At 36.1% G+C, this 72,089-nt stretch overlaps 1 protein-coding gene and 1 non-coding gene across 2 annotated transcripts; both read right to left on the reverse strand.

Moving 5' to 3' along the window:
- Window positions 1-16,267: 16,267 nt before the first annotated feature.
- Window positions 16,268-39,748, reverse strand: LOC110008506 (uncharacterized). The gene is made up of 5 exons (XM_088857079.1): window positions 39,596-39,748; window positions 31,514-31,683; window positions 17,083-17,160; window positions 16,622-16,766; window positions 16,268-16,341 (listed from the first exon to the last, which is right to left on the reverse strand). Exons 2-5 carry the CDS (start codon window positions 31,681-31,683, stop codon window positions 16,318-16,320), a joined length of 417 nt encoding a protein of 138 aa, XP_088713205.1. The 5' UTR covers window positions 39,596-39,748; the 3' UTR covers window positions 16,268-16,317.
- LOC148779127 (U11 spliceosomal RNA) lies at window positions 28,367-28,494 on the reverse strand. Its single transcript, XR_016048723.1, has one exon. It is a non-coding gene; the product is annotated as a U11 spliceosomal RNA (small nuclear RNA).
- Window positions 39,749-72,089: the final 32,341 nt, after the last annotated feature.

Here is a 72,089-nt window from a genome sequence, read left to right on the forward strand (position 1 = left end):
TTGTTATTGCTCAATGGAATGAAAATAGTATGTATTTAAACTTTGGGATCAAACAAATGGAACTAGCATTGTTTTTGAAGCCTGTTGCATTATAATGCTATACAAACGTTGCATGATATCAATGAAAGTTGGACTATGTGATCAAGCACGGTATATATAAATTGAAATTTTTCTTTTTTTTTATTCTTACACCAATAAAACCCCTCACAATGTCCAATTACAAATAAATAACTCTTCAAACAAAATAAACAAAAGAAGAGAAATACGATTTTCACTTACTATATCTATTGAATACAATTTTCTTGAGTCAAAACCTTGACTCATTACTTTAAGGGAATAAAAGAGCCCAACACAAAATTGGGAATAAAAGAGCCTAATACAAAATAAAATTTAAAGAAGTAAAATTGCTAGAGATAACTTCAACCGGACCCCACACATATTCTCCTCTTTCCAATGGTGCTCGGGATCAATGATCGGTCTCTTGATTCTCTTACTTGTAGTAAAATTCTCTCAATGACATATGGATCTTGATTTTAGTCTTGCTCAAGCCCCTTTGGCTTAACCTTTAGAGAGATGAGATATAGAAATCAAAGAGAGAGGGAGATATCTACTAACTAGAGGATCCTCCCCTTTGCTACTCACAAACAATAGATTCAAGAAGTTAGGGCTACGCCCCTTTTCAAACCCAAGAGAGATCAACTATGTTGAGGTGCACCCCTTAAAAGACTTAGAGAGAGCGAGATGATGCTCTAAGTTGAGGCGTGCCTCCTTTAGAAAAATCTTGGAGAGAGACAATTCTTAGATAAAGATGTGTAGAGATTTATGAGGTGGGAGAACCTCTATTTATAGATTTTATATGCCTTAGGATTTGCCATAATTAGCATGATCAAATCTTGATTGTCGATCTCATGAGACTTGTAGGATGAGAGATGTGAGACATCCATTCCTTTGATCCACCATCAAAATTCAAATGAAAGTTACCATCAAGATTCAAAAAAAGGTGCTAGAACCTTATCTTCCCTTTCTTAAACCTATTCCCGTCAAATCTTTAAATAATGAAAATATATTTCTTACTTTCTATTTTAGTATATCCATTTCTTATTTCTTGAATCAAACAATCTTGATTCATGAGACTTACTAAATATTTCAAATATTTCAAATATTTCAAATATTTCATTTTATTAGGCTAACGTCACCCAAAATTAGAAAGTCAACTTGCATGAGATAATTATCACCTTATTTGGTGATCAAGTAATCCTTACTTGTGGGGTGTGCCACCCCTTGGTGGCCTCTCATGGGCCCCACTCAATTACCACATGTGTAAAATGGGATCCCATATTTTATAGAGGGTCCCACATAATTATAGAAAATACAAAATTTGAATTTTACAATTTTAAATCTCATAAGTATATTTAAAACATTGGAAAATTACTGTCTTAATTCATAAATTCAGATGAAAAAAAATGAAATATCAAGAGATTCACAAAAATTTAAATAAACATTATAGAAATCATATAACCTAAATTAATTAAAATTAATTAATTTTGATGGAAATCGGATCTGTCTAGGCCTAAGAATTTATCAATGCAAAAAAGCACTCTACCTTCAACTGCGTATCACGATCAACCTAGATTTCTTAAATTGACCCAGCAGTTCCCATAATCCACAGTCCATTGCAGAAGCTTATGATTGGACCATCAAAGTCAGCCAATAGACTAAAGGATGCAATCTCAGCCTATGGATTTTAGTTTCTCCCCTAAAGACAAAATCATGGTCCATTAGACCATGATGCAACCACGACTCAATTGTGCATAGGGGTCATCTCTCGCACATGTACACGCTTCACTCTCAATGGTGAATCTCAATACAACTATCTATGTATATATCATGTGAGGATATAACGATAAGGTTTTAGCCCTATCTCTAGAGGTTATTCATCACATACAAGGTTCATACTATCCCTTAGCTCTCATCCATACATATTCCGACATTACCAAGGGCTAACTCACTAAACTCTTTTCAATTACATCCCTATGCCTAGGTACCTTGGGTTTTTCAAACTCGCCTGGCCTAGTACGTCGAGCCTAGTTTGAGTATCAGCAAATAGCATTTGCCTATTATGGTTCACACAAGACCATACTCCCACTGAGTTTACGTTCCACTATATAAAATGCTTTTACAAACTCTCGTAAGGCCTTTAATGACCACATAAACCCAACATCTCCCGCTTGGCCTTTGAAGACCTTAGAATCTCTTTCTCACTTTCTCATCCTCTTAATTACAATCTATCTCTCAAGCATGTTTCACTTATTCTCTCTTATTATATTAATCATGATTTTTTCCATCAATTCTTTCACAAAGCATTTATGGAAGCAACGCCCATATCTCTTTGCTGCTAGAATCTCATCTCAAACGTGGTCATAGTCCATCTTTCATGTCTCATTGCGAATCACAGACTTGTTGTCGCAGAAGATCATTACATACCCTCATCGCATGGGGTCGTATCTTCAGGAGCTTAAAGCAATTCTTCAATCAAGCTGCTCTCTTCTGCAGCTATACAACTAGCGTCATGCATCCTGGTTCCATAGGTGAACAATAATATATTGTTCCAGCTAAACCATCAAACACAAGCAGGATCTCTCATTGGAATATTGAGTTCATCTGGATCTTTCATAATAGGATACTTGTATATTTGAATATCCAAGTAGCTAAAGATAATCATAAGATTGTTAACATCTCCCACTTCAAACATAACACATAAGAATGTTATCTCAACATTCTCATGCTTATGTCATGAGTTAGTATCGCAAGTCTCATACCAAATAGTAACTCAATGCTCGTTTGGTTTCACAGTATGAAAAACCTTCTTGAATAACAAACTAGTCTTCTTGGTAGTATACCCATACAAACCAAGTTATCTAATCCACACAGCACATATCAAGGAGACCTAGCAAGATGGCCATCCTATGATATACCCTACGGTTCATAATCTTAGGTAATCGAGAATTCTAAAAAACTCAAAACCAGGTCACATAATCGGTACTATAAAAACATGAGTTAAGACATGCAGGTATTTCAAAATAGTGCATAGATCAATGATACCTTTTCATATGTACATAAAATACTTTCAAGGCCCAATGTTTTTTTTTATATATATATTAAAACTCTTGACATGGTATATTTTCACAATAAAACTTAGGTTTTTCACAAATGATCCAATTTAATTTTAAATATATGCTTAGTCTTCATAAATCATTTTGACAGCATTCACCTTCAATTACTTACTAAGTCATGTTTATAGCCGTAAAACAAATCATAAAGTCCATCTTATAATTTTATCCAAAATAAAGCATGACTAAAGAATGATTATCAAAACCTGACAAAACACTTCTTATTGGCAAATATGAAGATTTTATCATGAGATCATCATCACATGCAACACATCATATTATTAGACATTATTGGGGGGATGGTCATTAAGACCGGATTCCATCGGAACACTCTCTTTGTGCTTACATATTTGAATGAGTCGCACTCATCTCTCGTCTTTCATACTTAAGCTTATAGTCCTTGATCAAACCACATCTCCATGTGTATCACTACCTTATGTAGTTCTTAAAAGCACAAGTAGGTACTGAAATACAAGGTATTAAAAAAAACTGGCTCTTTCAAACTTCTTAGTTATTTCCTAATGTCATACACTTCATACATATTCATAAAAAAATAGCCAAAATATAATAAAAAAAGTATATAAAGCAAAAAATAAAATGTTATTTAATCATCTTTCCCCATATGACCTTACCATGTAATGTGAAATAGATTTCATACCTCAAAACCATGTAGTGTGATACTTAGACTTTCTTGATTCTTTGCTTTTACGTGCTGACGAACTTTTATGAACTTGAAAGAGCACACAATTGATGAAAAAACACTTGGTCATCATCTTTTACACGTTGATGAAGCATCCACCTCTTCGGCTTTTGGATTCTCCTATACATATATAAAGAAATACTCTTCTTCATCATATCTCACAAATTTAATTCTCCCACTGAGTTTTAAAGTTTCTGTGCTGTCACCTAGTCTCTCTACATATCCCTTCATTGTGAAGAAACCAAGATGTTTTTACATGCATTACAAAATAGTGCTCTGCTCCATCCCTAAATCACACCATTTAGTGGGTCTTCGATTTAATGACATTCACATCACAATACAATTTTCATAGTAGAAAATCAAGTTGTGCACCTCTCAATAAAATAATTGTTTATCTTGATACATAAATGATTTCTTCCTGAAATGTTTTGCTGTTGAAAACTAGACTCAAACCAAAGCATAACATCATGGTGTAAATCCCAAGTAATATTTTCTTCAAATAAATAAATAAATGACATTCACATCATAAAATATATCATACTGCAGAATTCCAGAATGAACACTATTTAGTAAAATTGCCTTTCCTCTTCACCTTCATGGAGTTTCCCTTTCAAACCTATTTTGTTTAAAAGTAGACACAGAATAACAACAAATATATCTTTACAGGCCTCATATCACTATGTTAAGTAGGCTTAATAAATATAAATATTTACATCTCAATGAAAATACACCAAACTATAAAAAATTCAAGATGACCTCTCTCCAATCCAAAATTTCTATTTTTTATTTCCCATGGATATGTCTCTCTCAAATAATTTATATTAGAAATTAGACTCAAAATGACAGTTTAAAAACTTGGTGTGAGCCTTAAAATATTCTGTTAATAATAGAAATAAAATCTTGACTTCTAAATCATTAAAACGATTTTCATTACAGAAAATAACACTTGCACACATTTGAATAAAATTACTATATCTTTCAAACCACAAGGAGCTTCATGAAACTATTTTTGTTTGAAAGTAGACTCAATTTGATGAGTGACAATCGAATTTTAACTAAAAGTAAAGTCATATGGTTGGTATTTCACGGAACTCAATGGACAGTTCTTGAATTTTATATGGTCAGAACTAACACCATTAATTGATGAGTCCATAACTCTCAATTCCCCCAGGATCTCCCATTGAAATTGGAGGTCCTCCTCTCAAAAATACATAATATCATTGAAGTATGTATCAAATAAATACCTTATTATCTTCTTCATATCATTGCTTCAAAACAACACAAAGTACCTCATTCTGCAGACTGTCTTTTCGATGATTGAACATGCCAATAATTGAAAGTTGGACTATGTAATCAAGCACGGTGTATAGAAAATAAAATTTTTCTTATTCTTACATCAGCAAGACCACTCACAATGTCCATTTACAAACAAATAACTCTTGAAATCAATGAATAAATAAAAAAAGAAAGATACAGTTCTCACTTGCTACCACTATTGAATACAATTTCTTAAATCAAAACATTGACTCATTGCTTTATGGGAATAAAAGAGCCCAACAAAAAATAAAATTTGAAGAAGTAAAATTGTCGACGATTACCTCAATTGGGCTTAGTACACTCCATGCTGAGTTACCTCCTTCTAATGGTGCTCGAGATCAATGATCAGTCTCTTGCTTCTCTTACTTGTGGCAACACCTTCTTAATAGCATATGGATCTCGATCTAGAATTAACTACCGAAGGCCTCAATGTCTTAGCGTTGCTCAAGCCCCTTGGATTGATCTTTAGAGAAATAAAAGATAAAAATCAAAGAGAGAGAGAGAGAGAGGGAGATCTACTAGCTAGGGGATTCTCCCCTTTGCTACCTGCAAACAATCGATCCAAGAAAGAGGGTCATGCTCCTTTTCAAACCCAAGAGAGATCAGCTATGTTGGGGCATGCCCCTTAAAAAACTTAGAGAGAGAGATGATGCTCTAGGTTGGGGTGTACCCCTTTTAGATAGATCTTGGACAGATTGATAATTCTTAGAGAGAGGATAAAAGAAGTGTAGAGATTTATGCAGTGAGAGAACCTCTATTTATATATTTTATATGCTTTTGAGTTTGTCATAATTAGTAGGATTAAATCTTGACCGTCGATCTAAGGAGACTTGTAGGGTGAGAGATGTAAGTCATCCATACTTTTGATCCACTATCAAGATTCAAATGAAGGTGTTAAAATATTATCTTTTCTTTTCTAAACATATTCCCGTGAAATCTTTAAATAAGGAAAATATGTCTCTTACTTTCTATTTTAGTATATATCAATTTCTTATTTATTGAATCAAGCAATCTTCATAAACAAAACTTACTAAATATTTCAAATATTTGATTTAATTATGTTGACTTCATCTAAAATTAGAAAGCCAACTTACATGAGACAACTATCACCTTATTTGGTGATCAAGTAATCCCTATGTGTGGGGTGTGCCATCGCGTGGTGGCCTCTCATGTACCCAACCCAATTAGCACATATGTAAATGGGTCCCCATATTTTATGGAGGGTCCCACATAAATTTAGAAAATATAAAATTTGTATTTTAAAATTTTAAATCTCATAGTTTATTTAAAGGGATTATATACAATGAGACCATTTACCTTTGGAATAAAGAGACCACAATTACCTACAGACAACTGATGTGAAATCTGATAGCTTGGATGTCACAAAGTTCAAGAAAAACTCTTTTGAACTTTGAGTTGGTCAATGAAATAATGCAGCCACCCAAATTCACATCCAGTGGTCAGATTTATTGTGCCCATCTTGTACCAAAGGTAAATGGTCTCATTATATACTTTCCCTTATTAAAAACATTGGAAAATGATTTTTTTTAATTAATAAATTCAAATGACAAAAATAAAATATCAAAAAATTCACAAAAATTCAAATAAACATTTCAAAAATTCTATAATATAAAATTAATTAATTTTAATGGGAATCAGATCCGATTTAAGAATTTATCAATACACATGAGCACTCCACTCTCAACTACAGACCACGATTAACCTACTTTTCTCAATCTGATCCAGCAGTTTTCATGATCCACAGTCCACTGCAAGGGCTCATGATTGGACCACCAAAGTTAGCCAATAGATTAGGGGACGCAATCCCAGTCTATGGATTTCAAGTTCTTCCCTAGAGATAAAACCATGGTTCTTCAGACCATGATGCAATTACGACTCAATGGTGCATAAGGGTAATCTCTCGTACTTGTACATGCTTCACCCTCAATGATAAATCTCAATACGTCTATCTATGTACATGTCGTATGATAATATAATGATAAGGTTTTAGCCTTATCTCTAAAGCTATTCATCATACAAAGGTCACACAGTCTCTCGGCTCTCATCTAGGCAGACTCCAACCTCATCAAGGGCTAACCAAGCAAACCTTTCTCAGTGATATCTCTATACCCAGATACTTTGGTTTGTCCAAACTCAGCTGGTCTAAAACATCGAGCCTAGTCTGAGTATCGACAAATAGCATTTACATAGTATGGTCTACATGAAGACCACACTCCCACTAAGTTTATGTTTCACTATATAAAATACTTTTACAAGCTCTCATAAAGTCTTTAATGACCACATAAACCCAACAATCATTCCCCTAGAATGTATATTATTTTGAAATACTACACGGTATTTTTCAAAACTAAAAATGTTAATATCTTATATGAGTTTGAGATGGTCGTTGGAGGTTTGTAATCTTTTGAACTTGATTGTTTCTTTTGTAATTGAGATTTGTTGACTAGTATATTTCTTCCCGATATTGTTGGTTAGCACGATGAAAAAGTTTTATCTAAAGCTGTAACTCCAAACTTTGCCAAAAAAATGTTGTTTCTGCGTTGGATTGGAACTAAAATTTATTTTTGCCCCTGATTTTTCAAACTCTTGAAGTTCCAAAAAGGTATAGATTTGAACATGTGAAAAAGGATTGACCCAAATAGTATGTTAAAATACATAATTTTAAGGCTTAATTTTTTTTTCCAGATCTATAATTGCCGAGGTCTAAATGTTTGATTAGACGATTTTTCTTTGTACCAAAATTTTTCTTTTTAATATGGTTTTGCGATGATCCTTTACTTTACCAGTGTGAATGCTTGGCCATTAATTACTTTTTAACCACAGTGAATCCGCTTGACATGGAAACGAGGTAAAAACAAGAAAGGGAATTTTACAAATAAATTCCCTTGTAAGATGCATATTTTTTTTTGAGAAAATATTTTTGTAGACTATTTTTAATTTTCATTTATCTAATAAAGATTTCAAAATGTATTTCGAAACGTAGAGATCCGATCTTTTAGGAAAAAGTTTATATAAGGATGCAACTTTATAATGTAGAGCTTCGGATGCACTTCAAAAATCCATCGGAAAATATAGTTTTAATGTTGAAAAATTGTTTGATTGATCATCTCGACATCGAGATGTATGACTATGAAAAATAAAAAGATTTTCAATCTAAAAAATAGTGCATTTTATATCATATTATCTACACCGTCCACTTTTAAGATTTTCATTTGTTTATAGATCTACTTGATTTTAACTATTTTTAAAATTTAAAATTTTATAATTAAATATAAAAATAAATTTTGAGATAATCCTAAAAATATTTTACATCAAAATTATATACCATGATAAAATTAGAAAGCGCACCTTACCTCTACAAATACGGATGGATCCGTATGCCACCTGCACCCTATCTTTTAACCACTTAGATACGGATGGATCCGTATGCCACCTGCACCCTATCTTTTAACCACTTAGATGAACTTTACCCACTTTCCTCCTATCTTTCATAGCTCAAATTTTATTTAAAAAAAAAAAAAATTTTTTTTTTTTTTTTCCTCTTAATCCCTTCTCTCTCTTCACTTCGCGTGTTTCTCCCAACCCCGAGAATCTCCCCAACTGCTCCTTGTAAGTCCACTTCGCGTGTTTCTCTCTACCCTGTGAATCTCCCCAACTCTTCCTTTTAAGTCTTAATGCCCTTCCCTACACTATCAACCTCATCAAGAAGCTCTTGAGTCGCTTTTAAATATTTTTAACCCATCGGAACCCCCTGTAAATTTGATGAAACAGAGTCCACAGTCCCCTGTTTCATTCTATGACATAATCCACGGCCATTCGAATGCCATTCGATGGTTGTTGGGAAAAAAGACTCAAAGAGTGAACCCCTTGTTATGTTTGATCAGACGCCATGGGTGCTATTCAAATACCCATATGAGAAATCGTGATTTCCTGATCAGGTTGGAAATGAGAGATTGAGGCTGAACTGTTCATATTTACTATTTGGGGAGGATTAATATAGGCCTTAGATTGATCAGTTGCTTGGAGAAGGGTGGGTTCATTGCCCTATTTCCTCCATTGATTGTCTTGGTGATGGCCCGAAATTCGATAGGCAAGCAAATTCGGGTTTATGACGGGCGGGTTTACAATGAGTACCTGGCGTTGTGCGCCTGAGGTTGTTGGTTTGAGTTTTAAGAGAGATTGGTACCAGTTGTTAAGGGATTTCTATTAACATGATTAATAGCACCATGTTTCCTGGATTTGCAGAGGGCGTCGCCTCTGTATAACCCACATATCCAGGGTTCATGCTATAGAAGGTTTAGGGATTATACTATAATGGGCTTTGACTTTGTCTCAATTTGTAACATCCGGGCATTGGAGTGATTAACTTTTTTTACAATGGCTAACTGTAAATACGTTCCAATAATTATGAAGGATACTTATATTATTGCTGTAGAAGATAATGGACGTACAATTGTTACGCAGGTTTTCAACTGGTTGTCTCTTCTCCTTCTTCTCTTTCTGATTCTCTCTATAGCCTCTACTTCTCCCATGACACTCTCTCTCTCTTCTTTAAATAGAGGGTGATGTAGGAAAAAAAAAATAAAAATAAAAATAAAAAGAATGGTTGAGATAATATACCCTATCTTAAAGTCTATAAGAGAATGTACACGATATCAAAATTTATTAACTCATTAACTTTTTTACAATGAACTTTTTTTATCTCCCTCCAAATATACTAAAAAAAATTAAGAAAAAAGATAAACAACGGACTTTCCTATTTTATCTCTCCCCTATTTTCTCTTTTTTAACCTAGCTACCTTTTATCCAAACCTTCTCCTTCAATAGATAGCCAGGTTTTACCCATAATCTACCGTCTTCAATAGATAGCCACGTTTTACCCATAATCTACCATCTTCAATAGATAGCCACGTTTTACCCATAATCTACCGTCTTCAATAGATAGCCACGTTTTACCCATAATCTACCGTCTTCAATAGATAGCCACATTGTCAAAAATAAACCCTCTAAATTTAACATTATTCTATTTATGCTCTTAAACTAACCCGATTTAACCTTATTCTAATTACATTTTTAAACTACCGGGGGAAAGTTTTCTATGTTTCCCCTACAACATAAAGTTCTACCTTTCCCTTACCATCCAACAATCTATTTTTTATCAAGACAGCCACTTACCATTTGATTTTAGATCCAACGTCTCAAAGTATTTTATTTTTAATTTTTTTAATGCAATTTTCTTGAATATGAAATTTGGTATATATTATCTTCTCTTTGGGACGCACCTATAAAAAATAGTAACAATAATTTTTCGATAAAAACTAATGACTAAAACACCTCTTGAATCTTTTAGGGGTATTTTAGTTAGTTTATTTATTAAAAATATTTTTTTATATTTTTTTATTAGTGTTAGTTTAAGAGAGGAATGGACATCTAAAATTTGGTGTCAAAGAAGTTTATAGAAAAAAATTAAAAATAAAATAGTGTAGAGACATGATATTGTGATTGGGACAATCTTAGCCGTCCATTAAAAAATGAACGGTTGGATAAAGGAGAAGATAGAACTTCTATGTTGTAGGGGAACGTATAAAGCTTTCCCAACTAACTGATCAACATCAATTCACTCACAACTCATGCCCACCTATCCCTGCACAACTCTTGCCCACCTATCCCTGTGCACCTCATGTTCTTGAGTTAAAAAATAAACACAAAAATCTTAATAATAATATATATATATATATACTTTCTCTACAGGGTGCCATAATGCTTTTACGAATACTAAAACTTAGGTTTATTGATGATTAGGTCATGCTAGCAGCTTTTTTTTTTTTTTTCTTTGGCTAACCGTGATACAACTTCATTGCTTGAATAAACCCTCTCGTCCCAATCGTCTGCTTCATCAGAGACTGCAATCATAGAGGAGAACTCATAAAAAGGCAACCCCAACTTTTAACGTTGCCAACTATATGAAATAGCGAGACAGCTGTGCAAAACCTAATGCAAGAGAGAGGGATTTTCGTTCGAACTGCCGGTCGGAACAAGTTGAACCACACTAGCCTCTACGCTGGTTTGATAACCAATCTAGTTTTAACAACACTATAGCCGTTATTCAAGGGATCTCCAGTAAAGTGGATGCTCACTCTAGAAAGTAACTAGTCTTAGTGACGAGATTAAGATGTTCTTCTCTATTATAGCCATTCAAGGCTCCGTGAAATATATTATTGATATAATACATTACTGTATAATGCATTATTTGTAAATGGATTATTACTGTTTAGGTAATATTTAGATGCAACTTAGGAAATATATTGCTACTGTTTCGTTATGTTTGGAATAAATATGGGAAATGCATTACCAACATTTTACCAGCACTCCCTATAAATTATCATTTCTTTTTTTTTTGGTCATAAAATTCCATTCAAATACAGAATTAAAATCATTATCACATCATTCCAAAAAGATTTTCTAATAATAACATCATCACCATTCCAAAAAGATTTTCTAATAATAACTTGTACCATTCTAAAATTATAATATCATTTCCTACCTATTTTGTATGCTTTTGCTTGACTGTGGTTTCAATATGATAAGTCATTGGAATAATACGATTGGAATAATATGATTTTATTGTGAAAAACTTTATTTTTATTTATTTTTTATAAAATTCTTTCAAATGTCCCTCCATATAATTTTAAGTAAACAATAAATTTATGACATTAAATTCAAAATCTTTATGGTACAAGTTAAAAATGAGAAAAAATTTCATTAGGAAACTAGAAGGTTGGGTAATTGTAAAAAATTTTAAAATATCAGAGGAGACTCGAGAGGTATCTTATTTCAATTGAGCTTTTACTAATTTCTTATGAAAATTATGTTGTGTAATTTCTCATTGATTACCAATTATTATTTTTATTATTCTTGTTTTTATTACATAGGTGGCCAAAAAATACACATGAAATGATAGACTATTTACTATTAATTTTTGAAATTATGGTGTAAATACAACTCACACCTCCTAAGTTTGGCCATAAGTCATCATCTTTTTTCTTATTACCTCTAACTATGTTCTTTTGGGCCTACACTTTGCCTCTTTTGAGCCTTCCACTTGAACTAACTCGCACTTCCTAATGGGTGTTGTACTGGGTTTGCGCTACACAAGGCCAGTCTGCTTAAGTCTACTATTTCTCTCATCTTATCGCCTATTGGTACCACACCTAAAGTTTTTTTTGATGTATCCATTACGAATTACCTGGCTGTTTGCTCAAAATATGCATCAACTTTTGCAATGATACAAACACATATGACCAAAACAGATTTTTTATTATTATTATTATGTTTGTTATTTGGATTCTTGGGATTAGAGTGCTTGGGCACCAGTAGACACCCTGTTTATTTTAAATCCAAAACAACATTCTATCAAAGAACCTCTGTTTAATTGACTTCATTGTTAGAATGGAGAGAGAGAGAGTAATTAAAAGAAAAGACGAATGGAATTGTGGTAGATAATACATTATATATATTATCCTTATACCTTACTCAGCAAAAAGGCACCTCCTTAGTCTCCTTTTCTTTCTCCCTTTTATTCACTCCTACTTTGTCCCTCAAATTGTCCTCACATGAAGCTTCCTTAGGCACCAATATAGATTCTCAAGAGTATGGCTCTTAATGGAGACAGTTGCTCAATGGTAAGGCTCTTAATGGAGACAGTTGCTCAATGGTATGGTTCTTAATGGAGACAGTTGCTCAATGTGAGCAGGTGTTGTCGTAGTGAACGGATAAAGGCAGTTTATTGAGACCATATAAACCCGGATGAAGTGGGCTGTGTGCTTGACTTTTAGAATTAGGACATGTGTCCTCGGGAAAGTGTGCTCCTTGCCTACTTCCCACGTCTTAGCTGCTATTCCTTCTTTCATGGGGACTGTGGTCTTCCAACTCAACATTTCATCCAAGTACCTCCTCTAACAATGGATACTGGCAAGAGCTGACTTGATGAAGCGTTAAGTCGCTGACGTGATGTTGCCTTTAGGTAGCATCAAATCATTGACTTGATATCTCATTTAGGTCAGTGTCACAGTATATGGACGAGAGTTTTCCATGTACACTCATAAGCTGTTTCCCATAGGCCTTGTAGAGTGTGCCATGGATGCAATCATGATAGTCACAAGATAAAACAGTTCATAAAATATTAGTGATCTATGAAAGACGAGCCATATTGGGCATATGCTATTTTAGAGATAGGCTATATGTCAGAACCATGAGTCATGTTAGACACTAACCACTTAAGGCATCGGCATAATGCGAACATTTTCTCATGGGCAATTGTGGCTACTCCAAGCCATAGTTGTTGGGATCTTCCAACCCAAGTCGTGATCTTGCTCCGGAATATTGCTCCGGTGCTCTGGGAAAGGAATCTTAATGGGATCTCAATTTTTAAATTTTGGAATCTCGATCCCCGTTATTAGGGAACCCAATCTCCAAAGTGATTATTTGTTTTATTTATAGCCAACTAGCATTGCAATTATGCTTTTAATATCTATGCATTGCTTACTGGCTATAAATAAAGAAATTCTATTTTAAGCTCAGGAGCAAGATCCCCTATAAAGTTGAGATTGAGATCCCAAAAGGCAGTATGGACATCCCCAAAAGGTGGGATTGAGAGCCCAAAACTTTAAGGATCTCAATTCGTAACATATGCATTGTACGGGCAAGTTCCGATAACATTGGGAAACATGCACATCGTATTTGCACATGTAGCATTTGCAATGCCATAATATGATGACTTTTTGTTACAGAAACTCATCTCTCATGACATATCTACAACATGTATATGAAACACAATTGGGCACCATCTTATTTCGTAGACAAATTGCAATTTGGGCCTATTTGAAAATTTCTCCCAACAATTTGGCCTCAAAGAATGTATGATTTGCGAATTTGAATTGTTTACCAATTGCAATTAAACCCCAAATTGAATTTTTTGCAAAACCAACTTTTGTTTTGCAACAAAATTCAACTTGGTTCTCTCTCTCTCTCCCTCACTTTGTCACTCTCCACCCACCACCACCATCACCTTTGCCAGCACCACCCTACCAACCCATCATCATAAGCTCTCCGCCCACCACCAACATCACCATTGCCACCACCACAATACCACCCCATCATCATACCTCCACTACCACTGCCTACCTGCCACCACCATAACCACAACACCACCATCACTCCACCACCATCCATCTACCGCCACCACCAACACCACTGTCACTCCACTACCACCACTCCAATGCTTACCCGGGGACACCACCACCACTACTACACACCCCAACACAACCACCACCACCATTGCATCTCCACCATCATCACTGCCACACTATACAGCTGCCATCACACCATCACTATCACCACCACCACTATCAAACCACATAAAAACTATTTGTCATTCCAATTTTAAAATTAAAGGATAAAAGAGGTCCCAAGCTGGTCATTCCAGTCCTAAGCCCAGATAAAGGAAAGTGGTTGTGTTATGTAAGGCAGCCAACATAAAACTTTGCTACACCTTTTCATAATAGCTGACTCTATATAGTTGGGATAAGGCTTGGATGATGATGATGATGATGACGATGATAGAGCAAACAGATAATTGACCAAATTGACATTTGGTCAGTTACAAATTGAAAAATTCCATTTGACAAAATTTAATAATGAAGCAGTCCCTTACAAATAATGTTTAGAGGAGTACAAAAACCACCTAAACACTAGCAACTATAGATCAAACTACCCAGTTGAATACCACAAATAGCATGATTTAAGAATTGTTGAAGTGGCCCTTGCATTTATGACTACCACATTACACATCACATCAATCCAAGGCCTTTAATTAGATTTTGAAAGCACTTAGGCCATGGTACCTCAGAGAAAAATTCCAAGCTTTATTCTTAGTCAACTACAGGTTTAAATAATCTATCCAACATTATAATGGTGATCGCAGGAGATCTAGATTATCGGTATTTTCACCCATCTTTTTGGATGACAAATTAAAATAACAATGAGCAGATCATTGGGTGGATCATTGAAAAGGCACTGGCCAAATCTACCTCCTTCCTAAATACATGACGACCATCATCATCATCATCATCGTCAAAGTCTTTTTCCAACCAATTGGGGTCAGGGCTACACGAATCCTGATACACCATTCTACTCTATTAAGTGTCATACCCTCTGTGGGGTTATAAATCCCAATATTTTTTCTCATTACTTCTAACCATATCCTTTTAGGCCTATCCCTTGCCCTTTTTTAGCCTTCCACTTTAACTAACTTGAACTTCCTAATAGGTGTTGTACTGGATCTGCACCACACATGACCAAACAACCTAAGTCTACTCTATCTCATCTTATCGATTATTGGTGTCACACCTAAATTTTCTCAATGTATATATTTCGAATTCAATACCTTCTTGTCTTCCCACTCATCCATCTCAACATCTTCATCCCTATTACGCTCATTCTATGGGTATATTGTTTTTGACCGCCCAACATTCCGCTCCATTGAGCAAAGCTGGTCTCACAGTTGTCCTATAGAACTTACATATTTTTTTTTTAAATGTTTACTCTGTATTGAAGAACGAAAAAAGTACAAAATTGCAAACCAAGAGATTAGGAGCTATATACAACAAAAAATAAGGTTCCCCTAAAGGGACGGTGTATAAAGACCAGACGGGTAGAGAGAAGAGGGGTGATCCACTCGCAGCACGGAAGGACCAATGCTACAAAAAATCACTTAGTCCCCTAAATTTGTAGCTCCTTGTTTAGCGAAGGAGTCTGCCTGAGAGTTGCATTCACACCAAACATGTCGCCATGACACAATGAGACCCAAACATTGGCAAGAGATTTCTTCAAAATTGAGCACTAGGGACCAAGGGTACGCAGCAGTGCCAAAGGCCCAGCAAATTACATTCTTTGAGTCACCTTCGATTACAAAGGTTGAAGACCAATTGCGATCGAAGAGTTTGAGGCCTTTTAGGAGGGCTTGGGCCTCATCCGAGTGGAAGTCAAAGTCACCAATAGGTTTAGAGAAGGAGGCAAGGATAGTGCCTTCATGGTTCCTGAACAGACCGCTTATTCCCGCTGGACCCGGGTTGCCTAGGGAGCAACCGTCAAAGTTAAGCTTGATGGAATCACGATCAGGTGCCTTCATGGTTACCGGAATTTACATATTCCATTGGAAATAGAATTAATCATAAAAATCTGACATATTATTTAATTTCTTAGGATAAACAAGCAGTCATAATATGGCAATCTGCCATGAGATCATAATAGGTAACTAATGATTAATGAGGGGGAATGAACGATTATCGTCTATGCTTGCAGATGACTGATATGAAAAATGGAATCTAATGTGAAAGAAATGATAAGCTCATACCCATATCAACCAGCGTAGAGACTGAGCACCTTTGGCTAGAACACTGCTATCCAGTTCTTCCCATGATTCCTCCTCTACAACCTCCAAACTTGGCTTTAAAAACTTCAAGCATCTCCATGCTGTAAAATCACTTCTGTGACTGCCTCTGCAATTCTCACAGTAAGGTTTACTAAGTTAATTGAATGAGCTACAACCTACCATTAGAAATTAAGAAAATGAAAGAAAGTGAAACAATCAGCACCACCAAGATGTCTGTGAATATGTTTGCAGATAAATATGTGATATTTCAATCTCAGAAACTGGATTCAAGAATTGTCATTTGTCAAGGCCCATAACAGCCTTCCATACTTGACAGTTACCAACAGTTTCATATCGGACCTTAAAGGATTTTGCTACTCATGAATTGAAACCTGGAGCAACGATAATAGTAACATAACAAAGAATTTTTGAAGAGTACATACCCACAACGCAATATCTCCAATCTATGGCACTGGAACAGAAGGTGTGAAACAGCATCTGCAGTTATTTTGTCACATTGACTGCACAAATGAAAAAGAAAAAACTAAAGTAACAACAACCCAAGTCAAAGGTGACTCTGGAACTCTGCCCTAATAAACTGAAAGCTGTAATCCAATTGTAATAAATTTGCCATTAGAAAATCAAAGAATAATAATAGTTCATGGTAATTTCCAAAAGCAAAATCAACATACAACCATTTAACAAATACATGAGATATTGTTCCCAGACCAGTCTTCTTTTGCACCATTTTGTTTACAACTCCAGCCTCACTTCTAGGAGGGACTGGAAATGATTAACATGTTATATTGAGATGGCAAATGCATAACTAAAGGTCATCAAGATTTAGGATGGGTGCCAAAGAGAAGGTTTTTGGCAACCATCTATGGGAAATTGGACTATTGTGGCTTCCTTCAACAATATATGCACCAAGAAATCTAGGAATCACAGAGAAGATGTTAGATTGGTTTACCAGAAGAAGACAGATTCCCCCTTGGAACATGGGATGTGATTTTGCCGCCATTAATCTTTCGCAGGCAAACAAAATCTGCAACCTAGCATAAAATACTTTTTGAGTTTGTAGGAGGAATGAGCTGGTTGGCTTGTCTTTTGGGTCTTGCGGCCTTTTAAGGCCTTACCACTTGTATTATTACCCCATGTTGGTTGGAAACTGTGGGCAAGTCCCAACGCAGCAGAAACACAAAAAGATTTAAAAAAAAATGAGAATCAGATAAAATTACATACCTTTGGAAGTCCAATCGCCCTTTTGTGGACCTCCTCTTACTTTTTGCTCTTGTGGCTACTCCTTTTTAAGGGTCGAGAGTTTGATGCTCGCAACCTCCGGTCAACCTCCTTGATTACAATAACCAACAGGGTTACCTCACAAAGCAAGTCACGGCCCTCAATGGAGATGGCCCGAGAGTTCTTACAAAATTGTATGGTTAAATTTCTTTTTCCCTATAGAGAAAAGTGGGAAAAAGATGGTTTGATGGGGCGGTAGAAAGAGGGACCTAGAGACGGGTGTACCACTTTGGCTGGTAAGTGATCTCTATAAAAAATAATCTCCTCTCTTTCTAAATTCTCTAATATAGAGACGCCCCCTTTCAAGATTCCCTACTCTGGATAGTTATCTTTTCAACCTAGAAATCCATCCAAATCCAAGATCTAGGTTCATATTTTCAATTCTAACAAGATTCTCTCAAAATATGCTATCCAGAAAATAACTATCCTAATCTTGTAGAATTCCTTTTTCAGAGGAAGATGCCGCACATAAAATTAGAATTAGGTGGGCAAAGTGGAGATATGTAACCGGAGTTTTATGTGATCACCGCATAGTTCTATAGAACAGTTGTGATACCAGCTTTGCTTTATGGGACAAAATGTTTGGCGGTCAAGAAACAACATATCCATAGGATGAATGTAGCTGAGATGAGGATGTTGAGATGGATAATTGGCAAGACAGGAAGGGATAGAATTCAAGATAAATACATTAGGGAGAACCTAAATGGGCTGGCTAGTGTGGCACTAACCAAGTACAATACCTGTTAGGAGGTGTGAGCTAGCTCATGTGGAAGGGCTAAAAAGGGCAAGAGGTAGTCCAAAAATAACGTGGTTGGAAGTAATCCAAAAAGATATTGGGATTTATGGCCTCACTGAGTGTATAATAGAGCAGACTCGCGGACATGATTCGTGCAGCTGACCCCAATTAATTAAGAAAAGGCTATGATGATGACGATTAGGGAGAACTTACGTGTGGCTCCAACAGGCGATAAGATGAAAGAGAGAGTAGACTTTGTGGGCTAGCCATGTACAGCATAGACCCAGCACAACACCTGTTAGGAGGTGCAAGTCGGTTCAAGTGGAAGGCTAAAACACGACAAGGGATAGGTCTAAAAGGGCATGGTTGGAAGTAGTGAGAAAAGATATGGGGACTTATGGCCTCATTAAGGGTATGATCCTTGATAGAACATAATGGCAAACCAAGATTCGTATAGCAAACTCCAAATAGTCGGGAAAAGGTTCTGATGATAATTTATGGACCATAAATCTTTTTCTCTCTCACTTGGTGCACTCATTCTTTTCTTTCACTGTGATTTCGTACCTTCGTTAAATGGAGCTCCCCCCTTTTAACCTCTTATCATGTGGGCCATGTTTTCCCCTCTACTTTATGTAATACATTACTTCTTTGTCTTTATTCTCATGTGGTTTAATAGCTTTAATGGTCTTCCATCTATTAAAGAAGAGCATGCTCACTACCTTCTTTTGATGTGGCATTTCCTCTTTAATATTTGTTATTTTATTACTCATCTTTTTCTCTCCCTTACCCAAGTGGGGTGAAAGCTTTTTATAATTCTTTAATTATGGGGGCATTAAGAAAGGGGCTATTTTACTCTCTCCCTCTCTCTCAACAATATGAGAAAAACTCTATCTTTTGTTTCTGGACATTGTCTCGTTTACCTCTCTTGTTGGAAATATACAACAAGCACAAGATGCAGAGAAGAACGGATAGGAGAGACAGACTATGGCATTGGGCTTGACGAAATTTCTCTCTCTCTAATGTTCCATCTCCATTGAGTATGTAACTTTTGATATTTAAAGAGAGAATGGCGATTAGAGAAAATCAAGAGAGATAAGGAAAAAATACACATATTTGGTACTCTATTTTGTGCGGGAATGTTCAAGACCTTTCTTATATCATCCATTGATCAATACACATTTAATTGGATCATTTCTTGTATCATCCATTGATCCGATCAAAGTAAATTTATTCCGGCATTTCATGCCCAATCGATGTCTTACGGGTGAAATTACTGATTAGAGATCATAAAAAAGATCATAAACATAAAGTCAAATAATTCCGTAAGAAAAATAAAAATTTTAAATATAAGAAATCCAAAAACAAAAAGAAAGACCTAAGAATATGTTGGAATTACAAAGAAAAGGGTCATTATAACACTACAGCGTAAGCCCGACGGCCTATATTGAATCTAGGACAATCCAATTACATTTTTTACTTGAATTTTAATTTTTTTTTTACGAATCCAAATCACTTGAAATTATGAGCGTCTATTCTTTAAAAGAAGAATCAAATAAAAACATCAAAAAGGCAATTCACAAAAAATAAATTGACCAATATCCCCAAAAACTTTCAAGGGTATTTTGATCAATTTATATTTTGCTAATTACTTTTTAATATTTTTATTATGTGCACCTTGCAGAAAAGAATGGACACCTCAAATTTTATGTGATTTGGATTTATAAAAAAATATTAAAATTATATTATAAAATGAGGTTGTGATCGTCAGATCGGCCCAGATTCAATAAGGGTCGTTGAGCTAACACTATAGTTGTTAGCTAGTGGGCTAACCTTATTTATATATATATATATATATATATATATTGTACAGGACTTGAGTGTGCAACTCAGAGACTCAAAAATATTATATTTGTATCCTGGAGTTGTACTAGTTGGAACCGTTGCGCTTCGAAATTTTATCGAGACGAGGCATTTAACACTCCAAAAAAAACAAGTTCACTCATGCCTCCAAATCCCCTAATTTTGATCTCAGCGACTCCTTACTAAATATCGAGGTCAATTGACCACTGTAGGGCCCAGTTATATGGGAGTTTTGTTCCACCATGGTGAATAGCCACTAGGTGGTGAATGGTCACCGTGGTGAGGTCCTACCTATGGGGTGAGAACCCCAAATAACAAATAGGGAAGACATGCTAAAGTAGCACAATCAAGTCTCCAATTCTTAACCTAGTCACCAGATCTATGAAGGCACTCAAGGTCACTTGGTGACGGGCAATTATCGACGGTATAACAAGAGGCAAGGAATATCGTATGCACCTCAATATGAGTAATAACGGCACGTGTGACTCATGTCACACTATGAGTTGAACTACATGATGTAAATGATAAATAATACAAGATACTATATCAGATTTCACCAAACATGTCTCAATTAAGTCACATTCGTGTGTCTTGTCGCAAGCAATGCATCAAGTGGGATGCTAATTGGAGCGTGTTGACGCACAACAGAGAGTCTATTACCACCCTACGCAGGGGAATTTATGTCAAGAAAACCTCTTTCTTCTCAATGACATTTCACACAAGATAATTTTTTATCTCCAAGTGCTTTCACTTATTGTGATACTTTGGATTCTTTATAGAAGCTAGTGTTGTCGAGTTGTTACAACACACGGCAACAGGCTCTCTAGCACTTGATCCGACCCCTAACATTGCAAGAACCTCTTAGGCCATCAGCCCTCCTGCAAATGCTACACAATAAGGAATGTCCTTCGCCTCTAAGGAAGTCAATAGCAAACACGTCTGCTTCTTATTATACCGGAAAAGCGCTCCCACTCCAAGCATAAAAAAATATCCTAGAGCGACCATAGCCATGGAACTAATCTCTTGGGACATTGTGGCAATCCAATTGGCTACAACAAAGAATTGCAGTGCTTTCCTGATAAAGACCTGATTCATCCTCATTAATGGAGATACATGTTAGGCATTCCCCTTCAATCTCAAAATGTCTATGGGGAACTCTGTCACTTGCACTCCTTTGATGCTTGAGAATGAATGGTGGTTCATTCCCGCTATTCTTGACGACTATAGGAATACTCACACTATAGCCCTTTAGTAGAGGAATCGCTTCACCATTCCCTATTTAAGATCCCACCGACCTCCCAGTGCTTAAGTACTTCGACAAAATGAAGTTGACATCATGAGATTCCACCCATTTCAAAATCATAGATTAGGATATACCTTTGAAGTAACATATCATATGAAAGGACATTCCATGGACCTTTAATTTAGATTACTAGTCATATGGGATGTGATAGACCAAGTTTTCTACTGGTCCACAACTCATAAGAGGTTTTAAGCACATGTTTTGAAGGAATTCTAGTAAAAATGTACATAACAGTCAACAAAGCATCTCCCAAACAAAAGGTCAATACGATATGTGTTTCTGCCATCATGGAACTCCCTTGTAAATTAGGGAAAAATTCCTTCCTTTTGCGATACCATTTTGATGCTGAGCATAGGATATCGTTTCTTGCGGAACCTATCCCTTGATCCGCATTGGACTTACCAAACAGTTAAGGGTGTACTTGTATCCCCCATCACTTCTAAGAACTTGACTTACTGTCCTTGACTGAATCTCAAACCCCCTACGTAAATCTCTTGAAGCAATCAACCAAGGAAAGAGAAAACAACCAATCTATCAAGGTGGGGTGCCCCTGGGAGGCCTTGGCGCCGCCCCAAGCAGATTGGACGTCGCCTAAGCGGGCTCCCAATGCTTAGACCAGGGCGTCCGCCTAGGTTTTGCCCTTGCCCAACGGTAGAAAATGTCGAGCATTTCCACAAAAATTCCTCCTTAATAAGGGAAGAAAAGAGGCTTAGGTGTGTTTCCAACCTCCCTTAAGTAATTTTTTTCTTTTGAATATTACCTTAAAATAATTTTAGAGGCATTGAAACCCAAAAAATTTAGAAAAACAACCATAAATTTTGGATTTTTTTTTATCAAAGAATTTTTCCAAGTTTGAATCATCTCAAACTTTGTCTCTTTTATATGAAGCATTGTGGAACACAAAAAAGTAATAAGGGTTATTTTAAGGTGATTTAAAGGTTCATACTCATCCAAAACATTGCAGATCGAAGATCGCACAAGGTTCGTTCTTATCTCTGCATTTGATATTTCTTAATTTCTCCAAAAGTCTACAACAGGTTCTAATTGGAGTGGAGATTCAAGATGGAAATATGGTTTTTGCTCGGGACAAAATGACAACAAAATCCATTGCAATTTTTGTTGTAATTAATTTAAATAACACTTCATTAGTACTAAGGGGGATATTGCCCCATGTAAGGAGGTCCTAAGAGAAGTTAGGAAGGAGATTCTTGAGAATATGGATGCTGAAAAAGGGAAGAAGGAAGAAAAAGAGGAGAGTATCGTAGAGTTGAGGGAAGGGGTGAATATCTATGGGGACAATGGGAGTGATGATGATGATGACGGAGGGGAAATAAAAGTGGGTTCCTCTCAAAGTTCAATGAGAGGCTTGTAGATGAAGAAGCCTTGTATGAAGGAGCCAATGGATGCCTTTGCCCCCCAATCCCAACGATGCAGTTGAGAAATAGAAAAAGCAAGTTACGATCAAAAATAGGTTCAAGACAGAAGTTCACTATATTCATCGGTTGTTTATCAGGCAGGTATTGCCCTTAATGCATCTCACTTAAGTAGCTTTTATACAATATTGGAAGCAATTTTGGACCAGCGTTGAAGGGCCCAATCCTTATAAGCTTAAGAAGCCACTGCTTCATAAGCAAGGTTTAGAAAAACATTGGGCGGTCCCTAGGAGCCCCGCAGGGGGGGGGGCGGGGTTGTCTCGAGTGCCCAGCACCCAAGCGAGCTACCCAGAACCTCAGGTGCCCAGAGGTTTGAAACATGCACATATATGCATATATGTGCTTTCTAAACGCACATATATGCCTATGCGTATTTATACATTTATCTCTATTCTAACCACCTTTTTTATGCAAATTTGTGTGTGAATGTTGACACTTTCAAATCACTAAAACTTTTGCTTAAATATTTAAAAAAGTGAAAAAAAGAAGAAGAAACAAAACAAGTACATGATGCACTAGTCCTTTAGTGTCCATGCAGCATGCTCAGTAGTCCATATTTCAAACAATCATGCTTATGGACTCCAAGTGTCCAATGAGACCAAATACCAATACAAAATGATGCTGTAAAAAAATGGCATGCAAATGAAAAGAAAGAGATCTCTAATTATTCAATATTTTCGATGTCTTATGCTCAATTTTTCGATTGTCTAACAAGCTCAGAATTACCCCAAAGATCTTTGTAAGAACTTCATTTGGACCTTAAAATTTATTGCAATAATATATTTCAAAATTTCGCATTCCCAAAACATAGAAATATCCAACAAAATCCAAAAAAAATCGCATTTCCAAAAGAGTCACATTAAGATATGGTACGGCTCAGTGTTCCAAAAAGCGAACCACCCAGCGCCTAGGCGGATCTGGGAGCCTGGGCACATCACCCAAGCCTAGGTGCCCAAAAAAAGCGGTGGTCCTTGGGCGCCCGCCTACAAGCCCAGGAAACCGCCAAGGCGGCCGCCTAGGCCCCAGACTTGGGCGGAGCCCAGGTCCAGCGCCCCACCCAGAGGCAGAAATTGCTTTCGGTGGGGGTATTTTTTGTCCATTTTTTTTTTATGGGTTTTAGGTCCATTTGAAACCTAAAACTTATTGGAGCCCATTTAAGAGAGAGAAAGCCCCCAAAAAACTAGTTTTTCGTGATTTCTTTGAGATCGAAGGGTTCCTCAAAGTTATGAGAAATTGATCAAAACATCACCCATTGATATTAGACTTAATTTTTTATGTTTTATAAATCTATTGGGGGGTTTTTTAGAAGATTTTGAGTCCTTAGAAGCATCTTTGAGGTGGAAGTTTGAAGATTGAGCAATCAAACTCAAAGTAAGTGATTTTTTTTTTATTGCTTGTATAAATTGCATTATTTTGAGATGTCTTCTTTGAGATCTCATAGGAGTGGCGATCCCGGTTGGGAATATGGCTACAACCTAGATCCTAATGATAAACATTGTATAAGATGCAATTTTTTTGAGAAAGATACAAAAGGGGCATAAAATGGTTCAAGAAACATCTTGCTAGTATCAGGGGGGACGTTGCCCCATGTAAAAAGACAGCTGATGTTGTTAAAGAAGAAATAACCAATTTTTTTAATATGGTAAAAATGAAAAAAGATGAGAGATTTGCCTCCATAGCAGAGATTAGGTCTGGGGCTTGGGTCAATTATGATGATGATGATGATAGTGATGAGGATGGGATTGGGGAGGAATGTCAAGAGGTAGAAGTCGAACAATCATTTAGTGGAAAGGGAAAGGGAGTCGTAATTTTTTATGGTTCTAGTTCTGGGAGTAAGAAGCCTCGGGTTATGGGCCCTATGGATAGTTTTTAGCCTTGGTCTGACCTTGAGGTTGCAGGAGAGAAAACAAAGAAGCAAACCATCATTGAAAATAGAATGACAAAGGAAGAGTGAGAGAGAGCTACTTATTATCTTGCTACATGATTTTATGAGGCGAGCATTGCTTTCAATACCGCTCGCTTAAGCAACTTCTATGCCGCGGTAGAGACAATTGGCCAATTTGGGCCTGGGATGAAACCCCCAACCCCAGCTTTCAGAGCTTCTTTTGAAAAAGGCGGTGACTGTCACGAAGGAAGCTGTAGAAGTTAAGAAAGATGCATGGGCTCAATATGGGGTATCTATTATGACTGATGCTTGGAGTGATAAGAAGAGAAGAAGTCAGATGAATTTGCTTATGAATTGTCCTTTAGGGACTGTTTTTTTGAGGTCTATTGATGCCTCTGATCATATCCATGATGCTCATTACATATTCCAAGTTTTAGAGAAGGGAATGAAGGAGGTTGGGGAGCATCATGTTGTACAGGTTGTCAAGACAATGTTGCTCCTAATGTTGTTGCAGCTAATTTGTTGCGCATAGCTTATCCTAAAATCTTTTAGACAATATGTGCAGCACATTATCTAGACGTCATGCTTGAGGCTCTTGGCGGTTTAACCGAGATATCAGGTGCAGTGAAGAAGGCAAAGTCAATTACAAATTTCATTTATGGCCACCATCCCACCCTCAGCATGATGCGTAGATTTACAAGGAAGACAGAGATTGTGAAGCCTGGGGTCACAAGATTTGCGACCTGGTACTTATGCCTAGATAACATACATTCGAGGAGAGTGCAGTTAAGGAAATGTTTACCTCGGATGACTGGAGAGTATGCAAGTGGTCCAAGGATCAAGTTGGGAAAAAGGTGACAGATATTATCCTTTCTAAGGCTTTTTGGCGAGAGGTGAAGGGCCGCTCTTAAGGTATTTTTTCCTCTTGTCAAAGTCCTTCGCATGATAGTGACAAGCCTTATATGGGCTATATATATGAGGCCATGGAGAAATACAAGAAAGAGAGCTCAAAATTTTGATGATGATGAGAACTGTTATAACCCTGTTTGGGAGATTATTGATGAGAAGTGAGATACGCAGCTACATCGGCCATTGCATGCAGCTGGTTATTATTTGAACCCAGCATTGTTTTATGTTGACAAAGATATACACACAAATGATACAATTATGATTGGATTTAATAAGTCTGTAGATGTGCTAGTCCTTGATCCTGATATCCAAGATATTATATGCACTGATGAGCTGATAAATTACAAGTGCTCATTAAAGTCTTTTGGGAGTCTAATGGCAATGAGGTAAAGGGCCAAAATTGATCCAAGAAGTAATAATATTCTTAAGCTCATCAAGTTCACATAATCAAGTTTCTTTTATATATCTATTATTTATTTATGATTTTATTCTATATCTTTGCAGCCAATTGGTGGAGCCAACATGGGTGTAGTTCTCCAAATTTACAAAAGTTGATCATTCAGATCTTAAACCTAACCACTTCCTCATCCGGTTGTCAGCGCAATTGGAGTGCTTTTGAAGGGGTAAGGTCGTAAAGGTAATTTGTATAATTGTATTAATAATACATGAACCATAGACTTTAATTAGTTTCATTTGATTTTGTTAGATTCATACAAAGAGAAGGAACAAGCTTGAATCAAAGAGGTTTAATGACCTAGTCTATGTCAAGTGTAATCGATTCTTGAAGGACATGTTTGATAAGAGAGACCCCATTAGATCAACAAATATGGACAACGCTATGGAGCGGTTAGTTGATGATGATGAGTCGAGGGGTATGAAGGATTGACATGGGACATGGTTATAGATGCTTCAGGGACATCAGCTGAGCTTCTTAGGGCCACTAGATCTTCTGCACAGAGAACGAGGGTGGAGGAAGAAAAGGCAGATTCAGAAGAGACAGATGAGGACGACTAATATGTCGACGAGGATGACAATTCCGATGAATATGATACCAATGCAGCAAACCCTAATTTTTCTGATGATGAACGATGAATGTCGAATAATTATTAAACTTTGAACTTTGATTGAACTATGAATGGTAAATTTTAAGTTTTAATTGGATATGGATTATGGACTGACTTATGGTTACTTATGGAGTGTGTGCTAATTTGTACTATACTTTGAATTCTGATGTGCCCCAAATACCTAATTCTTATATTTTATACAATATATAACTGTAGAATCCTTTTTGGATTCAACTGGGCTGCCCAGATTCTAGGCGCAAAATGGCCCCAAACATGCAAAAAAAAAATGTCGTTTTTATGAATGTTACTAAGCACCCACCTAGCTTGCTAGGGCGAACGCCTAAGAACTTCCGCTCGGGAAGGCTTGCCCAAGCCTAGGCGAGACAACCTCCTAGGCACTGAGCAAGCTGTTTTTTCAAACAATAACATAAGGAGGTACAATTCACAAAGGAGTGCCCCAAACCCACAAGGATGCGAGCATCCAATACAGGATCACAGGATCATGATTATGACAGGTACATGGAGTGATGTGAACAAAAGTGTAATGAACATAAAGGTGAATTGTCCGTTAAGGACACGAATTCTAAAGTTTATTGATGCATTTGATAATGTACAGGATGCACAATTCCTTTTTACTTTAATTGACAAGTTCAATGAGGTTGGGGAAGAGAATGGTATTCAAGTGGTAATTGATAATGCTACAGAAAATATGGTTATTCCGAATTTATTGGACTAAAAGCGGCCTTGTTAACTTTTGAACTCCATGTTTAGCAAAGTGCATAGACCTATGCTTAAGGCTATTAGTGAACTACACACTTCTTAAGGCTACAGTCGTGACAATGTTCATATATAGTCACACCATTGCCTTCAGCATGATGCACAAGATCACTTAGAAGAGCGATATAGCAAGGGCTGGGGTAACCGGATTTGCCACTTCTTTTCTAAGTTTACAAAGAATATTGCAGAAGAGAAAGCAATTGAGTTTGATGTTAACTTTAGAAGAGTTATCTAGATGTAAGTGGCCTAGATGTGCTAAAGGGGAAAGGGCATGTGACAGTGTGTTTAAGAGTTTGTCAAGTGGGTAGTCTACTACGTTAAAGTCTTTCTACCCTTAGTGAATTTTAAAAATAGGTTAATGGTGACGTGAAGCCCATTATGGGCTCTAAATATGATGCACTAGATGGAAGTAGCAAAGGCTTTGGTCAATGATGAGAGTACGTATTGCTCAATATGGGAGATAATAGATTACAAAATGGGATAGGCAGCTTCATCAGCCCAGAAATTGTGTCGGCCATATGTCTTGATAGCCATACAGCACCCAACTTCGAAGGGCAGGAGTGGCATATTTAGCCAACCGACCCTTTTTCTTAGGCAGCTTCATCAGTCATTACCTGAAATTGTACTATTTGAGGTTTTGAACCTGAAGTTCTTCTGCACAAACTTAGGTATTGAGAAAAAGGATGCAATTATGGAAGGCTTTGCCGTTAATGAATGTCTTGAGAGGCTAGATCAACACAATGATATCCAAGATAAGATATATGCTAACGAGTTACTTTTGTATAAGTGTACTTTGAAATCATTTGTGAAGGAAATGGTGGTGAGACCAAGGACTAAATCAAATGTAGGTAATTTCCGTAGTATTTATTAATTTTGCATAGTTTCATATGAATTTAGATATTAAATTTGGAGTTCATTTGATATGGTAAAAATTTAAGACTATCATAGATTTAGTGATTCATATTATTAGGGTATTATCTTAGTTTTATAAGTCTGAATTGTGGCTCATATATTTTACTACAGTTCCACACAAAAGCAAGAACCAGCTTGAGAAAAAGAGGCTCAATAATTTAGTCTTTGTCAAGCATAATCTGATGCTATAGATGAGCATTTTTAAGATCCCAAAGAGAGATCCCATTTCATCCAAAGACTTGGATGATGCCAAAAGAGTGGTTGGTTGAAGATCCTTCGTGAGGTTTGACCTGGGATATGGTCGAGGAAGTTTAGGACCAGCTTCCACCCATAGGAGGGCTAATGACCACCACTACTAGTACACAAAGGAGGAGGAAAGAGAGGTGAGGAAGAGGAGGCCGATTCACAAGAAACTGAGGAGGACCATTATGTTGAAGAAGATGACGATTCTAATGATGGTTTGGAATCGGATGGAGGAGACAGGAATGAAGCCAATGATTATGAAGAAATTGATGATAATGATTGAAATATAAATCCTACTAATTTTCTTTTCATCTTTTGTCCATTTTTATGACATCCTAGTCATCATTAAATTGTGGGTTTGAACTCAGTTTTCTTTTCATATGTGGCCGGTCTTCCAACATTGAAGCAAGTCGAAGCCGACTTATCCCTTGGAGCACAACACTTGCCTCACCATCTCATGGAATTCTAGCCCTTTGCATCCTCAACCTTCATTTCCTCTTTCATTTTGGGATTCTAGCCTCAGAGCCAAACTGGCAAGGCGATTCTTACACCAAGTTCTCTCCTTTATAGAACCATGGCCCCCAAGTCTAGTCCAACCATATCCAAACTTAAACGATTCAGATGGATCCATCACTTCACAAAAACAAGAGATCATCAATGAAATTAACTTTTTTTGTTTTTCGAGGAATTGCCCGGCACCATTCAGCCAATTTCCTTCACACCTCCCACACCTAGTGACACCAAAATAATTAAATAGAAAATTGTAATTAGGGAGGTAAGTCAGCAATGAGGAGATTGCCTCTACCCTCATGAACCTCAGCACAAATAAATCTCCCCACTCAAATAGTTCCCAACCCAATTTTTCCACAAACCGTGGCATATAATGAGTGATGAAATATGGCTAACCATCAATCCATCATAGCTCTCTCCATCTTAACTCCATCATGAGATCTCTTAGATCAACATTTATCACCTTCATTCTAAAGAAAATAGGTGCAATTTCTGTGATTGCTTCTAAACCGATAGACCTTTGTAATCTGCATTAGAAGATTTTCAAAATCATTGCTAATTAGTTATATCAGTGCAAAAGCTAGATTGATCATCAATCAATACAAGATGCCTTTGCCAAAACAGAGGCATATTCAAGCAAGCTATTGTTGGCCATGAAATTGTTCACAGCCTGTGCAATGAACAACTAGAGAATGCGTTTTGTTTTAAGATAGATCTTCAAAAGGACTAAGTTAATTGAAAATCCCTCAATTAACTAAACTGATGTCTTTCTTTGGAGAAACCTTTAACAATTGCATACGAATGTGTTTCACCTCCCCTGGATTTTCTGTTATCATCAATGACTCATTTGGAGCTTCCAAAGGCAAGAATGGAACAGGACAAGACAACACGCACTTTCCCTACTTATTTCTCATCGCTCTGGAGTGCTTTAGAAACCTCCTTACTAAAGAAACTAAGGGTCTGTTTGGGCACCAGGAGATGCCTCTCCAAGATGATTAGCGATCTCAGACGTTTGGCTCACAAAAATGCAGCAGACATACATCTCGCTGAGAGAAGCGTCTCCTTATTTTGGGGCCAAAAATGAGACCACACCTCCTCAAAAAAAGGTGGAATATGAATCCCCAAAAGAACCGCTTGCCAAGCTCTCTCTCTCTCTCACCTCTATTAATATTTTGTGCTTTTAATTTAGGGCATTTCTCTTTTATTGTTGATTTTTCTAGTTTAGGATTTTTTTTGAGAGGGGGGGCGGGAGCCGGGGCCAGGGGTGGGGTTGGTTTAGCTGGTTTGCTGTTGGTTTAGGGTTCTATTTCTAATTTGATTTTGGGTTTTTATAACTGATTTTAGCCCCTTCTCTTTTGCTCAGTTTGCTGATTTCTAGCAGTAACTCTATATTACTTGGGATAACATGTTCCCTTACACTGGTTAGCCAAGTAGTTAGGGTGCTTTGATAGAAGAGGCAAGTAATTATTTTCATAGATCAGGAGTGTAGGTCTATCCTCCTCCTGGTGGTTAGTCTAGAAGTGTTACATTGAATACCTACAGTTTCCCCCTTTTCCGGGCACCCAGAAAGCACATTGATCATGTGATCCAAGACTTTGGGTGGCTAACACAACAGAATGGTTGGTCTTTAGAGCATCCTCCTCAGTTGTGGATCTGACGAACTTAGTAATGGAGACAAAATCCCAGCCAACAGGTTTGATCCCATTTTAGAGTCAGACTGTGTTGTACTCTGATGAGTCCATTTGGGCCAAAAAATATTTCCTTACATGATTAAGCACTAAGCTTATTTTCTCTTTGCAATTCATTTTTGCATTTATTTTTTTGTCAGTAAACATTATTCTTTCTTCATGTTTTTATCTGTTATCTATAAAAATTATTTTATTTATCAAAATAAAAATAAATAAAGGTCTCATTATTCTGAGATCTGGTTTCCTGTTCCAAACCTTATATCGAGAGCTTTCAGATTGGGACAGATGCCTGGGACCCTTTCCAAGCCAACATTGCTGACAGCAGACCCCGAAATATCCAATAGCTCCCATGAGGTGTCTGCTAGGGCAATGAGGCTGTAATCATCTAGTAACTTCCTTCTCCTTGAGATGCTCAATATTGCCATCTGCAGTTCATGAGACATCAAACAAGATGAGGTTGTGATTTTTAAGCCACAAATAAATTTAGAAGACCAGAAGCACATTCCAGATGTTTACTTGTTTACAAGAAACACAAATATATCATTTTATAAACCAGAATCATAGCGAGTTGCAAGATAGAAAGAGACTCCAGCAAACAATAAAAACACAGTTACATGACTCATCAAACGAACAAAACGCAAGGCTATGACTCCAAACACAAGCCCATACTCATCAAAGGAACAAAACACAGTTACAAGACAATCAGAAGTGCTTCCCGAAAATAAAGTAATCATATATGCCATAATTGCACTGCAGTGACCAACAAAACTCCCATAAAGTAACTATTCAAACAGTTAAAACACAGTTACAAGTCTCATTAAAGGAGAAAATACAAGGCAATAACTCCTACTGCAAGGTACTCATCGAAGGAATAAACCACAGTTGCAAGACAATCAGAAGTGTTTCTCGAAAATAAAGGAACCATATATACGCAATGATTGCACTGCAGGGACAAACAAAACCCCACAAATATACGCAATGATTGCACGGCAGGGACAAACAAAACCCCACAAAGCAAGAACCTCATGAAGCATACATAACCTAGATCTTCAACAGATATAGAAAATCATTGGGAAGAATATTCTATTTTTCCCTCTTTTCTTTCTTTTTCTTATTTCTGTTGGGTGGGTGTAAACTTGTATGTATGAGGGATAAACTTCAACTGTCCATTTCTATTTTTTTGGAGAGTAACGTCATCTCTCCATTTCTTTCACAGAATCTTGAGTACGTTGTCACGTTACTTGTTCCTCATATATTGGTTTAAGGGCAATCTGACACACGAAAACATGGTGTTTCTGCTCAAACTAAATTCCCACTCATGTGCCAACCTTACTATAAAAGTTTAAGGGCCTCTACATGTAATATATTTATTAAAGAAAGCGCGACTTCTTTTTTACAAAAAGTCCAAATTAGTCATGACCAAAAGATAAATGCCTTGTAGTGATAGTCCACTACCAACAAGTGAGATGAAATTAGGGCTACTGCTCAACTGTCTGTATGCCGTAGGCATCTTTAACTTCCTGGTGGAGCAGTGTGGCCAGCTTTAAGTTTTCATAAAATGACTGGCAAGTAATCAAGGCACATGTTGGCTTCTTTTCTGGCTTCTCAATAGAAACTTACACTCTTTCATCAGCATTAAAGGTATTACCTTGTTGATCTCCCTGAAAAAGTACTACATATTGGCTTTGCCATCATGCTTCATTTTGTTTTCATATTGCCCAGATCTACACAGAAAAAATAAGAGAATAATTGGCAACATACACCATACCTGGCTATTGTATTTCTACCACATAAAAAAGTGACTAGGCACAACGAGTCACAAATATGGTGCTTTCATTCACACAAGCAAATTTATACAGCTGGGTGCTTCCCAACCTGCAAATTGGCTCGTGAACAAAACCCCTATGAGGCTATAAAGCTCTAGTTGAAAAATATAAAATATTAAATCTACACTTATCAACAAGTATTTGATGGTGGAAGGGGAATGAAGGGAAGAAAGAAACAGAGGTGTGTGTGAGAGAGAGAGAGAGGAGAATGACATGACCCATTTTTTTGGAATCCACCATATGTTTATATTATTAAAGATTACACACAGTATCTTGGTGTGACTTTATAAATCACACATAACCCTATTGAATCAATTATTCCATTTATGTCCCTAACTTACAATTGTACATTGAATACATGACATATAGAATCAATTATTCTATTTAAGTCCCTACCTTACTGCTGTACTTTCGACACTTCCCCTCAATATGGAGCACAGACATCAATTATGCCCAGCTTGAGAACACTATTTTGCAGTCTGTCACAGACAACTATTTTGTTGAAGATATCTTCCAAATGATCTCTTGATTTTTCACATGAGTACAAATAATTCTGGCTGCAAGTTTTTCCCTTGTGAAAAAATAATATACCTCAATATGCTTTGTTCTATCATGAAAAACAAGGTTCTTAACAATGTGAATAACTGCTTCATTGTCAAAATAAAGGGTCATAGGTAACTGAACTTTAACTCCCGGATCAGCCAAGATAGTTTCCACCCACATGACTTCACATGTTCCATGTGCTATAGCTCTATATTCAACTTCAACACTTGGTTTGGCCACATTTAGTTTTTTTACTCTTCCATGAAACCAAAATTCCTATCAACAAGGTACAATAGCCTGTAATTGGCCTTTTATCAATCTGTGAACCAGCCCAATCTGCCTCAGTGTAGATTGCAACACCCATATGACCATGAGTAATAAACAACAACCCTCTACTAGTAGATGACTTTAGATACTTTAGGATATAGTTGACATCTAAATAAGGTTTTTGAGGGGCATGCATGAATACTAACTACATAAACCGCATAAGATATATCTGGCTGCATAATTGTGAGACATGTAACGCCCAATAACCTTTGCTATTGACAAGAATCCTTCAGTAACTCTCCCATCTGTTCATGAAGTCTATGATTGGTTCGCATAGGTGTATCCATTGATTTGGCACCCAACATTCCAGTTTGTTGTAACAGATTTAGCACATACTTCCTCCGGGAAATAGTTATTCCCTTCGTTGATCTTAACATTTCAATATCCAGAAAATATCTCAGTGGACCCGAATCTTTTATTTCAAACACTTAGGTAACATTTAAGTTTTTTGATGAGTGCCAAGCTATCCCGTCACTAAAATATTATTTACAATATGAGTGTTATAATCCCAACATTATTCTCCTCACAAATAGTTTATGATCAACTTGACTCCTTCTAAATACAATTTTTACTAAGGCTTAATTGTATTTGTCAAAACCAAGCTCTCAATGATAGTTTAAGTCCACATATTGCCTTTTTCAATCTGCACACCCTTCCTATCTCCAATTGAAGTTGAAAACCTAAAGGCATGGGCATACACTCTTCCTCATGAAGATCCCTACATAAAAAGGCATTTTTCACATCTAGCTGATGCAAGGACCAAGATTTTTTTGCAGCCAATAAGTGCATGATTCTAAACAGTATTTAAGTTTGCCACAGGGGCAAAAAGCTCTTTGTAATCTATACCATGAGTAAAACCTTTTGCAACCAACCTAGCATAGTATTCGTCAATCATGTCATCCGCCTCGTATTTCACTGTAAACACCCATTTGCATCCTAACACCTTTCCTTTATGAAGCTTACGGATCTCCCAAGTATTGCTCTTTTCAAGAACTTGCCGTACCTCCCACATTACAGCCTTCAATTGAGGTTGTGATAGAGCCTTTGTTACATGGGATGGAATGCTAACGGTAGGCAAAAGATGATAGAAAGCATGATAAGAAGGTGACATATCATTATATGTGATGATGCACAAAGTGCATCAAGTGGACAGGGTGGCATGTATCTTCCATGGGAGCAGCAGATTCCTCCTAACTCTTGTGTATAATTTGAGGGATGTAAACCCTAGGAGGGCTACTACGAAGAACAATAAGGGCAAGAATTGCTTAGGATGATTTTCAAATTATTTTAATGGCTTTTATTTTCATTTATTCTATGGACATTTAATGTCTGATCATTAAGTAATAATATTTAAGAGGTGTGTGGGGCTATGGACAGCCATTCACGTAACTTTTCAGAATGAAAAAGACAGAAAGCTTGGGCTTTTGGGAGCTCTAATTGTGCTTTAATAAGAAACCCTAGGCTCCTATTTTGATGCTTGTGCTTGGCCTGCAATTTGCTGATATTGGTGGTCTCTAAAAAGTTTCCCACATCAATTTCGTGTGGGAGCCCAAGTTTCTTCAACAACAAGACCAGAGAACTATAACCAAGTCTAGGGTGTTTTGTTGATTTTGGGCCATGTTTTGCTAATTTCATCCAAAAGTTTACTGATCTCAACTCAAGGTTTGCCAAATTTTGCCAATAACTTGTTGATTTCTGCTATATAATATTGATTATCTAGGCTTGTGATTTCGGTGAACCCATAGCCGCGAGAAGGCACTAAGGAAAGGGAGCTCTCCTAGATATTGCCCATGACCCCAGAGAAGAGGCGATTGAAGACCTCAAAAGGCAAGTCCAGCAGCTTACACAGAAGTGTGCGGACATCACTCATGGGCAAGATGGGATTTATTTGCCCACGAAGAAGCCAAATTTAATCTCTTTCACCATCCCGCTCCTGGCGTGAAGTCAAGTGATACAGACAGCAATGGAAGGCCTAGACACCAGGGAGGCACCAATCTACAGTTTTCGACATGAAGGTTGATATTCCTGATTTTGACAGTAATCCTCAACCCAAGGGGTTTATAGATTGGTTAAATACTGTAAGAAGGGTTCTTGATTACAAGGAAGTTCTCAAAAATAAAAAAGTAAAAATTGTTACTATAAAATTGAAGAAGGGTGCCTTGGCATGGTAGGAAAAAACTTAGGTCTAGAAGGGAAAGAATGGCAAAGCCAAAAATTAATGCCAAGGAGATGATGAAAAAGAAATTAAAGGAAAAATACCGACATGAAAATCATCTACAATCCCTTTATCATAAGATGAATAACCTTCATCAAGGAGAAAAGAGTATAGAAGAGTACAACAATGAATTTCATCAGTTGATGGCTCGATGTGACGTTGTTGAAAAAGAGGAACAGTCCCTAGCTCATTAAGTAGGAGGGGCAAAGAACACCTATACAAGATGTGGTGGTCATATAATGTTACTGGACTTTAGATGAAGCTTACAACCTTGCAGCTAAAGTGGGCTGCAGCCTAGGCAGTACAACTGCCAGCATAAGCGAATGTAGAGAAAAGAGTGGGAATTTGGTAGCTCGACAAACCTCATAGCCTGTTAGTTCATCCAAACATTAGGATATTGCGAGTGTTGGGGGCAGTTCTAGTAGCCTAAATAGCCCAAAAACCAACATTATTTAAGTGCTTCTAAGTATTTGGGAATCAGCCACGTCTCCTCTCAAGGCCCCAACAGAACATTTGTAAGAGATTTTTGTGATGTCATCCCCAATGAGCTTCCTTAGGGATTACAACCTATGAGGGACATCCAATATCACATAGACCTTGAACAAGGTCTAGCCTACTGAACAAGGCTGCATACAGAATGAGATTAAAGGAGCATGAAAAATTGTAGAGACAAGTAAAAAGCTTCAATAGAAGGGGTTCATTCGAGAGAGCATGAGTCCATGCACTATCCCAGCCTCATTGACACCTCAAGAGGATGGGACTTGGCACATGCACGTGGACAGTAAGTCTATTAACAAGATAACACTCAAGTACCGCCTCAATTCCGCATCTCAAAAATATCTCGGATATGCTAGCTGGTGTTACTATGCTTTCGAATGAAGATTTGAGAAGTGGATACCATCAGAACCGTACTTGTCCAGGAGATGCATGGAAGACAGTGTTCAAAACATGAGAGAGCCTTTACAAGTGGTTGGTGATGCCACTTGGCCTCTCCAACGCTTCTAGTATTTTTATGACGGTGATTAAAGGTCTTCAAACCTCTAATGGGTAAATTTGCGGTGGTCTACTTTGATGATATTCTAGTATACAGCACAAGTGAGCAAGTGCATACGGAGCACTTGCGATTGGCATTTGACTTGTTACCGGAAAAGCAGATGTAGGCGAATCTTAAAAAGTGCGAGTTAATGACAAACAACTTAATATTTCTTAGTTATGTTGTCTCGGTTAAGGGCATTAAAGTTGAACAGAAAAAGGTAGCAGCCATCAACGATTAGCCTACTACAGTGCTTGATGTTCGCAGTTTTCATGGATTGGCTACTTTATACAAGAGGTTCGTCAGGGGCTTCAGTTCAATCATAGAAATTATCACAGATTGCTTAAGAAGGGGGTGTTTGCATCAAATGATAAGGCCAAGAAGAGTTTTCAGTTGGTGCAATGTTAAGTTCAAAGGGGAGTCCTATTGCCTTCTTCAATGACACCCAGCACCGATATTCCACATATGATGTGGAGTTTTATGCTATTATTCAAGCCTCAAGACATTGGTACCAATATGTGATCCAAAGGGAGCTTCTTTTGTTCTTAGATCATGAAGCGCTGAAATATATTAGTGGGCAACATAAACTAAATCAATAACATGCTCCGTGGGTAGCCTATTTGCAGGAGTTTACTTTCGTCATTCAGCATAAGGCAGGGAATCAAAACAGAGTGGCAGACACCTTGAGTAGAAAATCGGCCTAGTCGGCTACCATGCCGAATGCTATTACTGTGTTAACTTCAAGGAGATATTCGTTTGGTGCCATGATAGAGTTAGTGGGGATTTTCTTATTCTAAGACAAATCTCTCTTTAAAGGATTATAGTTGCAAGTTCCCCTAGAGAGACCCTTGCAATAGAACTTCATGAAGGAGGTATTGGCGGACATTTTAGTTAAGATGAAGCCATAGCATTGGAGTCAAGTATTAGTTGCCAAAATTGAAGAGGGATATTATGCAGTTTGTCAAGAAAATGTCGTAAGTATCAGCTCATTTAGGGGCAACAATAAAATATATCACTCTCACACAAAGGGCAGCGGGCTAGGGCTTTATTCTCCACTTCCGATTCCCAATGCATCTTAGGAAAATGTTGGCATGGATTTCATGCTAGGACTTCCACGGTTCTCAACAAGGTATGGATTCTATATTTGTGACTCATTTTATGGCTTGCAAGAAGACCTTGGATGCCACGCATGTTGCAAATTTATACTTCAGAAAGATAGTGAGTTTGCATGATGTTCTGAAAATGATAACTTCATATGAGGATACTAAGTTTCCCAGCCATTTTGGGGGAATTTTGTAGAAGAAATTGGATACTCGATTGTCGTTCAGTAGTGCCTATCATGCACAGACAAATGGGCAGACTGAACTGGCAAATCTTGGAAATCTTCTTCGAAGTATTGTGAGGAAAAAGAAGAAACAGTGGGATCTAGCATTGCCTCAAGCCAAGTTTGCCTATAACAGTGCTCATAGCAAGTCAACTGGTAAGATTTCGCTCGAGGTGGTATATAGGAAGAACTGAATCCATTAGCTTGACTTCGTTCCTATCTAGACTAATGGAAGGGACATGCTACTGCTTCTTTTTTATAATGAAGGGTCATGCTACTGTTGACGAGTTGGTTGAGCAGAAGAAAGGTATCCCACAGGCAAATACAACAAGTTGAATTACCACACGATAGGGTTGTTTACGGTTTGAAGATGGGCAGCAACGCATACAAGGTCGTTTTGCCTTCAATATGGAGACTTCGGATATCTTCAACATTACTGATTTGTCTGAGTATCTTGGGCTAGGGATAGATGAAGATGAAGGTTCCAAGTCGAGGGTGAGTTCTCCTCAACCCAAAGGAGAATGATGATGCACAAACCACATCAAGTGGACATGTCAAGTATCTTCTATGGGAGCAGCAGATTCCTCTCAACTCTTGTGCAGTGTTTTAAAATGCAGGATGCAGACCCCATGCTGTCAACAGCCAATGGGGTGACATGACTTGATCTGGTCAATCAAAAAAAACAAATGCAATTTTTTCCAGCTTAAACTCTTTCCATCACACATATAATAGACCCTGAACAACAAAAATATGATCTATTATTTTACACAATGAAAGATTTATAGAGACAAGAAGGATTTTTAAATTATTAAATATAGATTCTAGGGAAATACATAGAATTATCATCATTTGTATCATTTCTCTCCTATTTTCATGGACCAAAGAAAAGTAAAAAGAATGCACAGGCATAAATTATTTGCAAAAGAAAATGATTGGACCTATCACTTATCAAGGAATGATGACCTCACACAATAGAATCCTCTTAAAATGGGAAGAATGAATGCTAAAGACGTGCAACTTGAAAATCTAAGCTTGGATATTCAAATGGCTTCGATAATCAAGTACTCACCTTGATGTCTGGTGGAAAGATCGAAGAAACCTCACATAGATCAACAATGATATCCTCCAAATGTTTGCCAAGAACTCCAAGACATAAGGCAACTAGACTTCTAGGTCTCTTGCTTCCAGTATGTAACCCTGCAATGAATAATGTAGAGACTACATATTAAGATGTTATTAATAACTTATCCAGTTTTAGCCTCTGTCCATACTGATCCCTCAAAAGAAAAATGAAAAACACTGATAGAAGTAAAAGAAACTTATTCTATAGTAACTACAAGAAACACAAAGTTTTAGAGAATAATGGGCATTCATTCAAAAGAGAAATAAATGCAAATTGCAGGAATAATAAACATCCTAGAAAGGGCAAGGAAAGTGCAAAGCAAGAGAAGTTTTATGTCTGTGTTGTACTCAAGACTTTGAAATTTCTGACCTAAGCATAACGAAAAAAAAATAACATGAGAAATCTGATGCATCAAACACAGAAGCATAGATTGTGTTAGAGAAGCACTGGAATAACGAGACATATCATCGTGACAAAACTTCATTTTGTCAATATTCTGACTATAGAAACCTAGCCATACATGCACCAATCAAAACGAATATCTAGTATGACATGGCTAACGCATCTCAAATTCCAAATTAGCCACTCTCAAGAGCTGAATAGACTCAGGAATTTTAGGATTACATCTATCATATGCTAAATAATTTACATGACCTAAAACTGCTGCTATATGGAAGCACCCCCATCAGCATCAATGAGACCAAACTATGAAAATGACAAAATGATTCAATTGGATTTTTTTATCTATAACAAAATTCCAAAATGGAAAACAAATGCAAGCGTTGTTCATAAAGGTAAAAGGGTCACCGCCCATCTTGAACCACTAGGAATTTCTTTTTGTCTCCATGATTGGCTAGTGACATTAAGACAATCCTTTTCAATAATGGAAGCCTAACTGAAATGTTTAAACATTAAACCTCTGAGCAGCTCTTTGCTTCTGCAAACCCAATCACAAATGCACAAAGGCCTTGGGAAAAACTTACAGATTTTCCCCCTCTCCATCCTGAATAAGACCACCAAATAGAAGACAGAATGCCCTACCAGTAAAGAGCAAATTATGCCTAGGAAAGTGAAATGCCATGCTAGCAACACCCAGGCCAGAAAGGAATTTTCTCCTTTTCTTTGCTTTTTTTCCTTTGTTTTTTTTTATGTGTGTTTGTGTTTAGGGGAGAGGGGTTTGTTTTTCTTGTGGCAATAGCCGACTTTGGAAAAGGCCCTCTAAAGGCACAGCGTTGACCTATTGCCACTCAGAAATACCAAGAAAGGACCATACCTGTGAGGCAAACTGGAAACGTAGTAAAAGGTGGTTGACCGTTTCTCCATGTATGCACATGATATAGCAGTTTGAAAGAAGGATGCCTCTATTTTTATTGCGTCAGACGGTCAAAGGATTGTTGGATTCAGCAAGCCAATTTAATGCGTGCAACTTTGACAAGGCAGGGATGGACCAGACTCTTCGGACAATTAATGGTTCACGAGCCAGTGCTGTGAAGTGAGGACTCTTTAGGAGGAGGATACAGAGAAGGCACCTGCTGAGGTGGGGCACCAAATAATCTCAGCCGCCTCTAAAGGGGATGAAGTGGCTTCTTAGAGCCTCCAAATTCACCTCTTCATCATCCCAATTATGACAAAAGAGAGGAGCTCAAACTTGTTATGCCCCCTCCCATGCCCGCAGAGCGCCCCCCAGCACCCTACAAAAACTGTTCCACACCATGTGCAACACGGGTTACATAGAAAGTGGACCTCCAAGTCTGTTGGTTAAGCTACAAGCTCTCAAAAATCTGGTTTCTTCACCTGACTTGGCAATGAAATGAACATGGTATGAGTAGAGGAATGGCGAAGAAAATTGATACCCTTCCATGAGCCTGATGTCCGAGACGTAGATGGTCTTCTAGGAAACCTTCATGAAGGTTCCGTTGCATAACTATGGTTGGATGATGGATAAGCCAAATGTGGTCAAGGTGCACTGTGAACCACCACCATTTCCCTAGCTTGATACACTCTTTACCTCCTGATCCCCTGACCAAATGGCTCCTTGAGTTAGCAAGCCTTTTACCAGTTCAGCAAATGGAATTCATGTAGGTCTCTAGGCGTGCTCCAGAGGAACTAACGCATATTCATGTTTTTTTAGTCAGTCATGTTTTTCTTATTATGCTCATAGTCTTATGAATCAAGGACATGTAGAAAATGGGAATGCTTTAAAGGGTGGCTTTAATGTGCGTAAGACAACCTTCCAGGAATAAGAATAAGCTTTTCCATGATGCCGACCTTCTTTGGGACCTTCCTATAATCAATGCCATTGAGCTTTATTGGGTTTACCTACACATTAGTGAAGACCAATACATTTGTTCCAAAAAATTGTCCTATATCCTTTATTTCATTCGTTTTGCCCACTCTCCAAGCCTCCACTTTGAAACCTATTCCTATCAAATGAATCTTGCACACATTTGTCCGAGCCTATTGTTACACCATATAGCACCTGGTAGGCCACACATGGCAAACCTGTAGCAAAATGCCAATTTGAAACCAGAGGATGGGTATCCAGGCCACATTGTACCCAAAATCCTTGAGAAGTATGGTAGATGATGTTTCCCAGTCTAAGGCAGCCCACAGATTGCAAACAAACTAATGGTAGTCCAGTCTGATAGCAATATGATAGCATGCATCGGAAAAAGCCGGACATACCAAAGATGGTAGAGGGGGCCCCAAACAGAAACGTATTGGGCCTAAATTCAAGGGATCATTTTGGATGATGGAAGGCCCAACAAATAAAAGCCATGAGTTATGAAGTCAGTTATGACCCAGATCTATTATCAGATCGTCAGTAATAGAGCATGACAAAAGCATGACTCAAATCTAATCCAAGATACCCCTAAGATATCCCCTAAAAATCAGCTCAAAAGGATGCTCGATGATGAGAAATAGGGAGAACTATTCTCAGACTATAGTACATCGCCTATGAAGCATACAAAAGATAGCAAAGTTACAAAAGAACAACCAGAAATTGGAACCTGACGGGCCCGAGACTTTCGAAAATAGTAGCACGAGGCTAAAAACCCATAACTTCAAAGTTTAACATCAATCTGACGCCATTTGACCACATTTACTAAAGGTAATGTGTCATAGCAAACTATTGAAAAGTTAATTTCATGCAACTATTGTTTTTAGGTAGGAAATACAGCAAAATGGCCCATTTTGATGGTTTTCTAACTGTTGTAAACAGTCCAAACAATGCAAATAGCTTCCAACCATTGTCCCCACCAGGATTTTATATAGATGCCTTGAACCATGGATGGATTATTTAAAGTATGGGCCTTACATGGCTGAATTATCACCTTTTTGTCCCGTTATGATGCAAAAAGGGCAATTTTCTTGACATAAAAATGCCCAAAATATCTATATTTGTCCTTGGAAAACTTGGTTTAACCCATACCCATACAGGCACTTACTATCAAACAAATGATTGGACACCACCAAATTGTAGAGAGTCACGTAACAATTGTTTTGCAACAAATTTGAATAAAAGACTTCAAGCTTTGAAGGGATTTTGAGTCTTTTATGGATGAACATCAAAATATCAGCAACGTGCCACTTTCCATACATGTCTTCTTCTTTATTCTGTTGCCCTAGAATTGTAGAGCTCGATCCTGCAATGATTTGCAGCAAGAGTCACCAAAAACTCCTCAAACCCGATGAGTTATTGGTCATTGAAGGTGTCCAAGCCAAAAGCTAGACATAGGTAGGCCCCAAAATCACCTCCCATCTCTGGGTTGATCGTGGCTTGATATTTATGAAAAGAACAGTTGTGGAATCCCGATTCATTTCATCGAAAATTTCCTCCCAGATGGTGAGAAATCACCGAAAAACCGAGCATAGATCATGAAACTTGAAGATTGCATGATGCTAAAAAATCTCAATTTCTTTCTAAAAATAAACCACATTCCAGCAAGAAAATGCCCACAAAATACACTGCATTGGAAAGCGCTCGACGTGTAGAAAATATTTGAAGCCTCGACACTATCTCCATGGGGTTTGAGAAAGAAACCTCCACAGAGAGAGAACCTTAACCCAAACCCATTAACCATAATTCTCAACAAACCCTAACCTTAGATAGAAAACATCAAAATACCAAAACCACCCTTAGGCCATTAAATAGAGGAAACCAACCCACTTCCCTAAAGCCGTTGGAGAGATAGGGACTAGGGTACAACTCCCACTGAGAACATATAACTCGAAGGCTATTAGACATTTGGCCCAATATTGCTCTCCTTTTAAGAGACATTTTTGTACTTCTTCACCTCTCTTGAACACATTGGTTATGATTGAGAAGGAAAAATGACACTTGACTGATGCATATAACCTTACAATACATTAGTTATCAGCTATATATACAGTTATCAGTGTGTAAAAAATACGTTGATATGTGTGTGTGTGCGTGATGTCTGTATATATACAATGTGTGTGTATATTTTGATATGTGCACGTGTAAACTGTACATATATAGTGCATTAATATGTACATTACTATATACATTGATGTATATAATCATATATACATTTATTATCAGTTTATACAATTATTAATGTTTATGTATAACATTTTATATACTAAACACACACGCACACTCACACTCACACTCACACTCACACTCACTCACACACACACACACACACTCACACTCGCACTCACACTCACACTCACACACAGTCACACTCACACTGACTGTCACATACACTCACACACAAACACATGCACCCTTACGCATTGATAGGTTCATACATATATTTTTATATACACTGATATATATGACCTTATACACATTTAGTATCATTTTATACAGTTATTAACGTATATGTACACTGATATATATATACGTATACTTAAATGCATATATATAAAGTGTTTATTTATATACTAATATATAAGCTCATGTATTACTTATTTTTTGTGATATATATAGTTATTAGCACAATTTGTATACATATTGATGTATAACAATATATATCATTATTTTCAGTGTATATACTGATGCATATAATCATTTTATACATTAATTATCAGCTATATATACAATTATTGTGTAAAAAATACATTGATGTGTATGTATATGTGATGTTTGTATATATGTATGATGTGTATATACTGATAAGTGTGTGTAAAGTGCAAAACTACATATATAAAGTGCACTTATATAAATATTTCTATATACATTGATGTATATGGCCATATATACACTTATTATCAATTTATACAGTTATTAACGTATATGTTCACTGATTTACACACAAACACATAAATATATACATATACTACACATATATGCGTGTTGTGTATGGACTAATGTGAGTATATATATGATAAGTATATACTGATATGTTTTGCATGTACGTATACACTTGCTTGCAATCTCTTATATACACTGATACGTACGTACATGCACCATTACGCGTTGATGTGTGTATATATACACTGATATACACACGTACATGCACCATTACGCGTTGATGTGTGTGTATATATATATATATATATATATTGTGTATACACTAATACATGCATTCTATATACATAAATGGTTTTTTACATTAGTGTATGTATAAACAATTTATACATATCCATATGAGTTTGCATATAACATATCAGTGTACACATACATTTATAATTATATAAACTGATAATAAATGATAAACTGATAATATGTGTCTATATGGTCATATATATCAGTGCTTGTAAAAATGTATGTTTGAACTTAGTAATGCATAAGGGTGCATTTTCCACATATCAACGTATATATAACTGATAGCAAGTGTATACATACACACACAAATATATCAGTACATACATTTCGTATATATACACACTATATATATATACTGCTAATACGTATCTATATGGTCATATATATCAATGTATATAGAATACATGCATTGGTATACTACATACACAATATATATGCACTTAACAACGCGTAAGGGTGCATCTGTATGTATATATCCTGTGCATATATACATTAATAACATGCATTTATGTGTAGTATATATATATTATGGTTATATGCATCAGTATTTATATATAAATATTCACTAAAAACGATGGTATATGTTTTTATAAATCAATACATATATAAATAGTCCTAATAACTATATATATCATTGATAATAAGTACATTACATGGTCTTATACATTAGTGTATATATACATGTGCATATCAGTGTTCCTATATGTCAGTAGTGTACATATACACTAATAACTGTATAAACTGATAATAGGTGCTTATATGGTCGTATATATCATTTAGTGTATATTGAAATGTATGTATGCACTACATTGAGTGTATATATATATACAATATGAGTGTATATATATATATACATTGATAAATGTATATAACTGATCGCAAGCAAGTGTATACATACACGCATAAAATATCGTATATATACACATCAGTCCATACACAACATGCATATATGTGTAGTATGTATATATATATATATATATATATATATATATATATATATATATATATATATATATATATATATATATCTATGTGTGTGTATGTAAATATGTGTACATATATGCAAAAACCTGTATAGACTGGTCATAAGTGTATATATGGTCATATACATCAATGTATATACACTTGCTATCAGTTATATATGCGCACGCACGTGCACCCTTACGCATTGATAACTTCATATACATATTTCTATATGCAGTGATATATATTACCAAATAGACATTTATTATCAATTTATACAGTTATTAACGTATATGTGCACTGATATGTATATACATACACTCATATGCATTTTTATAAAGTGTTTATATATACACTAATGTCTAAGACCATGACTTATTATCAGTGATATATAGAGTTATTAACACATTTTGTGTACGTATTGATGTATAACAATATATACCATTGTTATCAGTGTTTATATATATATATATATATATATATATATATATATATATATATATTGATGCATATAACCGTACATTACATTAGTTAACAACTATATAAACAGTTATTTGTGTATAAAAAATACATCGATATGTGTGTGCGCGTGATGTCTGTATATATATGATGTGTATGTATTGATGTGTGTGTAAACTGCATAACAATATATATATAGTGCACTAATATATGTATTTCTATCTACGTTGATGTAGATGACCATATATACATTTATTGTCTGGTTATACAGTTATTAGCGTATATGTACACTGATATATATATTTCTATATACATTGATGTATATGACCATATATACACTTATCAGTTTATATAGTTTTTAGTGTATATGTACATTGATTTATATACTACACACACACGTATATATATATATATATATATATATATATATATATACACACTACACACACATATATATATAATACACACACACACACACACACATAGATACACATATATATATGTGCTACACACAGATATATATATATATATATATATACTAACATATATGCGTGTTGTGTATGGACTGATGTGTGTATATATATGATATGTTTGTTCTAATAACTGTATATATCCTTGAAAATAAGTATAGACATAGTCTTATAATTTAGTGTTTGTATAAACACTTTATACATATGCATATGACTGTACGTTGATATGTACATATACGCTAATAACTATATAAACTGATAATAAGTGTTCATATACATCAGTGTATCTAGAAATGTATGTATGAACTTATCATTACTAAGGATGTATATGCGTGCGTATATCGACGTCTATATAACTGATAGCAAGTGTAAACACACGTATAACCATTAGTGTATAACCATCATTGTACATAAATCAGTGTACATATACACATTAATAGCTGTATAAACATCATTAGTGTATCTATATATGGTCATATATGTCAATGTATATATTAGTGTACTATAGAGATACAGTTATGTACTTTACACACACACACACATGAATGTATTTTTTAAACACTAATAACTGTATATATAGCGGATAAAAAGTGTCTTTATGGTCGTATTTATCAATCAGTTTATATAGAAATGTATGTATGCACTACCAATGCGTAAGGGTGCATGTTTGTGTGCATATCAGTGTATATGTAACTGATAGTAAGTTTATACATGCACACATAAACATATAAGTATATATGTATCTTATATATACATGCTGTATATATCTATATAAACTGTTAATAAATGTCTCTATGGTCATATATATTAATATAGATAGAATGCATGTATTAGTGTACACATACAAGACATTAGTTATCTGCTATATATAGAGGGTTATTAGTGTGTAAAAAATACATTGATATGTGTGTGTAATGTCTGTTTATATACGATGTGTATATACTGATATGTATGTATAAAGTGCATAATTATACAATTATTAGCGTATATGTATACTGATTTTTATACCACACACACACACATACACACACACACACATATATATTGATATAAGAAAAAGTCTTCCCAACGCTTCTAGGTGAAAATGAACAGTGATTTCTTCTACCCTCATTACTGTCCAAAGTTAATCACACGGTCACGATTGTTTGGTAGTATTTCATTTTTCATTTTGCTTCTACAAATCAGAATGTTCTAAAAATTGGAGCATGTGTACATCTTAGTGAGGGCACTTAATAAAAATATAAAAATAATAATTTGTAAAACAAAAATTGACCAAAGTACCCCCGAAACATTTGGAGGACACAGCACACATATATGTGTAATATATATATATTTGAGTGTGAGTGTGAGTGTGAGTGTGAGTGTGTGTGTGACTGTGTGGAAATAGAATATATCCAAAGTTGGATAGACTACGTCAGTGGTGAGCTCTCTCTTTCTTGCAGTGTGTGCATGTGTGTGTGTGTGAGGTCGTGTATTTTTATTTTCATCTGCATCTAGTCATTATTATAAATGCCAATTTGCTAACAAGAAATGCCAATTTTTTAGGTTTAAAGTACTCTGTCTCAGAGGGGAACTTATAATGAGCTGGAGTATAACTAGTTGTTTGTTTCTTAGGTATCTTGATACGATACAAAAGGCTACAGATGAAGATATTGTAGTGGAGCATACTTATGTATGAACAATTCTTTGTGCGTACTGGTAAAAAGAAGGCAAAGGTGACCTTGACTTTTGTGCCATATTTTGATGGGGATTACTTTTCTAGAAGGGCAGAGTATATTATTGCTAATATTGATAAAGAAGATGGTGAAAAACGACAAAAGAGTGGAAAAAGACCACCTTCAAAAGTTGCTCTAAAATATTCAACCCAAGCTTTTATTGCAAATGATATTGCAAAGGAAGCACTCTTGACACAGAAAGTACGGACCAATTTTCTTTTAGCTATATCTTTCAAAATCATTGTTTTTTTTTTTTCGCTACTTGAACTGTTATATATTAAACATTCTTGACCACTTATCAAAAAACCACATTTGTCCTCAGATGCCACTTTTTTACAAAGATAACATCGTTAATTAGTTAACTTGTCATTTTCTTGGGATCTTTAACACTATTTCCATTCTTTTAAGGGTTTGTGTGGTTCTTTCTTTGTTAGTTTGTTCATCTTATTGAATGTAATGCTAATTTACATTGTATTTCCTTTGCCAGCTTGGAGATTCCATTCCTAAGAAGAGGGAGGATTTTATTGTGGTTCACATGCAGCACGCATGCAAGTACTGTGGTGAATTTGAATTATCTGGGAAGCTCCGGGTTTGCATGTTGTGTGAAAATTTTTATCTTTGTGAGAAGTAAGTGCTTATTTTTGATATAGTGAATGAATTTTTACAATTTACCCTTCTAAGTGACTGTTGTCTTTCAAATGTTGGTCTTAAGATAAACTCGCATGATTCTTGAAAATCATATGATCTATGTTTTATTGAGAACAGAAAAGAAAAGCTTTCGTAAACTGAATGAATGCCATATAATTTAATTGCAAAAATGCACTAAAGTGGATATTTTAAAGAACTTATAATTTCACCTTTTAACTTGGTCAGTATGCGATGCAATATCTATTTGAATCAAAAGTAGTTTTTAACTTTTAAATGATGGAAATGTTAACTAATTTTTTGTTTATCTTGAAGTTGTTATGAGGCTGAACAAAATGTTCATTGCAAGAATCGAATTCCCTGTAACATAAGGGGAAAGCATTCCTTTTCTCCTGTAAGTAGAGCAATTAGACATGAAGTCTCTCATCTAAATTTCAGCATACATGGATTATCTTCTGTGCATTTCAACTGTTAATATTTATAGATTTCTTAAATGTGACTGTATAGTATGGTGGACTATATAAAAATCATGGTCTGTTGGGTCATTACAGACCATTTTGAAAGATGGGCCATGATGGAGTGTGTGTTGGGTTCACTTGAACTGACATGCAAACCTTACTTCTCTCCATCACTCTCCATCCCATCAGTGGAGGTTGATGATCCAATCGACATTGCTTTACCCATTTCCATTTTATTAGGTTATATTTACCCTTAGTAAATTCTATTTACAACTTCATTTAGCTTTTTGATCGCTATGCTTTTGGCTATATTAACACCACATATTAACTCCTTGCAGGTTGAGATGAATGATCCTCCTTCAAGCATCAAGGACAAGGATGGTATTTTGCAAAGTGAAATATTTTATACACTACAAGCCTTCTTAGGCTTCTGTGTAGATAATCATTTATAGTTTGATACCTTATGCCGTGCAAAGCATTCCTCTTTTGTGATCATTGATACTCTTCATGACAATTTCCGCAAGAGCTTACATTGTCAGCCACTGAAGGGTCAAGCAGAAAATAACGAGGTGAGCAGAAAAGGGTTTGTTGAACATTCCTGTTAAAATATGTTGCTAAGTTGAATCACAATAAAGTTGTGAAACGATCCATTCTGCGGTTCTATGGATTGATAAATATGTAGTTAGTTACATTTGTTTTACCATGGGCAAAGTATATTCCATTCCACTGCAGTATGGTAAAACCCCGGTCATGTTGGATCTTCCTTATACATTGAAGTGATGGACAGTGATAGAGATTGACATGGAGCCACTCACCTGAGGATGGTTGCCACTGTTCCTCCATCACTATCCACGGCTTTAGTGGAGGGTGAATGGGGATTTCTAAAATGTATTGGGTTGCGTCATAATTTCCCTTGACCATGTATATACCATTGTTTTCCCATGATGAATATTCCTTCGAAGATTGTATGATTTGTGTGTAACATGAGTCATGAGAGTGCATTGCATATTACAACATGATTTAGGAAAATGAGAGAAGGAAAATAAAACATAAACAAATCTTTTATGAGACCCAAAATTCAGTACTTCTATTTCTGTTTTCCTTCTTACATATTTATTAAAGTCACTTTCCCCATAAGAAACCCTAGTCACCATTAAATCTTAGCCCTTCATCTTCTCAAATTAAATTCCAACTCTATCCCTCAGTTCTCTATAACAAAAAAAGACTTAATAACCGAAGATAACTAAAAAAATTAAATGATCAAATGAACCCAATCTCATCTCTGAAGAAAAAAGCAAAATCAACAAATCTACCTGTTACCTTTTATGCACACACATGGGAAAGGGGTTCTAATAGTTATTTTAGAGCCTTGGATTTCATGATCTCTTTACTCAGCTTCAAATAGAGTAGGATCTTGTTCTTCGCCTTGGGTGAGCAATGCCAATATCCCAATTGTTTTGAACTTGAAGAACTTTTCAATGGTTGTGCTAACTCTAGTTGATGCAATGTCTGAGCAATGGAGAAATGGAAAAGGCATTTGAAAGATGTGATCCAGACATGATAGGGAGCTATCCTCACTAGATTACTTTCAAATGCTAATCCAGTAGAGAGTATTGAAGAACAAGGGATGGTCGCTTTCCACCACCCCCCCCCCCCCCCCCCCCCCCCCACCCCACCCCACCCCACCCCACCCCACCCCACCATATTAATCTAAAGTTTTATATCTCTCCCCACCCCCAACTCTCCCCCCCCCCCCCCCGGGTATTAATCTGAAGTTTTAAATTTCTCTCCCCACCCCCCACCTCATAGGTGCCCAATATCATATGCATCATCAAACTTAATGCTCTCTTGTGGTTTAATCTGAGGAGTCCTAAACATCTCTCTCTCTCTCTCTCAAATCCATCTCAACAATGTCATTTTTCCTTTGTTTACCTGATTAAAAGGTTTTCATTGCACTAGTTAACACTGTAAATTTGCATATGTATTATCAGCTTGAAGGATCAAAAGTCGAATTCCAATAGGAGATTGGTGTAAAGGAAGAAGAACCGGCCTTTCATTGCCTTAGGAGTTGCAGAGGCAGGAGGAAAGAAACAGAACCAAAAGAGGTTGCTGATTCATTCAATATTTGCTTTGATCTTCACTTGAAGTTGTTGTGTATAACAATTAATTTGCAATACTCTCTTTTTCTCCCTCTATCTATCTATCTATGTATCTATTTGTCTGTCTATCAATCCATCCATCTGTCCATTTCCATCTATTTATTTGTCTCTTCATGTATTAGCCATGACATTGTATATTATAATTTAATCTCATAATTATTTTCTGAATTCATTTTTCTGAATTCATTTTCTGATCTTACCTTAAAGATGGAGCAATTGTACAATACTCAGAAGGAAAATATTCCACACCCATTGCATGATACTTGAAAGAAGGTATTCCATAATGAAACTTGTCTAAGTACAAGGGGTTTTTTAGCTTTTCAACAGGTTCTTGGAATGTGATGGGCATTCGGGGATTGAATTTTAGTAACTGTATTTATGTGAAACCATAAATGATAGTCCCCCGACTCATCTATTTATATAAGTCGTCCCTCCAAAATCCATCTCATCTTCGAGATGGATTCTAGATCCAAAAGTTTAGGGGTTGAGAATCTCCATCACGATGAATATGAATTTAAAAAAAGAATAACTTTTAAAAACAAAATATGATATTTTTTAGATGGATGTTTGATGCATCAAGGGGGTGCATATGGCATGCATCCCCTGATGCACGTAACACTTTTCCTACTGTAAATCCAGTGTTTTTGGTAACCAAAGGCTTCTTAATGAATGTACTTGCAAAACTACAATATTTTCAAGGGAAAGTATACAATGAGAAATGAGACCATTTACCTTTTGGTACATGGTGGTCACAAATAATCTTGACCATTAGATGTAAAATTCGATGGTTTTCATTGATCGAGCTCAAGGTTCATAAATTTTTTCGAACTTTGTGACACCCTCAAGCTATCAGGTTTTACATCGGATGGTTATAAGTAATTGTGACCTCAGTATACTAAAGTTTAATGGTTTCATTGTATAGAATCCCTATTTTTAAAGGTTCTTTGTGGCAAGCGGTTAACTAAGAGGGTTGGCAATGGGTCACACAGTCCGGCCTGATTCCAAAAGAGGTAGGCTGTGGGCCACAAAATATGGCCTGAGGACCAGGCCACTGCGGCTCAAGGGTCGAGTCTACCTGGGCCAGACCATGCCAGGCCTGATGTTTCTCTTTAAAGACTTCTTTTTTTTTTTTCTTTTTTTTTTAAATAGTCTATGTGACCCAGCTTGGCTTGAGCCAATATCCCTTTGACCCAGTCTTGGCAATGCCGGGCCGGGCTAGCAATGGGCTGGCTCGATCCATTGCCAGCCCTAGACATCTCACTGATGGGCCTTGACTATCATGACATAACAAACTCCAATCATTTTTCCCTTGATTTTTGTGCAAATCTAATTTTCACAACTGTAACCAGTGCTTTTTCTGCGTCGATAGAGGTTAAATATTGATTATGATTATTTTCAGTAATGTAATGTAGTAACTACTATTTAAAGGCCCACTTGCCAACACACACACACTCTCTCTCTCCTTGCATTGTGTATGTTCAGGAGCATACTATACATTTACTCCATCGGGTGAAACATTTATTTTAAAGAATTTTTTTTGCATTTGACTTGAAATTTTGCATTCCATCTAATTATAATTAGATGATTATTTTCAAATAAAAATATTGTAGATTTTGAGTTCTTGAACATCTAGATCATCTTGTCCAAAAATTGGATGGTTCTAGTGCAATCTTGGGATTCTATTCTTTTTAGGCACATAGAGAGTGTATTTTATTTTTGGGATAATATCCTCTAATTTTCTGTTTTTAACTTCTGTATCTCATTAGACCCAAGAATTGAAAATATTACTTGTAAGCAAAATGACTCCATCTTTTTTATCTTCCAACCTCCTAAACCCTTTTAACCATGTAATATTGGCCTCAATAACTTATGAAATGATTCTATCTCTTTCTCTCTCTAAAACTCTATCTCTCTCACATCATCGACTCTCTCTCTCTCAAAACTTCATTTCTCTCTAAAACCCAAACTCCGTCTCTCTTTCTCACCTCATCGTCTCTCTCTCTCACACTCAAAACTCCATCTCTCTTCCTAAAATTCAAACTTCACCTTTCTCTCTCTAAAACTCCATCTCTATCTAAAACCCAAACTCCATCTCTCTCTCACACATAAGAAGTGTGCTTGTGTTCGAGCTCAACTTAAACCCCTTGGCTGGTAAACTCACCGAGAAGCGAAGAGAGAGAGATTGAGTTTTAGAGAGAGAGTGATGTACTTTGAATAGGGTGTCATTTTAGTGTTTGTTTGGGTCAAAATTTTATGGTTAAAGGGGTCTAGGGGATTGTAAAATAGAAAAGATGAAGGCATTTTGCTTACAAGCAATATTTTCATTTCTTGGATCTCATGAGATATGAAAGTTAAAAATAAGGGACAAGGAGATATTTTCCTTTTTTTCTTTTTCTTTTCTCTAGTATTAATTTCCTTGTTTTAGATATCACATCTCCAACGATATATATATTACACATATATATATATATATCTAAAACATGTATATATTACACACACACACACACACACATACACACACACACACACACACACACACACATACACACACACACACACACACACACACACACACACACACACACACACACACACACACACACACACACACACACACACTATATATATATATATATATATATATATATATATATATATATATATATATATATATATATATATATATATAACATATATTATACATATTTATATCTAAAACATAACCAACGACAATTTAATGCGCATATCCAACAATATATATATATATATATATATATATATATATTTTACACATATATATCTAAAACACATATATATATATATATTACACATATATTACACACACACACACACACACACACACACACACACACACATATATATCTAAAACATATCCTTGTTTTAGATGTGCAAGTATAGGAAATATTCTATTTCCAACGACAATTTTATGCTCATAATGGAGAAGGAGGCTTTATGGAGGAAGACCCCGATGATAATCCTTGCTAAACTTGCCAAGGCCAAGAGGCTCGATCAAATAATTGATAGAAAGGGGCCATCTTAGATATTCATTGACATTGCTGTCAGCTTGGCATACAGATCTATGACGAGCTAATTCAACTCCGGTGCACTTTTCCCACCAATCATCTCCTTCCTTCAGGAATTTCTTGGGACACATGACATCTAAAATAGGACAAAAGAGTTTCATTTAATTGGAACTTATCTGCATATCATTCATATTGGTCTAAGACTCTGACCAACTACCGATGCCTGTCATGACTTAAGTCAAAAGTCTGACCTTACATTTCTCATATATTGGGTTAAGACTCTGACCGATCATTTTGTTTGTCATGGCTTAAGTTGAAGGTTCGATCTTATATCCATTTCTCATATATTGGTCTAAGACTCTAATCGATGGCTCATGCCTGTTATGGCTTAAGTTGAAGGTTCAACCTTAGATTCCTATATCATATATTACCAAGGTTCCTACTGACGACTGATACCTGTCATGGCTTAAGCTGAAGGTTCAACCTTAGTTCCATTTATCATATATTGGTCCGAGATTCTGATCGATAGTTCATGCACGTTAAGGCTTAAGTCAAAGGTTTGACCTTAGACTCATATCTCATATATTGCCTAAGGCTCTGACCGACAACTGATGCATGTCATGGCTTAAGTAGAAAGTCCGACCTTAGGTGCACTTCTCATATATTAGGCTAAGACTTTGACCAGTGACTGGTGCCTATCATGGCTTAATTCGAAGGTTTGACCTTAGATCAATTTATCATATATTGGTCTAAAACTCTAATCGACGGCTCATGCTTATTATGGCTTAAGTCGAAGGTTCGACCTTAGGCTCATATCTCATATATTGCCTGAGGTTTTGACGGATGATTGATGTTTGTCATGGCTTAAGTCAAAGGTTCGACCTTAGATCCATTTCTCATATATTGGTCTAAGACTCTGACCAACGGCTGATGCCTGTTATAGCTGATGTTGAAGGTTCGACCTTAGACTCACTTCTCATATTGGTCTAAGAGTCGGACCAATGAATTTTGACCGACGACTAATGCTCATGATATGGCTTAGGTCATAAGTCGAACCTTGGACTTATTCCAGATATAGTCATCCTAAAGCTTTGACCGACAACTAATGTTAATGCTTTGTCTGACAACTAGGCTCATGATATGAGTTTGGTCACAGGTTTAGCCTTCGAATCATCTCAATGTTCTTAATGGACAGTAAATGCCCAAATCAACAACAAATAGAGCTTAATTTGGGGGTTCTGAGTTTTGATCGACGACGAATAATTTTTTTTTATGATTCCATCGCCGGTGAAAGTCTCAAAGCTGGGCATTTGACAGATGACCCATTTGATTGGCACTAGTTAAACAATTAGGGCAAATCCAATTTTGGAATCCTGATATTTAGCCGACGACACATGAGAAAGTACTTTACTCAAAGTTTGAAAAATCCTAAAGGATTTCATTAAAATTTTGGCAGAGCTTCCGCATGTGAGATTGAATCCCAAAATTTTTCAGAATGTCGGTTGACAGTTTTGAAAAATCCTAAAGCTCAGTTAACCAAAAGCCAAAGTCTAGGAGATCCCAAAAGTAGTGACTGTGATTAAAAGAAGCGAGATTGATTGAAACCACTGCACCTTGTCCCTGCTGCGAGCATACGCTCAAGCATCAGGTTACAACCAAGGAATGCAGGACGAAAATAAAATAAAATAAAATAAAATAAAAAATGCTAGAAATGAAAAGAAATGGAAGCACTTACCGTTCTTTGACGAATTTTTGCTAGAAAAATCAGGGCTCAGGTGAAAGTCGATGATATGAAACCCAGGATCTGCAGGCTCTACTTGTGGTGTTAAATAACTAACGATTCTGCAAAATAGTTGAAAGCTATTGAAAAAGGGCATTGGATATTAACAATAGAGTCGGAAGATGGCAAAAAATCAGAGCCTTCGAGAAATTGGTTTTACGAATAGGGTTCAGATGAGCTATAACGATGTTTGAGTGACCTTGACGTTCAGGAAAGATAATGAACAAAAATACGGGGATGTTATTTTTCATTGCCGGAGTTGTGGGACCTTGCCGGAATCACGAGTAGTGGACGGGCTTACTCTTAATTGCATGAAAAGATAGGAGGAGAAGAAGAGGAAGCATAGAGATGACGAAGAAAGAAGAAGAATGAGGACGATGTAGGAGGGCCCAATGCTTGGGCATCACATCACCTCAATCTGCACCACTTTTATGCCTGAATAATTATGGTGGGTAGGAAATTTATCAAAGTATTCTAGCATGTAGGGTTAAAGACACGTGAGGCCTTTGCTTTTACAAGAGTACCCTTGGGGAAAATTTTAAAAAGAAAGGGGCCAACATTTTGGGTTTTTGAAAATAAGAAGAGAGGCTTATCTTATGCCTAAAACCCTGACGAACAGAGGATTGGATAACCCTCTTTGCGATAGTGACCAACAACATATGAAGCATAGAGTACATATCTAGTGACAACGCATACGAAATAAAGGATGCAAATTGAAAGATAAAGATGCAAGATCAGCAAAATAAGGAGCTTTATTCATGCTTGATTATGGGATTGATGCTCATTCAAAAAGAGAAAAAGAAGAAAGAAAAAGAAAAATAGCTCCTACAAGAGCCAAAGACTAGGGCATCATTCTTTGAGAGGGATGAACTTGGTGATCCTGCCCACCTTCTGTTTGACAGAGGCCAAAGTTTTCTTTGCATTTTTAGCCTCCCCCTATAAAAATCCGACATATTCTGATGATGCTTCACCTCTCAGCAAAGCTTTTTCACTAGCTCTTGTAGGCGAGTGGCTTGATTTGGGTTGGGTTTTTTTTAAGCCCAGTCTTTGAGGCTGCCTCATGGGCCCCTTCTTCAAAGTCTTTTGAAGAAGATGAGGATATGCCAACAACCCAAAAGTGGGAAGATTGGCTGCGACTATCCTTTGCTGTCATAACGGCTAGGGGAATGTCTATTATATGATCCCTACTACCCTTAATAACAGCAATAAGGTCGGGATTTAGAGAGATGGATAGCTGACGAGGGAAGTTTGGGTTTGGAGAACTTATGATGTGATGTAAGTAGAGTTCTCATTGCTAACCGATATTTATGGGCACTCACATGGAAGCCGAAGAAGTGATCTCGTGGAAATAAGGGACACTGATGATAATGTGTTGAGAAATGACGATTTGATGAGTATGTTCCGCCATTAATTCAAGACTCCTAGATTAAAGGAATTCTTGAGGAAAACGAGGCATGTATGCATGACCATGATGAAAGGGATAATCGATGTTAGTAAACCACCACATCACCTGATGTCACACACCTTTTGGGATTCTCCCACACATGTAACATCTGGGGCGGTTTTGTTGGGTGTGTTTTTAGTCACCAAACAAAATAAGTACATTTTAACCAGACGCATAATGAATTGAAGGTGTAATTATAAAACAAGTGCTTAACTGGTGCCAGATAGATGTCTTGACGGACAGTCAATAAGATATTGAGCGTGATCCATGAAGATATTTCCAAAGATACAACCCTGATATAATACAACGATATGAAGATATGATATTCCCAGGACTCATCATATGAAGGCTCCAAGATGCCTTTAGAGTATTGTTCATCAGTCAACTCATATATATCATGACTTATGACTAATGATAACGAGGAGTCAAACCATATCAATGTGAGACAAATTCTAGGATACATATACTTCTAAAGTTCATACACTATCCAATCTAACGTTGGTCTAGTATTCTCCTTGACTAACAATTGATGATAGAAGATACCAGACAAGTTTTAGGATATATATGCTCCTAAGGCCCATATATGCCTCTCCATATGATAGGTGAAAGAATTTGATATAGAATGATAAATTTGATGCAGAATGATAAGCTTCCTAATCCATCATCGGTCACACATGTGCATCGTAACTAATGATCGATGATAAGAGACCATGAAATCATATCAATTTGAGACAAATTATGAGATACATATACAATCCAATGGCCCATATACACCTCTCTGCATGATACTGGAGGAGTTTGGTGAGATGCGATAAGTCTCTTTGAATCCATCGTTGGCCAAGGATAAAGTGTTTGATGGATGGAGCCTAAGGAAAGCCTCATCATATGATATCACAATGAGGTGCATCCTTGCAAATGTGATTCATGAGGTTTCATATGCCTTTAAGTCCAAGAATTATACAAAATGGGCATCATTCAGAGTTGACTTAACCCTAGCACCCGTATTCATTTGGCGGTCAAGATATGCCTTGACCGACACCCCAAATTTTATGTTTGGGATGAAGTCGAGACTTTCAGGGATTCATAATTGAGGCATTATATCCCTCACCGTGAAGTTTCACAGTATTCAGAGATGGTTTAATTCCTCATTTGTATTCATTGACAATCAAGGGCCTTATACGCTGTCTGTCAAAAGCCAGGATGACCTCCGGTCATCAAAATTGAGGTTTCTCTCTATATACGAGGAGTTTTGTCATGGGTCCAGGACCATTAGATTCTTGAATTAATACTGACCCATGACCATTAGATTCCTGACTTAATGCTTTATCACCATTAAAAGGTGCGGCATTGTATTAATTCTTGAGGTAGGAGCGGTTGAGCCCGCAAATCACTAATCCTACTGAGGTAATTTCTAGCAGTGAAGGCTCCACTTTTTTGAGCGATATCTCTCTCATTTATAATCCATTTGAAGCGAAACTTGGATCATTGCGTTCGTCTCTAGGTTCTCTACAATCTCTCCAAATTTCATGACCAAAGGGTTCATCACCAAGAAAAGGTAGAAGAAATATGCAGACATGGTAGAACTTGGCTGCAACAGCTTAATCGACTATGGATACGAATAACAAAATCCCTTATTTTTCTTACACGGTGTTCCTGCTGAATCTTAGAGCTTCGAATTCGAATTCAAATGTCAAATAAGATGAACATTGACCAAGCATGTAGTTATCAACAGAGCCATGTATGAGAGCATTCACATTCAAACTAAGATACATGGTTATCGTCTATGGCTCAATTATAAAAGATAAAGGCATGTGATCAACAAATGGATAAAGATGATAAGCTTTTATGCTTATCAACTATTGAATGATTATATAAACCTTGATTCTTGATGAGGAAAGGACTTCAATTTCATTGGATTGACAGGATTGGATCAATTCAGCTCAAAGAGAGACTAAGACATACACACTCTTTGATGATATTTTCATGATTGAGAGAGATAGAAGAGAGTGATTGTATTTACAGTAAGTTAAGGATCAGCCCATTGATACTACTGTTGTTGCTACTACATTGCAATATTCTGATAGAGAGAGAGAGAAGCTATTAAATTTAGACTCACGAGAAGTTTGATATAGAAGGGGCAGACCATACATATAATACCCCTGCATATAGTCAGGTATATAGGCTCATGATGGCCTTGGTATTGATTTATTTGATGTGTTTGCATATTTTCCTTTCTTAGAATCATATGTATAGGCTTCAAGGCCCGAATCTAGCTTTCAGGCTGATGTAAATTGTAACATAGGTTCAAGCCTCTGGAACTCTTCCGCTCTCAGTATGATAGGTAAAGCCTGTATTTCTATGATATGGAATACATGGGTGAATTTGACCCCAAATGTGTTTGCTCTCTGATAGTTCATTAGGAGTCATGATGTTTTTTTTAAACATTTTAAATTAATGCTGCACATTCTCAGAGTGACCAGACCGAAGTGAAGCGAAGCTTGGTACTGTCGTTTCAGTTAGATTTGGGCCGCTTCAATCAAATTTGGGTCTGATTCAAACCGATTTTGCTGAAGCTTGGCCTCTTCGGCCTAAGCAAAGAAATATCTATATAAAAATATTTTTTCTTTTTTCGTTTTTTTGAAATTTTTATTTTTTCATTATTTTTAATTATTTTAGATATATATCTAATTTATTTATTAAATTAAAAATATTTGAAGTCTTCTCCCGATCGGTTAAAGCACCGAATTGCTTCATTTTCTCACCAAACCGAAGACGACTCCGAAGAGAATATGACAACATTGTGCGCATATAATTTTCTCAACAATATAAACCAACTCCAAACATTACATGATCAACTCTCCATACCACAAAACATTTAAAAACTCAAAATTGCAACAAATAAGTGAAAAGTATCAAGGGGAAGCCAATTGTCAAACCCTTTGTGCCAAGATCACATAAGCGGACCTTTTAGGGTCTTAATTTTGTCCCATGTATGATAGCACAGACGACTGTGATACAAAGGGCTTGTCTCATTATGTGAGTGGAAGCTTATGCTCAACTATTAACCACTTTATTAGCTTCAAAATGAGAGACATAAATGTACTTTTGATGATAATGTTGATAAAAACAATGAGCATAGACATCTTATGATGTGTGGGAGTATATGGCCATAGACTAGAGAAAACAAGTATTGATTCACAAGGGAAATGCTCTAGGATCAAATGACTATGATGGGGCATTCAAAGAATCACTAAATGCTTGCTAGTATGCATGAAATATCTCATATAATTCTCAGAGAAATTAGATTAACAAAATGGTAGAGAAAGTGGTCTCTAAATTCAAGATTGAAAACTAGACTATGTACATTACGTGGTGTGGATGCATAGTTTTACAAGGTAATCAAAGATCACAAACACTCGAGCATACAAGGACAAATTTTATTGTAATCACAGATTTACAGCAATAAAAAGACAGAAGAAATACTCTAAAAATAAAAGAGTAGAGGCTATGGGGATCACCTTAAGTATGGAGCATCAAGTGGGCTAGACACCATAAAGAACTCAAATGGCCATAGCTATATTTGCTCAAATGGAAATGAAGACATTTCAAAAATTTCACCTGACCTTAGCCAATAGATGATGCCACACCAAAATGTGATTTATACTATGATTATTATCCAAGACTTAGGGCCTAAGCCAAAATTTCATGATGTATCCTCAACCCTAGACACATGTGAAAAAAAAACTACATGAGTGCCAATTAAAGCATGTGACAAAATTACTCACTTAAGTAATAGAACTATTTTTCACTTAAACTATATAAAACTCCTTATTATAAAACACACAAATTCCAAGGAAAGACACTTAAGGGGGTTTTATGTCAGAGGCATGTGGGTCCCATGAGGTGCCGTGTGTCACCCTATAGTCACTTGGGTAGTACGTGTGGCCTCCACTAGCTCTCCTTGATTGAAATGTTCCCCAAATAAATTAAAAAACCTCATATTCTTGCTCCAAAAAAATTTAAAAAATTGCCAAAATTTCTTAAAAAGCGCTAAATCATTTTTCATATAAAAAAAAATACTTATTTTGATATCAAAACAAAATTGGACAAGAGGTAAATGAGATCTATGGGTTGAAATTTTAGTATCAGAGTACTGCACTGCGCTAGTTCGGGATGATGGTCCATTCATTCGGAATGACGTAACAAGCATATAATCCAGAGTCTCTGGTAAGGACGCATAATATGGTTTATCAATGTCATCCCAATCAATTTTCCAATTCTTTTAGGTGTGAGTGAATTACATGTGCGCTCTTGGGGACATAGAAACAATAATATATAGAGTCCCTGCACATATGTACTAGCTCTTCCTAGTTGGATAAGTACACTTAAAAGAGTGGCTTTTTGTGCAATTGTGAGTGTACATGCCACAAGTTGTTCTCGCATCCAGGGTGTGGACTCATTCCCTATGAGTCATGACCATCCCATGTAGGGTTATTATGGGGTTCTTATTTCCTTTTAGTTCTCTTAACCCTATCCAACACATAATCACATGAGGCATATAGTCTAAGTATATTAGTGACTTAGAGGCGACCCTTACACCTCTAAAAGATTTGATCAACAACTGCATAAAAGAAGAAAAATGACCTTCCAAAATAACTCCCACAAAACAAGTATTTGTAATGATGTTAGGACAACATGAAACATTAGGATCCCACACAATCTATAAACCCCCACAGGCACCGACATAATCCGCCCCACAAAAAATAACAAACCCAAAACCCAAATCTCCTTAACAATAAAAAAAGAGATGGATTTGGTAATTTAGTTTCATGCAATAACAAAATATCAACTTATATTTATGGACAAGAAGCTTTACCTCCTTCTTACGACGCAACTCATCGAGGCCCCGAACATTCCAACTTATTAGCTTCATTTTGGTGCATAAGTAGCTCCATTTTCGACAAGCTCCTCATCTTCCCAACGGATATGGACGTACATGATTCTACAGGTTCCATTACACTGTCATCACTTAGGATGATCAAACCACCACCACCTTGATCCATTTTTTGAGGTGCAAGCCTAGGCGATGATCTTGTAGGCTTGGGAATACTCTTGGCAGTCCCTTTGCCCTTAGCTTTTCTCTTCTTAGCAGGAGTCTCGATGACCTTGTCTCCCACCTTAGCTTCTTCTTCCTCCTTGGCCCTCTAGACCTTTCCTCATAAAGCATCTGCAACCTGTCCATTTAAAGCATTGAAAGTCACTCTCATGTCCCCAAGGATAACTTTCAAAATCCTCATGTTCATCACCATCAGATGAGAGAACTTGTCATCCTTAGAAGAAATCAACTCTAGGTTCTCAGCTGAGAAAACATTTAACGGGGGAATCATCAATTCTTCCTCAATAGAACCATCCATCGCCACCATAGTTTGAACTTCTTGAGGGTCCACAATAGCATTACTAGGATTCTCTGTTTGCATTTCTTCTTCATGATCAAGATTAATAATAGGCGGTCTCTACTGCTCTGTTGAAGGGTTCCCTTCTTAACAACCAGTCTAAATGGTAGGAGTTTTTTCGGTGCCATGGTATTCAAGAAGCTAGAAAATGTCCACAAAAAATTACTATTAAACTTAAGCAAACACTTAGCCAAACGGATTGCTTCTTCTTCCCTCAGAGATGTAGTTACAAAAAATTACTATTAAGCTTAAGCAAACACTTTTTTGTTGTTGCGAAAATGGATTACTCTCCAATGACTTTGCTTAAGAACTCTTTTAACTTCTAACTCATCATTATGACAAGATAAATCCAAACTTCTTAACCGGTGGATCATAAGAAAGCTATCATGCTCTCCTAGCCTAGTTGCTCAAATCAAAAAGGTCATTAGACGGGGAACAAAAAGGACCAACCAACAATAGAGCAATATGCTTGGAAGTATGAGAATCGAACTACATCTAGGCGAAGGAACTCATTTTTTTTCTCCTCAAATTTTTATCAAAGAAATGAACTTTCAACTTAGTTCACTTTTGATTGTGAAATCTAGGCGAAGGAACTCATTTTTTTTCTCCTAAAATTTATATCAAATAAATCAGTCTTGTACTCCAGGAAATTCAAGTATGTTGTACACCTACAGGAGTACCATTGTAGGTCCCTTCTATGTGTAAGTGGAAGGGACCTCATCTTTTCCAGAAGCATAAAACATCTATTTTAAAGATGGATTCATATGGGTAGTTTCTCTCGAAAAAAGTTATAATCAATGGTCTAAATATTTCATTCATAAAATTATCTGTTTCAGCTTTTAAAATTTGTTTTTCTACACACACGCTCACTCACACTTACACACACTCACCACTCACACTCATACACACACAAACACATACACACTCACACTCACACACATCACTCACACTCATACACCCTCACACTCACACTCACAGATATATATACTACACATGCTTAAGTGTTGTGTATGGACTGATATGTGTATATATACGATGTGTTTATACTGATATGTTTATGCGAGTATATATACAGTTGCTTGCTATCAATTATATACAATTATCAATAGATATATACACATATAGGCACACACACATGCACCGTTATGCGTTAATAAATGCATATATATTGTGTATGTGTAGACTAATACATGCATTCTATATACATTAATATATATTACCATAGAGACACTTGTTAATAGCTTATATATATATATATATATATATATATATATACAGTGTGTGTATATAAGATATGTATATACTGATATGTTTATGTATGTATACACTTGCTATCTATAAACACTTATATGCGTACAAATATATATACTATCACCTCTAACTTTGTATAGAATTAGGCATAAGAATGGGTTTCTTCTCTTTATGAATCGGGTATGCTAAATACCCAATTGTGATAGTCCATGTAAATTTTTTTTCATCGAGTTTTCTCGTAAATCAACAACCGTGAAAGCAAGTTATCATCGAGGTGGATCTCTTTACGTTATTCAATATTCGAGATCTTGATCCTGCAATCTTGATTTGCTTAATGGTTCTTTTTTCTCTAGTATACTACTGCTCTTTCTTCTTTCATGCAAATATGGAGTAAAATTTCAAGAGCTTTTCTTGTGGTTTGCAATTTTATTAACTTTTTCTTAACTCACACAAACTCTTGCTTCTTTGATGCAAATATGAAGTGAATTTTCTGGAGCTTTACTTGTGGTTTGCAATTTTATTAAGTTACTTGTTCTTAACACACACATACTCTTGCTTCTTTCATGCAACTATGGAGTGAATTTTCTGGAGCGTTACTTTTGGTTTCCAATTTTATTAAGGAACTTTTTCTTAACATAGGCACACACACACACCACACACACTCACAAACACACTCACATACGCACACACACTCACATAGGCACACACACTCACACACACACTCTCGCACACTCACACACTCACACTCCCACTCACACACTTGCACACACACTCACACTCACACTCACACTCACACTCATACTCACACTCACACACACCCACACCCACACCCACATATACACTCACACACCCACACTCACACACACACCCACACTCACACACACACTCACACTCACACTCACACTCACATTCACACTCGCACTCACACGCACCCACACTCACACACACTCATACACACACTCACACTCACACTCACACTTATACTCATGCACACACACACACTCACTCTCACTCTCACTTTCACTCACTCACACTCACACTCACACTCACACTCACACTCACTCTCACTTTCACTCACTCACACTCACACTCACACTCACACTCACGCACACACTCACAATCACACTCGTTCACACACAAGCTCACACACTCACAGTCATACTCACACTCACACTCACACTCACACTCACACTCACACTCACAATGACACTCACACACACACACTCACACTCACACTCACACACACACACACTCATACTCATACACACACACACACACTCATACTCACACTCACACTCACACTCACACTCACACTCACATAGACTCACACACTCACACTCACACTCACACTCACACTCACTCTCACACTCACACACACACTCACGTACACACTCACTGTCACAGTTACACTCACACTCAGATATATACTACACATATACGCGTGTTGTGTATGGACTGTTGTGTGTATATATACGAGATATATATACTGATATGTTTATGCTTCTATGTATACAGTTGCTTGTTATTAGTTGTATACAATTATCAATATATATATATATATATATATGTGCACACACGTGCACCTATACGCGTTGATAAGTGCGTATATTTTGTGTATGCATACACTTATGCATGCATTCTATATACACTTAAATATATGACCATATAAACATATATTACCAGTTTATATATAAATATATATATATACAGTGTGTATATATATGATATGTATATACTGATATGTTTATATGTGTATGTATAAACTAGCTATCAGTTATATATACACTAATATGCGCACGCACATGCACCCTTATGCATTAATAGCGCATATATACATTTTTATGTACACTGATATATATGAACATATATACACTTTTTATCAGTTTCTACTGTTATTAGCGTACACGTACATTACTGTGTATGAATGCACAGGTGGCTATTGCAGCCAATAAGGTAAATGGACATATCCCCCCACCCCTCTTTTATTATTTTCCTCTCAATTCTTTCCATTTGAATCATTATCTTCCATTTGAATGATTTTTCCTTATACAATTTTCCAAACTGTGATAAATTCAGACCTTAGAGAATTATTTCTTCTAGCTATCACCTCTAATCAGATAAGCCTAGGCAAAATTCTATATTACTTTGTATAGAATTAGGCATAAAAATGGGTTTCTTCTCTTGGTGAATTGGGTATACTAAATACCCAATTGTGATAGTCCATCTAAATTTTTTGTCTTATTTGTACTTATTTTTATTATTATTGATGAGCTTCATCTTCATCGAGTTTTCTTGTAAAGCAACAAGCATTAAAGCAACTTATCATCGACATGGATCTCTTTACATTATTCAATATTTGTGATCTTGATCTTGCAAGCATGATTTGATTAATGGTTCTTTCTTCTCTAGTAAAGTACTTATCTTGCTTCTTTCATGCAAAATGAAGTGAATTTTCTGAAACTTTACTTGTGGTTTGTAATTTTATTAAGTAACTTTTTTTCTAATACACATACACTCTTAACATACACACACTATTAAGTAACTTTTTCTTAACACACACACACTCTTTCTTCTTTCATGCAAATATGGAGTGAATTTTCTAGAGTATTACTTGTGGTTTGCAATTGTATTAAGTAACTTTTTCTTAACACACACCACATACACACACACACACACACTCACATTCACACTCACACTCACTCTCACTCTCACTCTCACTCTCACACTCACACTCACACTCACACTCACTCTCACACTCAGACACACACATACACACTCACTCACACACACTCACACTCATACGAACACACACTCACACACACACTCACACTCATACTTACACTCACACTCACACTCACACTCACACTCATACACTCGCACAAACTCACACGCACATACTCATACACACACACGCTCATTCTCACACATTCACGCTCATGCTCACATTCACACTCAGATCTATTGTACACTTATACACATGTTGTGTATGGACTGATGTGTGTATATATACTATGATATGTTTATGCATGTATGTATACAGTTATTTGCTATCAATTATATACAATTATCAATGTATGTATATAATGATACGTGCACGCACATGCACCCTTAAGCATTGATAAGTGCGTATGTACAGTATATGTTTGCACTAATATATGCCTATTATATACAAATATATATGACAATATAGACATTTATTAGCACTTTACATATATATATATATAGTTACGATATATATATACTGATGTGTTTTTGCGTCTATGTATAAACTTCCTATTAGTTATATATACACTGATATGCGCTCGCACATGCACCCTTACGCATTGATAGGGCATACGTACATTTCTATATACACTGATATGTATGACCCTATGGACACTTCTTATCAGTTTATACAGTTATTGGTGTTTATATACACTGATATGTATATACTCACACTCATGTGCATATCTGTATTGGGTTTATATATACACTAATATATAAGACCATATGTGTACTTATTATCAGTGATATATATAATTATTAGCTCAATTTGTGTACGTATTGATGTATATCAATATATACCATTCTTTTCAGAGTATATATATATATACTGATGCATATAACCATATAATACATTAGTTATAAGCTATATATACAATTATTAGTATGTAAAAATACATTGATATGTGTGTGTGTGATGTCTGTATTTATATGATGTGTATATACGGATTCTTGTGTATGTGTAAAGTGTATAACTATATATATATACAATACATTAATATATACGTTGATGTATATGACCATATATACACTTATTATTATTATATACATTTATTAACCTATATGTACATTTATTTATATACTACACACAATCACAGTCACACTCACTCTCACCCTCACCCTCACACTCACTCTCACACTCACTACTCATACACACACACACTCACACACTCACACACTCACACTCGCACTGGCACTCTCACTCTCACTCGCACTCACACTGACATTGACACTTACACACACTCACACACTCACACTCACACTCACACTCACACTCACACTCACAAATATATATACTATCGCTTGTAATCAGATATGCAATTGCAAAATTCCTTATTACTTTGTATAGAATTAGGCATAAGAATGGGTTTCTTCTCTTGATGAATTGGGTATGTTGAATACCCTATTGTGATAGTCCATGTAAATTTTTTATCTTATTTGTACTTGTTTTTTATTATTATTGATGAGCTTCATCTTCATTGAGTTTTCTTGTAAATCAACAAGCACGAAAGCAACTTATCATAGAGGCGGATCTCTTTACGTTATTCGATATTTGAGATCTTGATTTGCTTGATGGTTCTTTCTTCTCTATTATAGTATTGCTCTTGTTTCTTTCATGCAAATATAGTGTGAACTTTCTAGAGCTTTACTTATGGCTTGCAATTTTATTAAGTAACTTTTTCTTAACACACACACATTCTTGCTTCTTTCATGCAAATATGGAGTTAATTTTCTGGAGCTTTACTTGTGTTTTACAATTTTATTACGGAACTTTTTCTTTACACATACACGCACCACACACACACACTCACACTAATGTATATGAATGGGTTTATATATACACTAATGTATAAGGCCATGTATATACTTATTATCAGTGATATATACAGTTATCAGCTCTATATGTTTATGTATTGATGTATATAAACATAGAATACATTTGTTATCGGCTATATATACAATTACTAGTGTGTGAAAAATACATTGATGTGTGTGTGATGTCTGTATATATACAATGTGTATATATGGATTTCTGTGTATGTGTAAAGTACATACTGTATATATAAAGTGTATTAATATTTACTTTTATGAAAATACTGTTAATGGCACAAATTAAAGCTCAAAGCATAATTTTTTACTGATAAATAAGAAGCAGAGAGTGTGACTACAGGACCAAGTAATCAATATTTTATTGTTGATTGCATAAACTGTAAACTTACATGAGCAAGCAATTGTACATATAGGATTAGTTCCCCAAACTTAATCCTTCAGCTCTGTTTCCTCAAGAAAATGAAAAGCCCTCTTCAAACTATCCCAAATCAGAGAGAAAAACCCTTTTCAAAGTATCCCAAATCAGCTTTCCATCTTCCTAAATCAGCATCCCATCTTCCTTTTCTCTCTCTAAAAATCAGTTAAGGCCTCTTCCATTAGGGTTCTTTCTTTTCTCTCTCTAAAAATAACTTAGGGCGGCCCCTTCCATTAGGGTTTGTGAAAACTATTTTCTTCTTCCTTCTTCTTGCTATAAACCCTAATGGCTATGAGCCGAGCCATATTTTCTTCTCTTCCTTTCTTTCGTCGTTCTTCCTTCTTCTCTTTACACAGTAAACATAGATGTAAATCCCAAATTTATATGAACTTCTTTCAACTAAAGAAATTTATAAAACTTTAACCACAATTATGGAGTGACCATAAACACCATACCATAATTAAATAACTGTCGTGACAAAACAAAAATCGTGTATTTATTTTTTGGTACCTGCTAAGTAGGAGTTATGTTTAAGTATTTAATAAATAAATTTATGGTATATTTATTTTTTTTTGTATGTAATAAGTAGGTGTGATGTTTCTTAAAGTATTTAATGGGTAGATTTATATGGTACTTTTTTTGGAATATACTAATTAATTATATATTTAATATTGGATGAGAGTCACAAGACATCTAAAATAATTGACTTAATTATATTAGTCTAGTAAAGTTTTTATAGATGAATTAGGAATTGATGGCTTTGACAAAATTTTTACTTTTTAGAATTTCAAAAATTCTAATATGATAAATTTATCCGATTTTTCTATTCTGATTTTTTTAGCCTAATCCGATATATTAGCGATATCTTTATATGAAGTATTTTTACCAATCCATATTTTTTATCCAATTTTTTCATCCGATTTTCAAAATAAAACAATTTATTTCCGATATGTATATACTGATATGTTTATGCGTGTATGTATAAACTTGCTATCAGTCATGTACACACTGATATGCGCACACACATGCACCCTTACGCATTGACAGTGCATATATACATTTCTATTTACACTGATATAAGTTACCTTATAGACACTTATTATCAGCTTATACAGTTATTAGTGTATATGTACACTAAAATGTATATACGCACACTCATATGAATATCTATTAAAGGTTTATATATACATTAATGTATAAGACCCATGTATCTACTTATTATCAGTGATATATACAGTATTGAGCTCAATTTTTCTACGTATTGATCTATAACAATATATACCATTATGTTCAATGTATATATATTTATACTGATGCATATAACCAAACAAAACATTAGCTATTTGCTCTATATACAGTTATTAGTTCGGAAAAAATAAATTGATATGTATATGTGATGTCTGTATATATACGATGTGTATATACTGATATGTGTGTATGTGTATGTACAAAGTGCATAACTGTAGATATACAATGCATCAATTTATACATTTCTATATACATTGACATATATGACGATATATACATTACTTATCAGTTTATACTGTTATTAACGTATATGTATACTGATTTATATGCTACACACACACTCACACTCACACTCACACTCTCCTTTACGCTTACACTCACACACACTCACTCACATACACACATGCACACACACTCAAACACACTCACTCACATACACACACACACACACACTCACACTCACACTCACACTCACACTCACACTCACACACACTCACACTTACACTCACACTCACACTCGCACTCACAGTCACAGTCACAGTCACACTGACATTGACACTGACACTGACACTCACACTGACACTCACACTCACTCACACTCACACTCACATTCACACTCACACTCACTCACACTCACACACACTCACACTCACAGATATATATTTTACATATATATGCATGTTGTGTATGGACTGATGTGTGTATAAATATGATATGTATATACTAATATGTTTATGCCTATTTTTGCGATCTTGATCTTGAAAGCTTGATTTGCTTAATGGTTTTTTCTTCTTTAGTATAGTACTTCTTCTTTCATGCAAATAA

Source organism: Amborella trichopoda, chromosome 13 (assembly GCF_054954075.1).
Source record: "Amborella trichopoda isolate Santa Cruz 75 chromosome 13, AtrichopodaSantaCruz75HAP2 v2.0, whole genome shotgun sequence".
NCBI lineage: Eukaryota > Viridiplantae > Streptophyta > Magnoliopsida > Amborellales > Amborellaceae > Amborella > Amborella trichopoda.

Coding starts and splice junctions, on each gene's coding strand:
- LOC110008506 (XM_088857079.1), bottom strand. CDS start 31,683: ATGGCAATATTGAGCATCTCAAGGAGAAGGAAGTTACTAGATGATTAC. Junction 17,161..31,513: donor CTGAAAGCTCTCGATATAAG/GTTTGGAACAGG, acceptor TCATTTGTGCAG/TCAATGTGACAAAATAACTG. Junction 16,767..17,082: donor TTGGAGATATTGCGTTGTGG/GTATGTACTCTT, acceptor TGAGAATTGCAG/AGGCAGTCACAGAAGTGATT.